This window comes from Rhinoderma darwinii, chromosome 2 (assembly GCF_050947455.1).
Source record: "Rhinoderma darwinii isolate aRhiDar2 chromosome 2, aRhiDar2.hap1, whole genome shotgun sequence".
Classification (NCBI taxonomy): Eukaryota; Metazoa; Chordata; class Amphibia; order Anura; family Rhinodermatidae; genus Rhinoderma; species Rhinoderma darwinii.
This window is the reverse complement of record NC_134688.1, coordinates 270440364-270512452: the sequence shown is the minus strand read 5'-3', so window position 1 is coordinate 270512452 and position 72089 is coordinate 270440364.

Sequence of the window (72089 nt, the reverse complement as noted above, 5' to 3'; positions counted from 1 at the left end):
GATAGCATTCATAAAATATAATGAAAGCCTGAATGACCAAAATGTACAAGTAAACAACTGCCTTGTAGACACTGAAGCGCCTAGGGAGAGTGTCAGGGACTGCAAGGGGTTAAGAAAGGATGGAACGGTTTAAAATAATGCCCAGGACCAGGATTGGTCAACAAGGGGTAAGAGGGGCGTGGTTAAGAAGATATAAGGCAGGGGTTTGGAGCGGGAAGCCCTCTTACCTTCAAGCTGCAGTGGAAGAAACACCTTTGCTGCTGCTGTGGAGATTCAGAGCGTGGTCGTTTGAGAAGATGGCAGAAGAACTGTTGCGGAAGGTGGCACAGCGGGTAGCGTCGGAGGGACCTGCCTGGCTGGAATCCCTGTTGGAGGAAGGAGAGAAGCGAGGATCTGAGCGGGGCACGGAACAGTCGGGAGCGGCTACCCGAGGTAGGCCGCAGCGCGTTACACGCCCTCCGGTTCGACTGAGCCCTAGCCCTGTTGCTATGAGGGGTGCTGTGACTGCTGCACAGTCATGCGGTGGTCCCAGCAGGTCCCCTAGGCCTATGTCGACGGGTGCTTCGTCGGTCGACATAGTGCCCCCCTCCCCCCCGTCCACTCGTCGCGCTGGCGTCCTTCCCCATGGCGGTAAGAGGGCGGCTGTTAAACCGGCACGGGCACGGTACAACCCGCCTCGAGCTGCTGATGCGGGCGCGGAGGCAGCGGCCGACTATCGTGACAGTGGGGTGAATATGGCGGACTCAGGCGACTGGTCCGACATGGTCGCTTACCATGCGGCATGTTCACAGGAGCTGGGACTTGCTTCCGGGGCCTGTGTGCAGCCGGGGTCGGCGCCATCTTTCCCCGTGCTGTTCTCTACGCAGCCAGAATTGGCGGCGGGGGGAACAGGGGCGGGACGTCCTGGCAGGCGCAGTGCGGCCAGGACACAAGATGGCGGCTCACGAAAAAAGAAGATGGCGGCGGGTGCGGGGAGGCGGACGGTGAGCAAGCAGCCCAGCCAGGGGGCGGGGGCTTCTGCGGTGCCTGTCGCTTCTCCACCCCGGTCCCCCCCGGGCCCCTGTCAGCATGGGTCAAGGCCAGGGGGGGAGTGTGCTAGGAAAGATAGGGTTGAGGGTGTTTTGGATTCTATTTGCCCTTCTCCTGCCTTGTCATCTTTCTCTCCTGCAGGTCCAAGAAGGGAGCGTTCCAGGCGAGGGAGGAAACGCCGGGCTGGTGGACATCGCCGGCACGGCCATCATGGACGTCGCAGGTCAGGTGACGGGAAGAGGCGTGGTCGACGGTATTCCTCGTCTTCCAGCGATGGTTTCTCCTCCTCGTCTGCGACGACGTCCGCATCATCCGGATCATGGAGGAGGTCGTCGAGGAGATCCTCACGGCCGCAGAGACGCAGTAGACGCCGGGAGGTGCAGCGCTTGTCGGTGGATCAGGAGCAGCTGTCCCAGGTTGTCCCTCCCGCCGGGCCGGTGGAAGAGGTGCAGGCCGTGGTTCCAGTGCCGCGGCAAGTGGCTGAAGGACCCTCTGGAGTCGGTGGGACCTCTGGGAGCGGTGAGTCGGCCTGCGGTGACGCATGGCTTAATAAATCTAATGCAGCGGGTGCGGATTTGATTTCTGTTTTAAAAGCCGTGGTGGCTGGGTTAAAAGTGAATGAGGGAACGTCGTGTCCCTCGGTGCCACCAGAGGGAGCTATGCCCCCGTCTGAGAAAGAGAATGCTTTAGCTAGTTTGACGTTTAGAGATTCATTGTTTTGTGGAGTCGCTCCTCTCGGGACTCATTTGTCAGCTGAGATCAAGGACAAGATTTGGAGGAATGAATTTGTGGATATTTGGTCCTTGGTCTCGGTGGAGCAGGTGACTGTCGACAAGGAGCGGGGTTTTGAGAGAGGTTCGGATAGGAAAGCGAAAGTAGCGAAAACATTTGGCAACTGGGTACAGTGTTACGCTACACTGGCTCATGTTATTTGCCAACGCTATCCTGGGAAAGGGGCCGAGTTGTTTGTCTATTTTGACACAATTTTCAGCGCCCACAGGCTGCACGGTGGTGCGGCCTGGTGGCGATATGATGAAGAATTTCGGCGTCGTTTGGCTTTGTCGCCTGATATTAGTTGGGCGACGAAGGCAACGGACGTGTGGTTGCAGCTTATCTTAGCGCAAGGGAGCAGGCAACAACGCCCCTTTCCCAGTGCGGCCGCAGCGCCGGGCCCCGCCCCTGGAGTTGCGGCCGCTAGGCCCACGGGTGCCTGTTGGCTCTACAACGAGGGCCACTGTCGTTTCTTTGCCACGTGCAAATTCCGACATGAATGCTCCATCTGTGGGGGCGCTCATGCGGCGCTCCGGTGTTTCCGGAGAGGTAAGCAGCCGGTTAAGGCACCTCCTTCCGGCGCAGCGGAGAACGCCGGTGAACGTGCTCGAGATGGGCCCATGGTTAGAGCGGTACCACAGGAGGCGGGAAGCAGAGGTGCTCACTAGCGGGTTTTCGTTTGGTTTTGAGATTCCTTTTGAATATTCTGCGGCATTGTCATTGGCTGACAATTTGAAGTCGATCAATGAGAATGTGGGCATTGCGCGGCTAAAATTGGCAAAAGAAGTGGAATTAGGGAGAATGGCAGGTCCATTCAGCGAGCCGCCGTATACGAATCTGCGAGTTTCCCCCCTTGGTTTAGTTCCAAAGAAGGAACGAGGAAAGTTTAGGCTGATTCATCACCTTTCCTTTCCTCGCGGTGGTTCTGTTAACGACGGTATTTCTAGGGCGGAGGCGGCGGTTTCGTATACGTCTTTCGATGTTGCAGTAAGGCTGGTACAGGCGGCTGGACAGGGGGCGTTGTTGGCTAAATCTGATATTGAAGCGGCCTTTCGTTTGCTGCCGGTTCATCCGGAATGTTTTCACCTGCTGGGTTGTTGTTTAGACAAAGGGTTTTACGTGGATATGTGCCTTCCCATGGGTTGTTCGATATCATGCAGTTACTTTGAGATGTTTGCGTCATTTTTAGAATGGGTAGTTCGTTTGGAGTCTGGTTGTGACTCGGTTATTCATTATCTGGATGATTTTCTTTTTGTGGGCCCGGGGGGCTCTGGGTTGTGCAGTACGTTGCTGAGAGTGTTTCGACAGGTGATGTCGCGTTTCGGTGTACCTATTTCCGAAGATAAGACGGAAGGTCCTGTTACGGTTTTGTCATTTTTGGGTATCGAAATAGATAGCGAGCGGATGATTTTTCGCTTGCCCGATGATAAATTGGCAAGGCTAGTGACGCAAGTTGACCAGGTCATGGGGTCGAAAAAAGTGACGTTAAAACAGTTACAGTCGTTAATGGGATTGCTTGTCGTATAATTCCAATGGGTCGTGTTTTTTCTAGGCGTTTGTCTTTAGCCACTAGAGGTATCTCGAAGCCAAATCATTTTATCCGGGTAACTTCTTGTATGAAGAAGGATTTGTTTGTCTGGCATTCTTTTTTGAGTTCGTTTAATGGGAGGTCGGTGTGTCAGGAAGCTGAGTTGTCTAATGTTGACTTGGAATTGTTTACGGATGCAGCCGGAAGTGATGGTTTTGGAGCAATTTTGGGCCGAAGTTGGTGTAGATCCCCTTGGCCTTTGCATTGGAGTGATTTGGGAGTTTTACGTAATTTGACGCTATTGGAATTGTTTCCTATTATAGTTGCAATAGAGTTGTGGGGTAACGCAATGGTGAATAAGAGGATTGTATTTTGGACAGACAACATGGCTGTGGTGCATGCGGTGAACGGGTTGTCGTCTAGTTCATTGCCGGTATTAGCTTTATTAAGACGGTTGGTTTTGAAGTGTTTGCGTTTGAATGTGTGGTTTCGTGCGAAACATGTTCCGGGTGTCCGTAATGTGATGGCTGATGCTTTGTCTCGTTCACAGATGTCCCGGTTTCGGGAATTGCACCCGGCAGCTTTGGCAGAAGGGGTGTCCCCCCCCCTTCACTTATGGGCCCTGGTCGAGGACAACTTATGAGGCTGTTGAGGGGTTCGGTGGTACCGGCGACTTGGAAGAGTCATTGCAGAGCGTGGGATCGGTGGTTGGAGATTGCGGGGAATAACTTCCCATCACAGGATGGTTGTCACCTGGACGTCACGTTAGCAAGTTTGGTACAAATACGTCAGGAAGGGGGTAGTGCGGCCACAGCGAGCAAGTTTTTAGCAGGGGTGGCCTTTATGTTAAAATTGTGGGGATGCAGAGATGTTACAAAAGAATTTGTAGTTCGGCAGTCTTTAAAAGGGTGGAAAAAAGAGGCGTGTTCCAGGGACACGAGGCGGCCAGTATCTTTTTCGCTTTTGGGTCGGCTTCTAGCCGTTTTATGTTTTGTGTGTCAGGATGAATATGAAGTGTCCTTGTTCGGCGCGGCGTTTTCTTTGGCTTTCTTTGCCGCATTACGGGTTAGTGAGCTGGTTCCGCACAGCGTAAGTGCAAGCGGTGGTCTTCTCGGATCGGATGTAGTAACGTTGGGAGATTCTCTCAGGGTCTGTGTGCGGCGGTCAAAGACTGATATGGTAGGGAGGGGGGCTTGGTTGTCGTTTGGGAGGATTGGGGGGCAGTATTGCCCGGTAAAATGGGTCCAGGAATTCGTGTTGGTCCGAGTGCCCGGGGCTCAATTCTTGATCCATCAGGATGGATCCGCAATGTCGCGTTTTCAATTTGAGGCGATTTTTAAGGCCGGTTTGAAGTACCTAGGTTTGCCACCGGGCGAGTTTGGTACACATTCGTTTAGGATAGGGGCGGCAACTGAGGCGGATGCCTTGGGCTTGGATTCAGCGGCTATCATGAGTCTGGGTAGATGGCGTTCTAATAGCTATAAGTCATATGTGCGACCTGATTTGGTTTTAAAGAGTGTGTAAGCTGGAAGTTTTCATAGTAAAAAAAAAAAAAAAAAAATGTCGCCCCCTTTCCCCCCTCCCCCTCCCCCCCCCCATCCCTGTTTTCCTTCCTTGTTATATGGAGTGTTATGTTAATCCTGCCTGTATCTTCATTTGACCGGAATGTAGCTTAATTTCTTTGTTAGGGTCGCGGCGCCCCCAAGTGTGGATCTTGGGGCATTCGTATGTGCATTGGGCAGCGGTTCGAGCGGGTCGAAGGCCGTTAGGTCCGAATTTGGGCCTCGCACAGGCCGACGTCCATTGGAGAGGTGTCCGGGGATTACGGTGGGTGCAGTTACTGCCAGAAGTAGTGGCAGTTACAAGGCACACGTACGGACCTGTTGTCCTGATCATACATGCGGGTGGAAATGATATCGGCCAAGTGAAAATGGCTGAGTTATTGTCATTTATACGGACTGATTTGGCGCGTTTTCAGGATCTGTTCGCCCGTTGCGTGATAGTTTGGTCCGAAATAGTGGCGCGTACGGTGTGGCGAGGAGCGAGGAATATGGCAGCGTTGGAGAGAGTGCGCAGGCTAATCAATGTGCGGGTGTCGCGGTTCATTCGCTCTATAGGGGGGATTGGGTTGCGACACCAATCCCTGGAGGGGGATAATGCAGATCTGCTGGCGCCGGATGGAGTGCATCTGAATGATATCGGGCTCGATATCTTTTTATTGGATCTCTTGGATGGTGCCGAGAGAGGGTTGGCTTTGCTTGGTGGGGGTGGTCGGGGGACTGAGTAGGTTTCTCAGTTCCCCCTTCTTGGCGGAAAGTACGGCAGATGAAGACGGAGGTAGCACCCTACATGCCTGATGGAGACAGGGAGCATCGGCATTTCAGGAGGAGAGAGAGAAAAATAAATATATTTATGTCTTCATGCCGATGTTTGTAAATAAGAATAAAGCTGTGGCCACTTCCACATTTCCATAAAGAAGGTGTTGGTGTGTTAATTCAAAGAAGGATGGTTAAGGTCCTGGGCAGGTAAAGTGGATAATGTGTCCTTGCAGTCTTGTAGACACTGAAGCGCCTAGGGAGAGTGTCAGGGACTGCAAGGGGTTAAGAAAGGATGGAACGGTTTAAAATAATGCCCAGGACCAGGATTGGTCAACAAGGGGTAAGAGGGGCGTGGTTAAGAAGATATAAGGCAGGGGTTTGGAGCGGGAAGCCCTCTTACCTTCAAGCTGCAGTGGAAGAAACACCCGCCCTCCCTCCCCTGGTGGTTTTGGTTTTGTTTTTTAAAGATTTTTCTACGGTTATATTCTTGTTCTGGCGTTTTTCTGGTTTTTCGTAGATGTCACAGCTGGCGGAAAGTACGGCAGATGAAGACGGAGGTAGCACCCTACATGCCTGATGGAGACAGGGAGCATCGGCATTTCAGGAGGAGAGAGAGAAAAATAAATATATTTATGTCTTCATGCCGATGTTTGTAAATAAGAATAAAGCTGTGGCCACTTCCACATTTCCATAAAGAAGGTGTTGGTGTGTTAATTCAAAGAAGGATGGTTAAGGTCCTGGGCAGGTAAAGTGGATAATGTGTCCTTGCAGTCCGGGTAATCCATAGGTAAACTAGAAAAGAAAAAAAAATCTTACAAATAAACATGTTGGCTGGAGATACTTTTTAAGGTACATATTGACTCAATAAACAAGTGCAACCAATCGTAGTTGCTTTCTACCAGCGGTCCACATCTACCTACAGCACTGAATGTTCCAATATTTACACACAGGGACACGGCTTGCTATAACACTATGTAAAAACGTTCATCTGTGAAATCTTAAACAGCCTTTATTAAATAGGTATTGCATCCATTAAAGAGTAATTAAACTTTCAACAAACTTCTGACATGTCATAGTGACATGTCAGAAGTTTTGATCGGTGGGGGTCCGAGCCATGAGACCTCCACCGATGACTAAAATGAAGCAGCAGAAGCGCTTGGGTGAGCACTGAGCCGATTGGTTTCTGATCGTCTTTTCTCGGAAAGCCGATGCAACGGTGTACGGACGCAATAGAAAGACTATAGACCCAAACACCAACTGCTCAGCTTTCTGAGAAAAGCCGATCAGAATCTAAGCGGCTCAGCGCTTACCTGAGCGCTTCCGCAGCTTTGTTTTAGCGATCGGTGGGGGATCTCAGTGCTTGGACCCCTACCGATCAAAAGTTCTGACATGTCTCTATGACATGTCAGAAGTTTGTTGAACGTTTAGTTACACTTTAAGGTGAGAAGCAGTTGTATGGAGTGGTGGCCAAACATGCACACTGCTGCACCATATAACGCTGTGGGAGGTATAGAAACAACCATGCAGCAGATATGAGCCTAGATATTGCTTTGAGTTATAACTTATAGGGACAGGTTTTACTTTGACTGTAATTTCATATGCCAGTCTTAGTATGAAGCCTGCTGGAGTAAAATGTGCCTTATTTATTAATAAATAAGATGCATCTCTTGCTGTCTACGCGCCACACCGGGAAATACTGCTATAATTTATTCCAGATTGTGGTGTAAATTATAGTAAATATGTCAGACAACTATGGCCTCACCACCTTATATTAAGCCTAGCCTAATTTTATTTTTATTTTTAAAACGGCAACAATTTTTTTCACCATAATACTTGCATATAGTCCAGAATAAATTTCCCCCATAGTTTAATAAAAACTTTTGAAACATGAAATAACTACATATTTGAAGTAGACATTGCAAAAGCATCATGCCACCTATACGTCAAATAAGTGAGTCCATAGCAAGCACAGAGCTAAAAATACAGTACTACCTCTTTTGGACACTCCCCATATTTCAACATGCTTTATAAGGTATAAAGCATGCTCAATTTCAGATGTTTTATTTATAAATGAAAAATTTTAGGTTTAATCTTATTTAGTTAAATTGGGAAAACTGTGAGATGCGAGAAATCCACAATAAGAAACTCACATCTAATATCCCTAGGTTTAATCCTATATATCATATAGCCAGAATTTTACTGGGTTCTCCCAGTCTGTGTGTACATTTTAAATTGAGATCAAGATGTGTGTGTGGGGGGATGTCACAAGAGGGGTGCTGCGTTATCCAGAGTTGGCATTTCATAGTACAGTGACATTGCACCCAGGATGGACATATCCATTAACTACAAGGGAAAAGAATGCAACAACACATTCTCCGCTTCTTCTCTGAAAAGTTGCATGACAATACATCAAGGGACTACATCACAACAAGGGATTAGTGCGCAGCCGGAGCCTGGCAACCAAGCAAACGGTGGATGCAGATATCGGTGGTCAGGAAAAATCTAGAGGGAGCTTCCACTGACACCAATGCAAGTAATGTCAAACACACAAATTATTTTTTTTAAATTTTAATTGCAAAATGATTTATTTTCTCTCCATTAAAGGGGTTATGCAGGGACCAAAAATTATTAGCAGTGTACTCACTGCCGTATGTGAGTACCAGTGGTGGATTAAGTAGACCATAGGACCTGGGCTGTTACCCAAACTTGGGCCCCCCTTCTCCACCGCCGCCCTGCCGCGCCGTTACTATTGTTAACACTACATTTTTGTGCAAGCATTAACAAATGGGTGTTACGATTCCCCTTGTCACAGGGCTGTGTCCCTACATAATGACAGTCTCCAACTATCGCTGACAGTATCGCACTGTGTAGGGACACATCCTCCTGACAAGGGGAATGGTAAGGATATGTTCACACGGCCTATTTTCAGACGTAATTCGGGCACTTTACGCCTCGAATTACGCCTGAAAAACGGCTCCATTACGCCTACAAACATCTGCCCATTGCTTTCAATGGTTTTTATGATGTTCTGTTCCCACGAGGTGTAATTTTATGTGTCGCTGTCAAAAGACGGCGCGTAAAATTACAACCGCGTCAAAGAACTGCAGGACACTTCTTGGGACGTTTTTGAAGCCGTTTTTCATTGACTCCATTGAAAAACAGCTCCAATAACGTCCTTAAAATACGCCACGTAAAAACGCGAGTAGTTACAAAAACGCCACCCTACAATTTAGTGCCCCAGTGACTAACCACACAATATAATGCTCCCATAGGGCCTCTTTATACAGTATAATGTCCCCAGTGCCTCTACAAAATAGTCAAATGCCGTCATAGTGGCCCCCACACATTAAAATGCCTCCAGTGCTTGCCCGCACAGTATAATGCCCCCCACACACAATATATTGCGCCATTGCCTCCCCACACTGTGTAGTGGCGCCATGGTGCCTCCCCACATAGTATAAAGCCCCAGTGTCTCACCACACAGTATAATGCCCCATAGTGCCCACACACACACACACACACACACACACACACACGCACGCACGCACGCACACACACACACACACACATACACACACACAGTATAATGCCCCCATAGGGCCCCCACACAGTATAATACCCCCATAGGGCCCCACACACACACACACACACAGATTAAAGCTCCCATAGTGCCCTCCACACACAATATATTGTCCCCATAGTGCCTAACACACAGTATAATGCTCCCATAGTGCCTAAAAAAAATAATAGAATGCTCACCTAGCTACATTCCCATGACGACTGAAGTATATATCTCTGCAGGTCTCTTCCGAACTGAGCAGTGTGTGGCTTGGCACAGGCAGGCGTGATGTCTGTGCCAAGCCGCTCATGGCTTGCGTTACATAGTGAATGGTGGAGTAGGGAGCTCTCTGCTTCATTATTGTATTAAACTTTATATGCATCCTGAGGACGCAGATGCAGTTGGAATCGGGACATGCCATCTGCCGCCTGGTACCGTTGGGAGGCATTGTCATCTGCCATTTATACAGCATAAAAATCATGTACTAAGACTGCCTATCTCTGTCTCTTAACACATCAAAAATTAGAAAGATACCTGTAATTATATCATATTTTATTAAGAATTACCACATTTAAATGTCCAGCTAGGATAATCCTCTTTTGTGGGGCAGCTGCCCCAATGGTGAGCTGATAGAACCCCCGAGTGATCAACTGTTATGACTAATAGAAGCTGACGATTTTTTCATAATGTAGTATCACATGGTATCCAATGACATCCTCAAGAGCGCCATGTATGATGTTCATATGCTTTAATAGTGCATATGCTCATGGGTTGTCCTATGTAGACAACCTATAAAATAAATCATTGTGTTAGGATCCTAGAGCGGTAACACCCATACTGAAGATGGTAACCTAGGAGGTAGAACAGGATGTTCTGTCTCCTTCTGTCTAGTGTGCAGCCCACAGCATTGACCGAGTTCTGTAGTTTAACATCAATATACATTAACGCAAGAATTACGAAAATAATTACATTGAAAACTCCTGCTCTATAATCATTTTTCGTTTATAACTGGAGGTAGGCTTTAAATAAAAATTCCAGTCAAATTCTACATTGATGAACCACCTATAAGATGAACCACCTGATACAGAGAAGCTGTATCTTGTGTTGAAACCTGTATCCAGCAGGTCAGCGACACTGACAGGTTTAGTGTCAGCGGGTCCTGCGTGTCAAAGACACACAGGATCGAGCTGTTATCATGACCTGCCTAGGTAGAGTCGTGTGTTAACCTTAGACCATACTATCCCCCCACCCCCATTTAGTAAAGACACATGACACCGAGGTTGGATGTGAAATGGCCACAGCAGCCGTTTATTAATTTCACAGTTTTATAAAAACAATTTAAATCCGAAACATTCGGATAACTAGTTAGGAATCCACCAGAGAATTCCTCCTAATAATTCACATGACCCAACATGGGTCAGAATCATAAATAACAATTAAACGTTAACATTAACCCGAGCAGAGGAAGTCCTTGAAGCCCCTTCAAGAACACACCGAATTAGCCATCTGCAAACCACCAATTACCTCCAGCCGTAAACCAGCTCGGAAGCACCGTTCACCTCTGCAGATGGCTCCAACCACTAGAAGTCCACTTCAAGGGGATAACACCCGATGAAGCCCTCAAGTGATATACCGACCACTAGAAGTCCACTTCAAAGGGATAACACCCGATGAAGCCTTCAAGTGATATACCTTCTACCAGAAGACCACTTCAAAGGGATAACACCCGATGAAGTCTTCAACCATGTACCTTTTTTGGGGGACGCATACCCCCGATGCGACCCCCCCACCATTTTGTACTGACTGGCCTCAAGGACTCCCCCCGCCACCGCGAAACAGGCCGTGACCACCTTAAGCCTGTGAGTTCCTCCACACCACCACCGCCCTTTCTATGCCTTCTGCTATCGCCAAGCTCCAAAGATCAATGCCAACCTCGGTCAGATGAACCCCGTCACTTCTCCAGAAATTCCCCACTCCTGACTCCAAATCCCTATGCCTCACGCAAATGCCCCCGTTCTTTGCCACAAAACGAGACACCGCCCGGTTAACTTTTATGCGAGCCTTATTGACTCTCTCCACCGATCTAGCTAACCGCCAATGCTTTCTTGGGACTATGTCCGACCACACTACCACCAACTTGGGATAAGATACCCACAAACACAACATATCATGTTTGATATCCCGCACCAACTCACGAAAAGGGCGGACTCCTAAATCATTCCCACCCACGTGCAACACTAGAACCTCCGGAACCCTATCAAGCCGCACATATGTCTGGAATTCCGCCAACACCCTGTTCCAAGACATACCTCTAAAACCCAGCCAATGCACAACCGCATCCTGTCGCGGAATGCGCAACTGGCGACCATCCGGGCGGACGTCCGCCCTCAAAGCCCCCCAGTGCACGTACGAATGACCCATCAACCACACCAGACAAGGAGGCGAATCTGAAACGGAAAACACAGTTAGGCACCACCATATAACATTTTCAAACATAAACAACAAAATTACAACATATGGGGGCGGACATAGGACTTAAATCTTTTAGACTCCCAACGACCAATACGCCTCACCCCCTCGTCATCCAACCCCCAGCGCCCCGCTTCCGTTGCTGCGCCAATCCGGAAGGAATGAGATGAATATGAGCCTGCCGCAACCCCCACTGCCGTCAAACATTTTTTAAATACAGCTCCAAACTGAAACCTGGACAAAAACGACCCGTCCTCATGACGTAACAAAGGCAAATCTGGAGACCCCCTGTTTCTCGTAAAACCCCGCATGCACTCCACTGGACACATGACCGACCCCGGGAGAGCGAACAAAACTATCAGTTTACCCTTCCCTACTTGGTCAGTTTTAGATCTACGCAACCATACCTCCAGCCGATCCGCAAAAAGGCTCACCTCCCCAGATCTCAGCCCCCCTGCCTGTTTAGTACTTGGCGACACCAACTCACCTATTCTAAATGCTCCGAAGAACGCTAACGAAAAAGCCAACCGGAACAGATCCATTTCATCTGAAGAACGACATACCGATGCTAATGAACCCCCCAACGAGCCAAGCAAAGCAAACGACACCGGCCTTCTACTATCCGCCTCCACCCTACCTCTGCGCAACCCCTTCAAAGCCTGCGATACCAGAAATTCCTTCGATACATCCCGCAAGCCCCGCAACTTAAGCCCAAACGCCACAGCAGATATGAACCGGTTCACCTTCGCTACTGAAAACCCCGCCTCCCAGGCATCCCCTAACCAATACAAAAGTGCCACCAACCTGTCTCTATCCGTATTGACGTCACCCAACTCTCTTACCCACTCCTCCCACTGCCTCCAACAAGCAGCATAAGCACTCCACGTCGTGCGCGCCAAAGACCTTTGTAACAGCTGCTCTACGGGACCGATACCAGATCCCAAAGATGCTCCGGACAAGCCAAACCGAGACGTTCCGCTCCCGGGGCCAATTGCCGAAACCGGTCCCACTGCGAGCGAGAAAGAGCATCAGCAATACAATTCCGTACACCCGGGACATGCACCGCCACCACCCACGCGTTCAACGACAAACACACCAACACTAAATGTCGCAACAATTGAACTACCGGAGGAGAAGACGCCGTGATGTTGTTAATGGCAAGCACCACCCCCATGTTGTCGCAGTAAAAACGGACCTTCTTATCCCTGAGCCTGTCTCCCCAAATGGTAGCCGCCACCACGATGGGAAACAGCTCGAACAGGGCCAGATTCCGCGTGAGTCCACTGGACACCCAGCTAGCCGGCCATTGACCTGCGCACCACGGACCTCCCCCGTAAGCTCCAAAGCCACCCGCCCCAGCCGCATCCGTGAAAATATTCAAATCACTCGTATCCTGCGCTGGGGCCATCCATAGCGAGCGACCATTGTACTGGCCCAAGAAGTCATCCCAAACCTGAAGATCAGCTCGGTGCTCCTCCTTGAGCCGCACAAAATGATGCGGCGCACGCCAAACACCCTTCCCATCGGCATAATCCGGCAAGCGAAATTCAACTTCCCCAGCAGCGACTGAAGCTCCCTCAGCGACATTTTCTTCCTTCTACAAGCCCGTCGAACCTCCAGCCTCAAAGCACCCAACTTATCCGCCGGGAGACGACACTCCATTGCCACCGAGTCTATTTCGATTCCCAAAAAACAAATCGTCGCTACCGGGCCCTCCGTTTTTTCCGGCGCCAAAGGAATCCCAAAATCCCTCGCCACCTTCTGTAGAGCATGAAGCAGATTACCGCAAACCGGCGAACCCCCCGGGCCAACGCACAAAAAATCATCCAAGTAATGGATCAACGAGTCGACCCCGGATGCCCCCCTCGTTACCCACTCCACGAAGCTACTAAACGCCTCGAAGTATGCACAAGAAAGGGAACACCCCATCGGAAGGCACCGATCCACGTAAAAAGCCCCATTCCAAAAACAACCCAACAGCCGTTGGCTTTCTGGATGAACCGGCAACAACCTGAACGCCGCCTCGATGTCAGTTTTTGCTAGCAGCGCCCCAGGACCCGCAGCCCGCACTAACCCCACCGCCTTATCGAATGAGGTATAAACTACGGAACACAACTCGTGATCAATCCCGTCATTTACCGACGAACCTTTGGGATACGATAAATGTTGAATCAAACGAAACTTTCCGGGCTCGCGTTTAGGGACAATACCCAAAGGGGACACAACTAAATCTTTTACCGGCGACTCAACAAATGGCCCCGACATGCGACCCAACGAAACTTCTTTTAACAACTTTTCCGACACGACTTCCGCATGCAAGTAAGCCGATTTTAAATTCCTCCGCGTAACCGGAACCTCATAAGGAGGTGGAGGAATAACAAACCCAACACGAAACCCTTCATAAAGCAACTTAGCTGCCGCCCTATCCGGATACTCATTTAGATAAGGGGCCATCCTTTCCACCCTCACCGGCGACACCCCCTTGACCAGTCCCGTGCTGGTTCCCTGACCTCTTTTTTCGCAAGCATTTTGCCGCCCCGTGTGATGCACCATTACACTCGGAGCACACGTGCTTGAACTTGCACGTGGCCCCGAACTTGCACTGACCTTCATTAAATTGCCAGCAAAACCCCGCCTTTCCCCCGCCGCTTTGTCCACTCTGACTAGACTGGCCTCCCTGGCCACCGCTCCCGGGAAAGGGCTGCCTAACCGGAGCCGTAACCCGTAACCAGAGAGCAATATCCTTCTGGTCCCACCGAATCGCCGGCCGAACCGCCTTCCGCTGACGGAATTGCTCATCATATCGCAGCCACGCCTGACCCCCATACGCCCTATGAGCCTCCCCAATGGCATCAAAATAACAAAACAGCGCCGAACAATTTTCCGGCGCCTTTTCCCCTATCACACTAGCCAATATGGCGAACGCCTGCGACCAATTAACGAACGTCTGCGGGATCAGCCTATACCGCCGCCGTTCCTCCTCGTCCTTTTTACTCTCATCCCGCTTGCTCTTATCCAAATTAAATTTAGCCAGCGGCAAGAGAGAAAAAATTTCAACATATTCGTCTTTCCAGATCCGATCACGCACCTCCTGCTTTAAATGCGCCCCCAACGGACCCTCAAAACAAACATACACCTCCCCCCGAGCACGATCGTCCATACGCACTCGATCGCCGTCCTTCTGTGCCTCGGTCTGTACCGACACCGCGACCGCCTCTCTAACCGCCACCACAGGACGCGCCTGTAACGATCCCACGTCCCTGGGGCCTTCCCAAACTATCGCAGGAGACACTTCCGTTACTACCGGCGCCGCGGCCCTATCCAGGCGCCCCACCAGCTCCCGTAAGCAACCCACTAAATCTGCCAAACCCGCTCCGTCGCGTCCGCCCGCGCCACTACCAGCCCCCGATGCAATGCTAGCAGCCCCCCCGCCGACACCCGACATAAAAATCGCTGGATAAGACAATGATGGAGTTATACACTCACCGGGCTGCACAGGCGCTGTGTTCCCGTCAGCCGGACCATCCTGACCTCGACGATACACGTCCAGTTCACCTTCCTCCAGTTCTTCTCTCGCCGACGACTGTCCCTCCCAACGACCTCTTCGGAACGGGGATGAGGACGCGCTGACCAATGGGCCGGCAACCTGCCGCCCGACCGCCGGGACCCAGACTTCCGACCGGACCTGTTGCCTCGACGTCGCTGCAGCTCTAGGCGTCCGTCTAGGCGATCCTGACGAAGCCTGCCCCCTGGCCGGAACATCACCATGCGGGGCGGCCGTACCTTGTTCTCCACGTCTTCCATCTGATGGGGGAGGGGTGACAGGGAGCCCGGCCTGCGACTCCCTGCTTACCGCCGGACCCCGTCGCGGCCTGGGATTCCTGCCAGGACGCAGGGCCTGGGAAGGGGCGGTCCTCCCAGCTGCCTGGCCTGCAGCGTCCGGGATCGGGCTCCCTCTGCGACGCCGTGTCCGCGGGACTACCTCCGGACTGAGGCGCTCTGGAGGTCGGGACCGCCGAGAGGGACGGGTCGACCCAGCCTGCATCGCCGTCACCCCTGGCACCGCTCTCTGCCTGCCCAGCGCAGGAGCGGTTGTTGCCGACTCCCCCCCCGCCGCCATAGCCATGCTCGTAAGGGGGCCGGGGGAGGGGAGCCTGTCCCTTTCAACAGACCCCGAACGCCGTGCCCGACGTGGCGAAACGGCATCCGGGATCCTCGTTATTGCAGCCACGGTCTCCTCTAGCCATCCGGGACCGTGGTGCACAGCAGCGGCCCGCAGCCGCTCTAACATAATGGCTTCTGCCATTTCTAAAAACCGGGCAACGGGGAGCTTGCTTACTCTATGTTACTCCTCCCGCTGCTTCCGGCTCAATGCCGAGAAACAGCGGGAAGCGCAGTAACAGCCCCCCCCCGTCCCCCTTAACTCCTCCCCGTCCCTCCTTCAGCTCCTTCCAACCCAACTTTCCCTCACCTCATTAACCCTTTCCCTACCAGGACGGTCATGCCGGCTTCCCTTAACCCTGCGGCTGCGTCCAGCCTCTTCTATCACATCTAAGTTCATAACTTACATGTGATTGATAACAGGTGGATCCTGCGTTTTCAAAGGTGTACATAGCCTTTAAAATATGATAAAGCCATGTTGTGACCTTATTCAGTTGAATTATGTGCCCTGCTTTCATTGGCAGTATTTTGAATATATGACATGATTCTATTTACAGGAAGCTATACCAACCATGGCTGCCTTGTGTTTTCTTTATTAATATATATATATATATATATATATATGTTGTTTATTTGTACACATACTGTATACACATGCCGAGTAAGTGTATTACATGTGCATATGTATTACACTAATCTAATATTACTGTTTGCAACGGGATCTTTGACTAAAGTTGCTTACATAAAACTAGTAAAGTTAGTTTCTAGTACTTGACCACAGCTGACGTCTATAATGCAAGTAAAAAGGAAGTAGATATTGGTACAGACCTCATACATATGTTCTATTTACTCTGCTTCCATGGTAACAATGACAATACAAAACTCAGTGGAAAAAGCAGCGTCATTGCTACATAATACTAGTGCTGAAATATGTTCTCGTGCATTTATAGATCTTTAACCCCTTCCCACTTTGGCCACTTTTGACCTAGCCTGACAGACGCATTTTTCAAATCTGACGTTTCACTTTATTATAAACATATGTCTCACGGGACTAAACAGTATAAGGGCTGAGTCACCAGCAAGTGCGGATTTCAATCTCCCCAGTGTCAGAATAGAAACTCCAACTTACATTTAGATAAGGCACAAAAGCACAAAAGAAAAAGGAGTCAAATACTATTAGAATATAAATTCCCAAAGGCATAGAAAAATACATATTTTATTAGGACAATACAAAATACATGGTTAAAATGCAGACTCCAAATCGGACAACTGTATATCTCCAAATATGTAGGAGGAAAAAATAGGGCCACAATAGTTGTAAGTGTATACACAGGAAAAAGGAGGCTCTCAAAGAGAGGTTATGTTAATTACTCTAAGGTAAATCAAATAAAGATAGAAGGCATAGAGCAAAATGCCTCAAGTGAGGACACAAGGGGTGAAAAAGCCATCTACGCGAAACGCGCGTTGGGGTTTCTCCATACCTGGGAGTCACTGTATCTGAGGAGCTACATGGGTTAGTAACAATACAGGCTTTACTACAATGAAATCACTTGTTATGACATTTATACTCTGAGAAACGCTGTGTCCTCACTTGAGGCTTAGATAGGCTGAGCTCATTGCCTAGTGTTTCCCAAATACAATTAGTGTGGGAGAAAATTATTATTAGTATTTACTGTTTACGTCATCTTCCACTCTATATTACATGATCCACTGTAATTGTGATATGATATATTATGGGATATGAACATGTGTACATTTTGCTCTATGCCTTATATCTTTATTTGATTTACCTTAGAGTAATTAACACAACCTCTCTTTGAGAGCCTCCTTTTTCCAACTATTGCGGCCCTATTTTTTCCTCCTACATATTTGGAGATATACAGTTGTCCGATTTGTAGTGTGCATTTTAACCATGTATTTTGTATTGTCCTAATATAATATGTATTTTTCTATGCCTTTGGCAATTTATATTCTAATAGTATTTGACTCCTTTTTCTTTTGTGCTTTATCTACATGTTTCACTTTATGTGGTAATAACTTCGGAATGCTTTTACCTATCCAAGCGATTCTGAGATTGTTTTCTCATGACACATTGGACTTTATGTTACTGTTAAAATTTGCTCGGCACATTTAGTATTTAATTGTGAAAAACGCCAAATTTTTGTGAAAAATTGCAAAAATTTGCAATTTTCTAAGTTGAAATGTATCTGCTTGTAAGTTAGGCAGTTATACCACACAAAATTGTTGCTAATTAACATCCTCCATATGTCTACTTTAGATTGGCATCGCTTTTTGAACATCCTTTTATTTTTCTAGGATGTTACAAGGCTTAGAACTTTAGCAGCAATTTCTCACATTTTCAAGAAAATATTAAAAGGCTATTTTTCCAGGCACCAGTTCAGTTGTGCAGTGGCTTTTAGGGCCTTATATATTAGAATCCCCCAATAAGTCACCCCATTTTAAAAACGTCACCCCTCAGAGTATTTAAAACAGCATTTAGAACGTTTCTTAACCCTTTAGACTTTTCACCGAAATTAAACCAATGTAGAGGTGAAATTTACAATTTTTCTTTTTCTTTTTTTTCAATCCATTTTTCTTGTAACACAAAGTTTTACCAGAGAAACGGAAATCAATATTTATTGCCCAGGTTCTGCAGTTTTAGGAAATATCCAACATGTGGCCCTAGTGTGCTACTGGACTGCAGCACAGGCCTCAGAAGCAAAGGAGCACCTAGTGGATTTTGGGCCTCCTTTTTATTAGAATATATTTTAGGCACCATGTCAGGTTTGAAGGGCTCTTGAGGTGCTAAAACAGTGGAAATCCCCCAAAAGTGACCACATTTGGGAAACTACACCCCCAAGGAAATTATCTAGGGGTATAGTGAGCATTTTGACGCTACAGGTTTATTGCAGAAATTATTGGAAGTGGGCTGTGAAATTAAAATTTACATTCAAACAAAATGTAGGTTTAGCTAATTTTTTCTAATTTCCACAAGGACTAAAGGAGAAAAAGAACCCTAACATTTGTAAAACAATTTCTCCCGAGTAAAACAATACCACGGTAATAAACGGCTGTTTGGACATATGGCAGGGCTTAGTAGGGAAGGAGCACCATTTGGCTTTTGGAGCTCAAATTTAGCAGGAATACTTTGTGGAGGCCATGTCGCATTTGCAAAGCCCCTCAAAGGACAAAACAGTGGAAACCCCCACAAATGGCCCCAATTTTGAAACTACACCCCTTGAGGAAAATATCTAGGGATATAGTGAGCCTTTTGACCCCACATTTTTTTTTCAGAAATCGTTGGAAGTAGGCTGTGAAAATGAAAATCTACATACTTTCAAAGAAAATGTAGATTTAGCTATTTTTTTCTCAATTCTACAAGGACTAAAGGAGAAAAAGCAGCACAGCATTTGTAAATCAATTTCTGCAGAGTAAAACAATACCCCACATGTGGTCATAAATGGCTGTTGGACAAACGGCAGGGCTTAGAAGGGAAACTGCGCCATTTGGCTTTTGGAGCTCAAATTTAGCAGGAGTGGTCACATTTGCAAAGCCTCTGAGGGACCAAAACAGTGAAAATGCCCAAAAAGTGCACCATTTGAGTAATTCATCTAGGGTTGTAGTAAGCATTTTGACCCCACAGGTGTTTCATAGATTTTATTAGAATTGGGCAGTAAAAATAAAAACAATCCTTTTTCTTCAATAAGACGTAGATTTAGCTAAAAAAAAAAATTTTTCCTCAACAAATAAGGGAAAAAAAGAACCCCAACATTTGTAAAGCAATTTCTCCCGAGTACGGCAATACCCTATATGTGGTCATAAACTGCTGTTTGGGCACACAGCAAGGATCAGAAGAGAAGGAGCACCATTTGGCTTTTGGAGCACAGATTTTACTGGATTGGTTTCTTATTTATTTATTTCAGTTACTTATATAGCGCCAACATATTACGCAGCGCTGTACAGAGGTCCACTTTTTTACTGTCCCCATTGGGGCTCACAATCTAAATTCCCTATGGGTATGTTTTTGGGGTGTGGGAGGAAACCGGAGTACCCGGAGGAAACCCACGCAAACACGGGGAGAACATACAAACTCCATGCAGATGTTGTCCTTGGTTGGATTTGAACCCAGGACCCCAGTGCTGCAAGGCAATAGTGCTAACCACTGAGCCACCGTTTCTTGACACCATGTTGCTTTTGCAAAGCCCCTAAGGTACCAGTACAGTGGAAACTACCAAAAAGGGACTCCATTTCGGATACTACACCCATTGAAGAATTAATCTACGGGTGTAGTGAGCATTTTGACCCCACAGGTGTTTCATAGATTCTATTTGAATTGGGCAGTGAAAATTTAAATTTATTTTTTTTCCAATAAGACGTATCTTTAGTTAGACATTTTTCATTTTCTCATAAAATAAAGGAGAAAAAGCACCCCAACATTTGTAAAGTAATTTCTCCCGACTACGGCACTACCCCATATGTTTTCATAAACTGTTTTTTTGGGCACATGGCAGGGCTCAGAAGTGAAGGAGCACCATTTCACTTTTGGAGTGCAGATTTTGCTGGATTGGTTTCTGGTCACTATGTCGCATTTGCAAAGCCCCTGTGGGACCAAAACAGTGGAAACCCCCCCAGAAGTGATTTCATTTTGGAAAGTACACCCCCTCAATTTATTCACCTAGGCGCATAGTGAGCATGTTAACCCCGCAGGTGTTTTGCAGAAATTAATGTTTCACTCAGTGAAAATTGGATTTTTTCCATAGATATGCCAATATGTGGTGCCCAGCTTGTGCCACCATAACAAGACAGCTCTCTAATTATTATGCTGTGTTTCCCGGTTTTAGAATCACCCTACATGGGGAACTAATCTTTTGCCTGGTCATTTGCAGGACTCAGGAGTGAAAGACTACCATGTGAAATTGAGGCCTAATTTGGCGACTTGCAAAGTATTGGTTCGCAATTGCAGGGCTCTGATGTAAAATAATAAAAGAAACCCCTGAGAAGTGACCCCACTTTGAAAACTACACCCCTCAAGGCATTTATTAAGGGGTATAGTGAGCATTTTCACCCCAAAAGTGTTTTCCATAAATGAATGCACTGCGGATGGTGCAAAGTAAAAATTTCAATTTTTCCCCAGATATGCCAATTCAGTGGCAAATATGTCATGCCCAGCTTATGCCACTGGATACACACACCCCAAAAATTGTTTAAAGGGTTCTCCCGGGTATGGCGGTGTCATATATGTGGAAGTAAACTGCTGTTTGGGCACGCTATAGGGCTCAGAAGGGAGGGAGCGCCATTTGGCTTTTGAAGAGTAGATTTTGCTTGGTAGTAGTTTTGTTTGGAGTTTTACTGGTATTTCAGTTTATAATGTGGGGATACATGTAAGCTGAGCAGAGTACATCAGGGGCATAGTCAGGTCGTATAATAATGGGGTAAAATAATCCATAGATGTGTGTTACGCTGTGACAAAATCCTTTCTGCACAGGCCAGTGTCGCTCTGATAAATGTTCTTCCTTATCTGCTTTGTGGTCCACACTCTGCACCTTTGCAGTTTGGGGAATTTTGCTGGGAAGTGTTGTCCTGGTATAATACGGGCACCCTCGCTTCCAGCAGATATGTTTGGGTCCTTCCCTTCCCGGTTCCCTAATTTTAAGACCCCGATAAATTGCCTCTTGAAACAGAAGAAATGTTCCCCTTGGGCCTGCACAGCCGCATGTTTTTATTTCCTGAGTTATTGGAGCCTTAACTAATTTTATTTTTTCATAGACGTAGTGGTATGAGGGTTATTTTTTTGCGGGATCAGCTGTAGTTATTATTGGTACCATTTTGGGGTACATGCGACTTTTGATCACTTGTTATCCTATTTTTTGGGAGGCAAGGTGACCAAAAAACAGTAATTCTGGCATAGTTTTTTTAGGGTTTTTTTATACAGAGTTCACCATGCCTTATAAACAACATGTAAACTTTATTCTGCGGGCCAGTACGATTCCGGCGATACCTAATTTATAGAACGTTTTTATGTTTTACAACTATTTTGCACAATAAAATTACTTTTGTAAAAAGAATGTATTTTTTCTGTTGCCAAGTTGTGAGAACCATAACTTTTTAATTTTTTTGCCGACGGAGCTGTATGAGGGCTTGTTTTTTGCGAGACGAGCTATAGGTTTTATAGGTACCATTTTAGCATACATGCAACTTTCTATTTCAATTTTTGTAGGGCAAAGTGACCAAAAAACAGAAATACTGGCAAGTTTTTTTTTACGCTGTTCACCGCGTGGAATAAATAACATACTATATTTATCGTTTAGGCCATTACGGCCGCGGCGATACCAAATATGTATGATTTTTTTTTCAATAATAAAGGACTTGATAATGGAAAAAGGGTGATTGTGATTTTTATTACTTGAAACTTTTATTATATTTTTTCAAACTTTTTTTCTTCACTTTTTTCTTCACTTTTTTTTACACTTTTCTTTAGTTCCACTAGGGGACTTGAAGGTCCAACTGTCAGATTTTGTTTCTAATACATTGAACTACCTATGTAGTGCAATATATTAGATCTGTCAGTCATTCACTGACAGCAAGCCGATTAGGCTTCGCCTCCGGGTGGGGCCTAATTGTCTTCCGTAATGGCAGAGCAGGAGGCCATTGTTAGGTCTCCTGTTGCCATAGTATCAGTCGGCAGCCGCTGTCGATCTACTGACAACCACAAAGATGTAGCGATCACTGCATCTAAGGGGTTAATGGCAGGGATCGGAGCTAGCTCCGGTTCTTGCCGTTACAGGTGGATGTCAGCTGGAACATACAGCTGACATCCACCGCTGATGACGCCGGCTCATCTCCTGAGGAGGCGCCATCTTGCCGGCGGCTACAGAAGCCTTTTAGGCTGGAAGTTTTCCATACTAGGCAGACTGGGAGGCCACTATTAGGCCTCCGGTTGCCATTTCAGCCACCGACAACCTGGCGATTTCATTGCTGTGGTGCCGATGAGCTGCAAACACCTTAAATGCAGCGATCGCATTTGACCGCTGCATCTAAGGGGTTAATGGCAGGGATCGGAGCTAGCTCCAGTTCCTGCCATTACAGGTGAATGTCAGCTGTAACATACAGCTGACATCCACCGCTGATGACGCCGGCTCATCTCCTGAGGCCTCCGGGTGCCATTGCAACCACCGACACCCCGGCGATTTTATTGCTGTGGTGCCGATGAGCTGCAAAAACGCTTTTGACCACTGCATTTAAGGGGTTAATGGCGGGGATCGAAGCTAATACCGGAAAGGCCAAAGAAAAATTCAACTAAACCACTTAATGCAAGTGTGAACAGCGCCATACCCTTTGTAGTCCAGTTTATGAATGAAGATCCAAGGAAGCCAGGCTCATAAACACCAATATTTAGCATTTGCTGCATACAGAGCCACATTCAGATCTTGCTTATGCTGACCACATACATGCTTTAAAAACAGGCCAAAAATTATATGAGCCCTGCTGTTGTTATTAACATACTGTCCCCTCAGTAATATATGCCCTAATATGTGGAACACCCCTTTAGGCCCAGTTCACATGGCGGAATTCTTACAGTGGAATTCTTACGGCGGAACCCGCCGCAGATTCCACTGCAAAATTCTGCCTCCCATTAATTTTATTTAATTATTCGAACGCTTTTTTATACCGCTAGCTTATTTTTTCAGCTAGCAGGAAAAAGAAGCATCCTGCTCAATCTTCGGGCGGATTCTACTCGAACCTCCCATTGAAGTCATTGAAGTCATTGGGGGGAAGATTCTTCCTGCTAACTGCAGGAATAGTGTTGCAGCGGATTTTGCGGCGGCACCCGCCATGCAAAATCCGTCATGTGAACTAACCTTCAAAGGGAACCTGTCTGGTCATTTTAGTCCCCTAAACCAGTGATCCACAACCACCGGGCTGCGGACCAATATCGGGCCGCAGATCATTTGGTACAGGGCCGCGGTATCTGGTATCTGCCCTGGTGGCCGCAGGGAATTGTGGTGCAATTTTTCGCCCAGAATGTCCACTGCGAAAACTGCAGCACTTAGATGTTTGATCCCAGGAGATCGCTGCAGCCTATTAATGACTGCAGCGGCGGTCACATGGGATGAAATGTCTTTCCAGGATGCCGGCCTGGAGAAAGAACACAGATTTCTGAGTAAGTATAAGTTGTTTTTTTTCAGAGTTACGTTTTTGCGGCAGAATAAACGCAACAACTGCTCTTTGTTGCAGGTTTTACCTCCCCATTGAATTCAATGGGGAAAACCCGTAAACAAATAAGCAGCATTTACGCAAATACAATTGACATGCTGTGGAATAAAACTGTGCATTATATGTCGATTTCTGAACGGTTCTTCCGTCCACTATTTACGCAGAGTGTGGATGAGATTTGTTTTATCTCTTCCACTACTGCTACTGTATTATGCTGTGGATTTTCTGGAACTAATTCCGTTGCGGTAAATCCGCTGTATTTACGCAATGTGTGAACTGACCCTAACCCCCCAAACCACCACCATGCATGACATGACATCCAAACATGCCCCTGTATGTTTTTCTGATTAAGCAAAATCTAGAAAAGCAACTTTTAAAACTGTGCATGTTGTATGCTAATCACTATTGAGGAGTCCTGAAGAGTCTTGCAGTCCGGTCTCCAACCCGCACTTCCAGGCTTGATTGACATTCCTCTGTTTGATTGACCTTCCCCTTAGCCAGTCCACGTTAATACCAGCCTTCCACAACTTTCACGGATGCGCTGTTGCCTTGTACTCCTGGGCATGCGCGGTACAGCTATGAAGCCGGGCAGAGTACACCTCGCTGAACTGCGTATCCGCGAAAGTTGAAGGAGGCTGGAAGTGATGTGGAACAGCCAAGGAGAAGGTTTACTGTGTCAAGCAGGGTAATATTAATCAAGCCTGGAAAGGCAGGTTAGGAGACCGGACAGAGTGACTCTTCTGAAAAGCGCCCCCATGATTCCTCAATAGTAATTAGCATCCAGTGTGCGCTATTTCAAAGGTTGATCTCTAGATTTTGCTGCATCAGAAAAAACTTATAAGGGATTGTTTGGAAACATTATCAGGTCATGAATTACCGGATGGTACGCGGTTTAAAACCACCTGATTCTGTTTAAGCTTGGCCTACCTGAATGGTGCAGATTGAGCTACACGTGTGCCTAGAAGAATATATTAAGGAATTGCCTAAATAGCAATAATCCAACACAATCTTATCAGAATTGTTCTCTTTAGCTGTAAAAGGGATCTAGTGTAGCACACCCTGAAATCATTTTAATCCCCTGCAGTCTCCTTGCCTATCTGTCAGTATGGTACAGACTAATTAAGCGGCTGATGCAGCGAACGCCGATCAACGAGACGTCATTGATCGGCGCTCGTTTGCTCCTGTCACACGGAGCTATGGATGGGGATGAGCGGTCATTACTCCGATCACTTGTCCCCATACATTATTATCATGTCGGTAGCGCCTCTTCCTGTTTACACAGGGAGAGGCGCTGCCGACAACGATAATGTTTTACTTTTTTTAAAAGATATGATCAGCAGATGAACGATGCTCGTTCATCTGCTGATCGTTCCCCTGATTACACAGGGCAATTATCGTCAACAAGCGTTCTATGAATGCTCGTCTGCGCAATAATCGCCCAGAGTAAAACCCCCTTTACAATGTCCTGTATTCTGTTGATGGATAACCAAAGAATCTGAAGTGGATTTAAACTTCCCCTTATAACATTGCGGTAGTTTTGGAAGGCTCATACCGTTAAGCTGGCCATACTTTAAGGATTTCAGATGGCCATTTATAAATGTCATGAACGATTTCCTAAAGGCCCTTTTACACAGGCCAATTATGGGGCAAACGAGCGTTCACAGAATGCTCGTTCCCGATCATTGCCGTGTGTAAACAGGGCAACAATTAAATGCTCGATATTCGGCTGACTGTATCGTTTATTCAGCCTAAAATATTATCGTTGTCGGCATCACATCTCACTGTGTAAAGGGAGACGCGCTGCCAACATGATAGAAATGTATGGGGACGAGCGATTGTAGTAATGAGCGCTCGTCCCCATACATAGCTCCTTGTGAAAGGAGCAAACGAGCGCCGATCAATGAGCTGTCTCGTTGATCGGCACTCGTTTACACGGCACACGTCAGGCCGTGTAGGAGAACCCCTAGGACTGCACCCCACTAAGTAAAAATCCAACATAGCAGATAAACTTTTCCAAAGATAACTGCCTTTGGTCGGCGTCTGTCATACTCTTTCGGCAACTAAAATGCCAGTCTTAATAAATTCTCCCCCTCGAGTGTGAAGTCCTGTCATTCCTGTTCTGTGTATAACATACACAGCACTGCACAACACTACCTAGTGGATGGGCCCTGAGTTGCTGTTGACCAAGCCACTGGCAATGTGGGACAAAATGCTACATAGTTACATAGTTAGTACGGTTGAAAAAAGACACATGTCCATCTGATGGGAATATGGATGGGAAAAATGTCTACACATTGACATAGGAGCTGATACTTTTTCGTTATAGGAACTTATCTAAGCCTTTTTTAAAACCATCTACTGTCCCTGCTGTGACCAGCGCCTGCGGTAGATTATTCCATAGAGTCACAGTTCTCACAGTAAAGTAGGGTTGTCGCTTCTGCAGATTGACTCTTGTTTTTTTAGGGGGTTTTACATGGAACAGGATTTCACCATATTTTTTGTATGTGCCATTCATATATTTATATAAGTTAAACATGTCCCCCCTTAGTCGTCTTTTTTCAAGGCTAAATAGGTTTAATTCTTTTAATCTTTCCTCATAACTTAGATTCTCCATGCCCCTAATTAGCTTTGTTGCTCTTCTTTGTATTTTTTTTCCAACTCCAGGGCATCCTTTCTATGAACTGGAGCCCAGAACTGAACTGCATATTCTAGATGAGGCCTTACTAATGCTTTGTAAAGTGGTAATATTACATCCCTGTCCCGCGAGTCCATGCCTCTTTTAATACACGACAATATCTTGCTAGCCTTAGAAGCAGCTGATTGAAATTGCATGCTGTTATTTAGTCTATGATCTACAATTCCACCCAGATCTTTCTCAACAAGTGAATCCCCCAGTGTAGCTCTCCTAGGACTTATGATGCATGCAGGTTGTTGGTACCCAGATGCATAACTTTACATTTATCTACATTAAACCTCATTTGCCAAGTGGATGTCCAAACACTCAAAATGTCCAAATCAGCTTGCAATTAAGGAACATCTTCCATAGACTCAACTATATTACATAGCTTGGCGTCATCTGCAAAAATAGAAATAGTGCTATTAATCCCATCCTCTATATCATTAATAAATAAATTGAATTAAGTGGTCCCAGCACTGAACCCTGGGGTACACCACTTATAACCGGGGACCATTCAGAGTAGGAATCATTGACCACAACTCTCTGGATACGGTCCTTGAGCCAATTCTCAATCCAATTACAAACTATACTTTCTAAAACTATAGTCCTTAATTTAACTATTAGACGTCTATGGGGGACAGTGTCAAATGCCTTTGCAAAGTCTAAAAACACTATATCCACAGCGGCCCCTTTGTCTAGGCTTCTGCTCACCTCTTCATAAAAACAAATCAGGTTGGTTTTGACAACTTCTGTCCTTAATAATACCGTGCTGGCTGTCACTTGTAATACAATTTTTTGTCACATAATCCTGTATATAATCCGTCAATAGCCCCTCAAACATTTTCCCCACGATGGATGTTAAGCTTACTGGTCTATAATTACCCGGGGAAGACCTAGAGCCCTTTTTGAAAATAGGCTCCACATTTGCCCTGCCCCAGTCCCTTGGCCCTATACCAGTCACTAGAGAATCTCTGAATATTATGAAGAGGGGGACAGAAATAACTGAACTAAGCTCTTTAAGAACTCTAGGGTGTAACCCATCTGGTCCCGGGGACTTGTGTACATTTATTTTACTTCATTTAGCTTGCACCATATCTACATTCATCCAATTCAGTATATCAACTGATATATTAACAGCACTGGCACCAGCTACATCAGCTGCTCTTTCTTCAGTTGTATATACAGAGCTGAAGAACCCATTTAGTAACTCTGCCTTCTCTTGATCCCCTGTGACCAACTCCCCATTACCAGTATTTAGGGGTCCTACATGTTCAGACCTTGGCTTTTTTTGCATTTACATACTTGAATAATTTTTGGGGATTTGTTTTACTATCATTGGCCACCTGACTTTCATTTAGTATTTTTGATGATTTTATTACTTTTTTACAGATTTTATTAAGCTCTTTATAATTTACAAAGGCTACAGCTGTACCCTCAGATTTGTATTTTTCAAATGCCCTTTTTTCTCATATATTGCCCTTTTTACAGAATGTGTAAGCCATGTGGGGTTTAATTTTAGTCATTCATACTTGTTACCTATAGGAATAAATTTTGCACTATAATTACCCAAAGTAGATTTTAAAATCTCCCATTTATCATTTGTCCCATTATTTGACATTAGTTCTTCCCAGTCTATACCCTGAATTGCAGCCCTCATCCTGAGGAAATTGGCCTTCTTAAAATTAAGTGTTTTTTTCCTCCCAGGCTGTGTTTGTTTTTTAAAGTATAGGTAAAATGTAACTATATTGTGATCACTGTTACCGAGGTTTTCACGAATATTGACATTCCCAACAAGCTCTGCATTATTAGGAATGACCAGATCCAACAGAGCTTCACCTTTAGTCGGGTCTTCCACAAACTGGTCCATAAAAAAAATTTGCAGCAGGTTGAGGAAATTTCTCCCCTTCCCAGTTGAAGCCGAACCATGACACCAATTAATATCCCGGTAATTAAAGTTTCACATTATCACTACATTATCGCTACTCCTTTGGTTGTCCAGAAGGTCTCTCTTTTTTCTAGTAGTCTCCCAGACATTCTGTGTGTACTGTGACTTCACATTGTTATAGCCTGTGGTGGAATATCATTATAGGGATTATCCAGATTCTGTGACTAATGGTGCCCGTACACGTAAAGGTCATGCAATGGTAGTGTTTCACACAATACTGTGGTAATTTGTGGTTAAATGTATAGTATCCAAAGGACCTTGTTGCTCAGGCAAGGTGTCGCAATTCTAATCTAGTTTAAATAATCAGACTTGTTCAACCTCTTTATAAGAATATGGTCCCATGTAGCGCTATACCCTTAGAGAATATTTACATGTCATTTTTGTTACATTGTTTGTTTGTTTTTTGCTGAGATTTTTGTAATTGCAACAAATCCACAATATTTATTAATAACTGCATATGTAAATACACCCTTAGGCCCCATGCACACGACAGCAAAAAACCTCCGTTTTTGCGGACCGCAATTGCGGTCGGCAAAAATGGAGCCGTTCACTTTCATTGAACACTGACACCTTTCCGTAGCACTACGGAAGGGTGTCAGTGCCGTGGAAATGTTCCGGGAATTATGGAACATGTCCGTTCTTTCGCATTTTGCAGGCCGTGCTCCCATACTTTGTATGGGAGCACGGCCCGAAAATGCGGCTGTCAGTCAGCGGGCACGGTCGTGTGCATGGGGCCTTAGTGAAAAAGAATGGTTTACAAATGGAGAGCCTTTAAGACAGTTGCTAATCTTCTCAGGAGTGGGCGTCCCACTGATAGATGTGGGCCACCATGCATCCATGTGGCGAGTTAATGGAGATGTGGCTCTCTCCATTGATTCCTATGGGCGTTACAGAAACAACCGAGCCCGCTGAAACATCATGTATAGATTTAATTGGGTTGAAATAATGCATAGATTTATTTGGGATGAAATATCATGTATAGTTTTTTTCTTTTTACAGATTTATTTATACTTCTGACACTTTTCGGTACATTGCAAAATGTGGTAAGCTTTCACTGAATTGTTCTAACTATTTTATTGAATACCAGAAGCAACAGTGACCTCTGCAGGCTAAAGTGTCACAATACGAGATCATGGAAACATCACAATCAATGCAATGGAGTGATGCCACAAACAGAGACCTCAATGTGAGCCATGCTAAGCAATGGAAACAAACACCCCTCAGAGAATATAGCTATATTAATAATAAGTGTAAAGCTCGGAATTCCCCACTTATCGGTAGCCGCGACCGCAGGACTCCAAAGCCTTGCTGGCGTCTCGTTGCGGGCACATAACTTGCCTGGCCATTCAGCGCTTATGCATGTAATTGTATATGCGTTCTATAGACGCAGGTACAATTAATGCAGGAGGGGTTGGTGGAGGCTTGTATCAGTGGTGCCGCCGCCCCATCAGAGAGGTAGCAGGCCTCCGCCTGAGGCGAGAAGCTCATCTCGCCTCATGGACGGTGCGGCCCTGGACTTCAGTATTAGTTTCCGGTGTACTTATCAAGTCCAGTGTCTGTGAGGACTTCAGTGTCCGAACTTCAGTGTCCTTGGCCTAATAAAGGCCCCCAGGTCTGCCCGTAGCGAATGCCTGCTAGATCATGCCGCAGGCATGACCTAGCAGGTGCCTGTCCGTGTTAAACGGACAGGCAGTAATACACTGCAATACAAAAGTATTGCAGTGTATTATAATAGCGATCGGAGAATCGCATATTAAAGTCCCCTAGTGGGACTAGTAAAAAAAAAGTTTAATAAAGTTAATGAAAAAAAAATGAAAACCCCACTTTTTCCCCTTACAAACTGCTTTAATATTAAAAAAACAAAATAAAGTAAAAAAGTTACACATATTTGGTATCGCCGCATCCGTAACAACCCCGACTATAAAGATATTACATTACTTAACCCGCACGGTGAACGCCGTAAAAAATTAAATCAAAAACGACGGAAAAATTGCTGTTTTCTGTGAGTCCTGACTTTAAAAAAATGTGATTAAAAAGTGATCAAAAAGTCGCATCTACTCCAAAATGGTACCAATAGAAACTACATGTCTTCCCGCAAAACAAATCCCTCATACAACTGCATTGGCGAAAAAATAAAACCGTTACGGCTCTTCAAATATGGAGACACAAAAACAAATAATTTGGAAAGAAAAGGGTTTTTACTGTGTAAAATTAGTAAAACATACAAAATCTATATCAATTTGGTATCGTTGCAATCGTAACAACCCGCTGAATAAAGTTATTGTGTTATTTATACAACACGGTAAACAGCGTAGATTTAGGACGCAAAAAAGAGTGGCAAAACTTCAGATTTTTTTTCTATTCCCCCCCCCCCAAAAAAAGTTAATAAAAGTTAATCAATAAATAATATGTACCTCAAAATGGTGCTATTAAAAAATACAACTTGTCCCGCAAAAAAACAAGACCTTATACAGCTATGTCGACGCAAAAATAAAAAAGTTATAGCTCTTGGAATGCGACGATGGAAAAACTTAAAAAATAGCTTGGTCATTAAGGTCTAAAATAGGCTGGTCATTAAGGGGTTAAGAGGTTTTGATCAAGAAAGAATTTAATCCCTCTAGTGTCGTGAGGTATATTTGAATGCAGGGCTGGCACAATCTCTGTCAGAAAGTGGATGTTGTAGAGGTCATGTTTTTTATTTAGTGACTCAATTGCATGGAGTCTTAAGTATGAAGGCAGAGTAATTACATGATTTTAGAGACGTAGGTCAAGAAAATGCAATAGGTTACTGATGATGGAGCCTACCTAAAAAATTATCAGACGGCCAAGGGGGGGATAATGATAGACTTATGCACCTTCAGAAGGTGTTAAAAAAGGGCAAAGCTGGTACCTGGAGATTAGGGACTTTTTTCTCACTTTGTTGATCAGACCGCCAATAAATGCTGTGTTAATGAATGTGTTGTACTCAGATATATATTCCCGTGGATTAGAGTTGAATTGCTCATTAAAAAAAAATCAGAAAGGAGTCTCAAGGCTTCATTGACACCGTCATCTTAGTTTTGGATAACTTTGCCACCTCCCTTATCGCCTGATTTGATTGCTATTCCATCATTCATGGATTGTGACTTGATGGAGGCTCTTTCTGTGTTGGTCCGATTACTATTAGTGGGTAGTATGAAATCCAAAGACCGAAACTCGCTACTGATAAGCGAAAAAAGGTCTCCAGACCTGGGCTACGATGATGTGTTGGATAAAAAGAGGATTTTGGATTTACATCTACCTTACTAAAATTGGGGACATTGCTATCCCCTGGTTCAGACGGAACCGTTTTGGTGGTCATGTCGATGGGAGGAACAGAAAAATGTCTGGTTAATGTTTTTCTTATAAAATTATTTATATCAAGAAATAACTAAAAACCATCCAAGGGGTGCCGTGAGGCAAAAGGAAAGGCCTCTCGAAAGAAACTGTGTTTTATTTTCTTTAAGAATGTAACCAAATAAATTGAAAAGCTTCATTGTTTTGTACGATTCTTTTTTTTCGCTTGCAGGATTTGCGGTTGGGGTCTCCTATTTCTATTTTGTCCACTCTACAACAATGGATCTATTCTGCTTTTTGTGGACGTTTTCTGAACTGGGGGAAAGAAACGGGTAATCGTTTGCCACTTTAGACTGGTGAGGAGTGGCAGCAGGACCAGGGTGGTCTGCTGTGCTAGTGTAGCTAGGATGATGTCAACTGTGATGGAAGCCCTAAAAAAGATACCACAGAACTAGTGCTGTCTACTGATGTCAAATTGTGATGCGTCGGTATGTCAGTCAGGTCACTTGTGTCCGGTCTCAAAGAAACAAGATGGTGAGGACGGAATGGGCTCATCGTAGATGGACAGCTGTGATTACCAGGGGGATGTGGGGTTGTTAAGGTGGATGGAAACAGAGGGTGAGGACAGAGTCATAGGAGTATGTGTGGAGTCCAAAGTATTCCTAGTAAAGTTGTACACAGTGAGGTGGGTATTGTCAGGGATATCTTCTAAATGTCTAAGGTAAAGATTCAGTTCTGCAGATGTAGATTTAAATGCATGTATCGGTACAAGTCCAAGCGTGGGAGTGGACATTGGACCTCTATTGGTAGTGTCACCCATGAAGTCACTGTCTCTTAATGTTCCTGTTTTTTTTTACTGTGTATTTATGTCTGACTTTTACTTGGAATGTGTTGGTGGACTGATGAAGATGCTGGGGCGGCCATCTTGAATTGCGTAGCCATATAAGGAAACAACAATAAAATATTCCTTATCTAATACAAGCCATATCCTCATTAGTATACAGCAGCGCAGTTTAATCCCAGTTTTACTATTTCCTTTGCCACTATAGTGCTCTGGCTTTCTCTGTCGTGAGGATGCTGTCTCTATAATTTTATGGGGATGCAGTGGCTATTACTTTTCTGGGGGTCCTGACCTTTGCTTCACGTTATGACTTTGTGTTCATATTTATTTGTACCATGGTACTCAAGAGAATTCCCCAATATATGACCCCCCCCCCCCCCCCACTGTCAAGTCTAAAAATTATATTATTGTTACCATGTTTGTTATATTACAGAATATTATGCTTCTGCAAATTAGGGCTTTCTTGATATTGCAATATTATACAACCAAAACAGTGGAATTTTTCTTTGTTTGTTTATCCCTATAGTGTTGTTATTTAAGTGTGCATGCTGATTCATATCTACATCAAAGAAAGGAAGTAGTGCTGAGGCATGTCCTCTAAGGCTGGGTTCACACGACCTATTTTCAGACGTAAACGAGGCGTATTATGCCTCGATTTACGCCTGAAAATAGGGCTACAATTCGTCGGCAAACATCTGCTCATTCATTTGAATGGGTTTGCCGACGTACTGTGCCGACGACCTGTTATTTACAGCTGTCAAACGACGACGCGTAAATTGACTGCCTCGGCAAAGAAGTGCAGGACACATCTTTGCAACGTAATTTTAGCCGTTCTTCATTGCATTCAATGAAGAGCAGGTCAAGATTACGGGCGTCAAAGACGCCTCGCATAATGCTAGGAGGAGCTTTTACGTCTGATACGACGCAGCTGTTTTCTCCTGAAAACAGTCTGTCTTTTCAGACGTAAAAGACAGTTCTCGTGTGCACATACCCTAAATACCCAGGTAACAATAGGGTTGAATTTACCTGTGGAACTTGTATTGCCCTTTAAACTTGCTGAGATGTTGCCAGCCCTCTTGAGACTCCAGGTCCAAACCTACTTGAAATTCATCTTTACCAGGCAGCTGTCCCACTTTATAAACTACTCCAGTGCCAATTTTACCAGAGGGTAAAATAACTTTCACTCTGCTCCCAATGTTCAGATCAAGAGGTGAGCAAGGAACAAACACACGGAAACATTGAGAAGCCTTCTGGCCCTTTGTACTGCAAATAAAATAATTGACAATTGTGAAACTATTCAGTGCTTAGTGATGGTGCAAGAGAGAAAAGTTAATTCATAGTATTGTACTTCAGAAGCATATGCCTACAGCCATAATAAGGGGAGATAAGCAGGATCTAGATGATTTATAATAGTAAACCAATATATAAAATACAAACATTGCAATGATCAAAGAAATATACCCATATTCTAAGGAATAAGCCGTGGGCTACATTACAAGGGTGCGCTTGACGGCGTTATACAATGCCATCTGTACAATGTGCACAGCCAGCTTTTTGTACTACACCCTTGTCTGAAAGATCAACCCCTCCCATGTATCTGGCTTGGGGGGTCACTATACTGGTACCACGTACAGGGACAGGGGTGCTGCCCATCCCATGTATTGTGGTCAATATAAGGACATCCCTCTTGTACTTGACGAACAACACGTTGTCGCTGCATACTGGCTTGCTCTCACCCCTTCTGAGACTTTGGCCAAGCAATATTTTAGGGAGGCCTCTCTGGTTTTTGTGCACGGTGCCGCATGCTGCACTATTTCTGGTGGAGAGGCACTTAAATAATGGGATGCTGGTGTAAAAGTTATCCACGTAAAGTGGTAACCCTGGTCCAGCAGTGGGTTCACCAAATCCCACACTGTTTTCCCACTAACTCCCAGGACAGGGGGGGCATTCTGGAGGTTCAATCCTGGTGTCCTTTCCTTCATAAACCCCAAACCCTGGGCTACTCTCACACAGCTTGTACATTTTTATCCCATACCTTGCCTTCTTACTTGGCAGGTATTGGCAAAATTTTAGGCTCCCCTTAAAATGCACAAGGGACTCGTCCATTGAAATGTTATTTTCGGGGGTGTACACTTGGCTAAATTTCGTACTAAAATGATCAGTGACAGGCCTGATTTTAACCGGTTCCCGACCGCTGGCACTGTATTTACGGCCGGCGGTCGGGGACTTTAACCCCTTCCCGCTCCTTGACGTACTATTACGTCATGGCAGCTGTATCGTTCGCGCTCCATGCCGTAATAGTACGTCTCGGGAGTAACGGCCGTTTTGGCCGTCCTCCCGACACATACAGGAGCTGTGACGCTGCTGTCTTGTTCAGCAGCTGTCACAGCTCCTACAGCGGGGACCGATCGCTGTGTCCCCGCTGATTAACCCCTTAAAAGCCGCGTTCTATAGAGATCGCGGCTTTTTAGGGGTTAAGCTGCCATCGCCGGCCTGCTACGCGATAGCGGCCGGCGATGGTGACTATGGCAACCGGACACCAAACAATGGCGTCCGGCTATGCCATAGACGGAAGCCTAGTGGGTCCTGACAACGTCAGGACCCACTATGCTTGCTGTCAGTGAGTAGCTGACAGTTCTAATACACTGCACTACGCATGTAGTGCAGTGTATTAGAATAGCGATCAGAGCCTCCTGCCCTCATGTCCCCTAGTGGGACAAAGTAATAAAGTAAAAAAAAAGTTAAAATAAGATGTGTAAAAATAAGAAAATAAAAGATTTAAAAGTAATAAAAGTAAAAATCCCCCTTTTTCCCTTATCAGTCCTTTATTATTAATAAAAATATATAAACAAACAAATAAACTATACATAATTGGTATCGCCGCGTCCGTAACGGCCTGAACTACAAAATTATTTCATTATTTATCCCGCACGGTGAACGCCGTAAAATAAAATAATAATAAACCGAACCACAATCACAATTCTTTGGTCACTTCACCTCCCAAAAAATGGAATAAAAAGAGATCAAAAAGTCGCATGTACCTAAAAATGGTACTGATCGAAACTACAGTTCGTTACGCAAAAAATAAGTCCTCGCACGGCTTTATTGATTGAAAAATAAAAACTTTCTGGCTCTTAGAATAAGGTAACACAAAAAGTGAATGATTGTTTACAAAACGTATTTTATTGTGCAAACGCCATAAGACATAAAAAAAAACTATAAACATCTGGTATCGCCGTAATCGTATCGCCCCGCAGAATAAAGTGAATATGTCATTTATGGCGCATGGTGAACGCTGTAAAAAAAAACGAAAAAAAAAACAATCGTACAATTGCTGTTTTTTAGTCACCACGCCACCTAAAAATAGAATAAAAACTGATCAAAAAGCCGCATGCACCCCAAGAAAACTACAATGGATTCCTCAAGGGGTCTAGTTTCCAAATTGGGGTCACTTTTGGGGGGTTCCCAATGTTTTGGCACCACAAGACCTCTTCAAACCGGACATGGTGCCTAATAAAAAGGAGGGCTCAAAATCCACTAGGTGCTCCTTTGCTTCTGAGGCCGGTGCTTCAGTCCATTACCGCACTAGGGCCACATGTGGGATATTTCTCAAAACTGCAGAATCTGGGCAATACGTATTAAGTTGCGTTTCTCTGATAAATCCTTTTGTGTTATAAAAAAAATGGTATAAAGAGGATTTTCTGACAAAAAAAAAATGTAAATTTCACCTCTACTTTGCTCTAAATTTTTGTGACACACCTAAAGGGTTCATAAACTTTCTAAATGCTGTTGTGAATACTTTGAGGGGTTTAGTTTCTAAAATGGGGTATTTGATAGGGGTTTCTAATATATGGGCCCCTCAAAGCAACTTCAGAACTGAACTGGAACCTAAAAAAATAAATAAATGAGGCAATACCTCGCTTCTTACATTATACTGATAATAAGCCGTGCCCACCCCGAGATGACCCCAGTTTTGACCGTTTGTATAAACGGAGACCCCTATTAGACCGTTCCAGTGTCCGGTTTTCCCAAGCATACACCCCAGAGAAGTGTATTTCTATTGATGAGTCCCTGGTACATTTTAAAGGGAGGGTTCAATTCCGCGAGTACCTGCCGGGTAAGAGGGCAAGGTATGGCGTGAAGATGTATAAGCTATGTGAGAGTGCATCAGGGTATACCTACAGGTTTAGGATATATGAAGGAAAGGCCACCCCCAAACCAGACTGCATCCTGGACTACAATAGGTACATGGGAGGTGTGGACTTGTAAGATCAAGCCCTGAAGCCCTACAGCGCCATGCGGTGTGTTATAAGAAGCTGGCCGGGCACATCATACAGATGGCATTGTACAATGCGTACATGCTACATCGATGTGCAGGCCAGACGGGAACTTTCCTGGAATTTCAAGAGGTGATCAAGAACCTAATCTTTAGGGACCAAGAAGGGGGGCACCCAGTACTTCTGGAAGCGAGCCCACACGCATCGTACCAGGGCAACACTTTCCTGGAGAAGTTCCCCAAACTGGCAAGAAGGGAAAAAGTCAAAAGAGGTGCAAAGTCTGCTATAAGAGGGCGATAATGGATGACAAAATATATCAATGTGACACGTGTCCCGAATAACCAGAGCTCTGTATGAAAGTGTTTTAAAATTTATCATACATCCCTTGGTTTATAATTTACCCCAATTTTACTTACCCTGATGCACTCCGCACAGCTTATCCCCCCTCGTCTTTCCCCTCTGAGCCCTGCTGTGTGCCCAGGCAGCTGATAACAGCCACATGTAGGGTATTGCCATACCCGGGAGAACCCACATTACAGTTTATGGGGTGTAGGTCTCCGGTCAAAATGCTCACTACACCTCTAGATGAATGCCTTAAGGGTGTAGTTTTTAAAACGGGGTCACTTCTTGCTGGTTTCAACTGTACTGGTACCTCAGGGGCTTCTGCATACATGACTTCGCACTAGAAAATCCCCAGTAGGCCAAATGGTGGTCCTTTCCTTCTGAGCCCTCCCATGGGCCCAAACGGCAGTTTATCACAACAAATGGGGTATTGCGGCACTCAGAACAAATTGCGCAACAGAATGGGGTATTTTGTTTCTTGTGAAAATAAGAAATGTTCAGCCAAAACTGCATATTATTTGAAAAAAATAATTTTGTTTTCATTCCCAGCCCAATTCAAATAAGTTCTGTGAAAAAACTATGGGGTCAAAATGGTCACAACACCCATAAATGAATTCCTTGAGGGGTGTAGTTTCCAAAATGGTGTCATTTGTGGTGGGTTTCTATTGCTTTGATACCTCTGGGGCTCTGCAAATGCGACATGGCACCCGAAAACCAATCCAGCAAAATCTGTACTCCAAAGAACACACAGCGCTCCTTTCCTTCTGAGCCCTCCCATGGGCCCAAACGGCAGTTTATCACCACAAATGGGGTATTGCTGCACTCGGGACAAATTGGGCAACAAAATTGAGTATTTTATTTCTTGTGAAAATAAGAATTTTTGAGCTAAAATGACATATTATTGGAAAAAATATATATTTTTTTAATTCCCAGCCCAATTCAAATAAGTTCTGTGAAGAAACTATGGAGTCTAAATGGTCACATTACCCATAAATGAATTCCTTGAGGGGTGTAGTTTCCAAAATGGGGTCACTTCTGGTGGGTTTCCATTGCTTTGATACCTCTGGGGCTCTGCAAATGCGACATGGCACCCGAAAACCAAACCAGCAAAATCTGTACTCCAAAGAACACACAGCGCTCCTTCCCTTCTGAGGCCTCCCATGGGCCCAAACGGCAGTTTATTGCCACAAATGGGGTATTGATGCACTCAGGAGAAATTGAGCAACAAAATTGAGTATTTTGTTCCCTGTGAAAATAAGCAATTTTGGTAAAAAATTACATCTTATTGGAAAAAATGTCATTTTTTTAATGTCACAGCCCAATTGAAATAGGTGCTGTGAAAAAACTGTGTGGTCAAAATGATAACAACAACCATAAATGAATTCCTTGAGGGGTGTAGTTTCCAAAATGGGGTCACTTCTGGCGGGTTTCCATTGCTTTGATACCTCTGAGGCTCTGCAAATGCGACATGGCACCCGAAAACCAATCCAACAAAATCTGGACTCCAACAAACATATAGCGCTCCTTTCCTTCTGAGCCCTCCCATGGGCCCAAACGGCAGTTTATCACCACAAATGGGGTATTGCCACACTAAGGACAAATTGGGCAACAAAATGGGGTATTTTGTTTCCTGTGAAAATAAGAAATTTTGATCACAAATGACATTTTATTGGAAAAAATTACATTTTTTTCATTTCAGAGCCCAATTCAAATACGTGCTGTGAAAAAACTGTGCGGTCAAAATGGTAACAACAACCCTAAATGAATTCCTTGAGGGGTGTAGTTTCCAAAATGGGGTCACTATTGGGGGATTCCTACTGTTTTGACACCTCAACGCCTCTTCAAACCTGGCATGCTGCCTAAAATAAAAAAAGAGGACTCAAAATGCACTAGGTGCTTCTTTGCTTCTAGGGCTTGTGTTTTAGTCCACGAGCGCAGTAGGGCCACATGTGGGCCATTTCTAAAAACTGCAGAATCTGGACAATACATATTTAGTAGTGTTTCTCTGGTAAAACCTTCTGTGTTACAGAAAAAAAATGAATAAAATTGAAATTCAGCAAGAAAAATGAAATTTGCAAATTTCACCTCCACTTTGCTTTAATTCCTGTGAAATGCCTGAAGGGTTAAAAAACTTTCTAACTGCTGTTTTGAATACTTTGAGGGGTCTAGTTTTTAAAATGGGGTGTTTTATCAGGGTTTCTAATACATAGGCCCCACAAAGCCACTTCAGAACTCAAGAGGTACCTTAAAAAAAAGGCTTTTGAAATTTTCTTAAAAATATGAGAAATTGCTGTTTATGTTCTAAGCCTTGTAATGTCCAAGAAAAATAAAAGAATGTTCAAAAAACGATGCCAATCTAAAGTAGACATATGGGAAATGTGAACTAGTAACTATTTTGGGTGGTATAACCGTCTGTTTTACAAGCAGATGCATTTAAATTCTGAAAAATGCAATTTTTTCAAAATTTTCTCTACATTTTGCAATTTTTCACCAATAAACACTGAATATATCGACCAAATTTTACCACGAACATGAAGCCCAATGTGTCACGAGAAAACAATCTCAGAATCGCTTGGGTAGGTTTAAGCATTCCGACGTTATTACCACATAAATTGAAATATGTCAGATTTGAAAAATAGGCTCTGAGCCTTAAGGCCAAAACTAGGCTGCGTCCTTAAGGGGTTAAAACCCGCGCCATAGACTATTTACAACGCAGATTTTAGCTTGCTGCCCGAGTGATCAGCAGCTGAATGTCGGGACCCTGAGGAGAAGATAGAAACAATTTTCGCTGCTTATAGCTTCTCTGATCTCTCAATGAGTGCTGTGTACATGAATTGGGGCAGCGGCAGCGCCGCTGTCTCTATTGGTCCCAGTGATCATGTGACTGGTCACATGTTCGCCAGGATGCCGGTAGTGGCAGACTGCTGCTTGGTCTTACTAGACCCAGCACAGCCCTATTAGTAACAATAGTCACTATAAGGCTGGGTTCACACGACCATGTTACGTCCGTAATGGACGGAACGTATTTCGGCCGGAAGTCCCGGACTGAACACAGTGCAGGGAGCCGGGCTCCTAGCATCATAGTTATGTACAATTCTAGGAGTCCCTGCCTCGCTGCAGGACAACTGTCCCGTACTGTAATCATGTTTTCAGGAGAAAGAAAAAAAAATAAAGTCCCCCAAAGGTCTTTTCTGACCTTTGAGGGACAGACCATAATAATAAAAAAATAAAAGTAAAATAAAGTGCAAAAAAAATTAATAATAAATACACATAAAATACCCACCCCAAAAAAAATGTTCCCCCGCCAATCATTGTTGTAACGCTAGCCCTGAGCCAATTACCCTAAAATAGACATGTAATATATTAAAATTTACGGTAGACACTGATGATCACAAACAAAAGGTCTATTTTAGGGTTAAAACTATGTTATTACTAGAACAAAATATCTAAAATGTAAAAAAGCTTATTCTTTTACTTTTATTTTCAAACTTTAAGCCTAAAAATACTAAAATAGCAAAAAGGATGTGTATAAAAGTGATAAAAAAAGAAACCTGCGTTGCATACAGAAAAACATTGCAAAAATCAGTTTTCTAGCATAACAAATAAAAAAATCATAGTGTTTAACTAACGCGTGCTAAAAATGGCTAAACATTCATTTTTCTGGTCCTGAACGTTCAAAATGGCCCGGTCCTGAACCAGTTAAATAGGCGGTCATATGTGGGGTCATCACGGGGCAGGCACAGTGCATTATTATTGTAATGCAAAAACTTTGAAATTGCTTCAAAGCGAGTCTGGTGCATGGAAATGCGGTAAATTGGGGTGTTGTACAAAATATCTGTACTCCAGTATTGCCTAATCTTTGGCTTCTTTACTAGCCCAATATGGAACACAAGGCACCCAAATTTTTGCATTTCAGCTGCACCTACAGGGGTCCACATGAGGGGTCTAGCATTTGATGACGTGGGGTTCTGGGCAATAAATTCCTGGGCATATAAATTGGCCTTCAGTCTCAAAATTAATTCCTGAGTTTCCCATTAAATCAGGGATCTGAGGCTGATAATTTCCAGGGGGTGGGTTCCACTAGGCTCACTAATTTCGGGGTTTCCTCAGCTGATGTCCTGGGTCGCCTTTGTGGGGGTTCCTCATCACCGGATGAGGGAGAGGAGGAGGATAAGATGTATGGGGCGAATTCCTCTTCTCCCTTACTGGAAGAATCAGTGTCAGAGGCCAGGAAGGCATATGCCTCCTCTGCTGAATAGGCCCTTTGGGATGATTGGGACATTTTTATTAGGGGGGTGTGTAGTGCTTCAACATGTGTAATACTCAATTTATTTTTACACAGGGGATTGTGTGTGTTGTGCTTTTACCCGTGTATAAATGTTCTAAATAAAAACATTTTGGAGAACGAAATGTAGTGAATAAACTTCAGTAAAAAAAAATTATGGCAATATAAAACTGCAAAGAAAGTTCTGACTTCCTGACACTAACAAATTATCCCTAACTGTAGTATAAAAAATATACTACAGTAAATTTAGACTAAAACTATAAAGCTACACTATGTAAAATTTAGTGAATGGCAGTAAAAATTAAACTGAATGTCCGTCACTAACTGACGCTAAACTTGTAATGCTATTTATTAGTGGTAAAAAAAACTGTAGTAAAAGAAAATTACTACAGTTAATTTAGACAAACTATAAGGCTACGCTATGTAAAATTTAGTGAACGAACTTCAGTAAAAACCAAACTGAACGTTCGTCACTAACTGATGCTAAACCTGTAGTGCTAAAAAAAACTGTAGTATAAAAAATAAAATTATAAAGCTACACCTATTAAAAATTAAGTGAACGAACTTCAGTAAAAACCAAACTGAACGTCCATCACTAACTAACGCTAATCTTGTAACACTATTTAATAGTACTAAAAAATCTGTAGTAAAAAAATTACTACATTAAATTTAGACTAAAACTATACAGCTACACGATGTAAAATTTAGTGAACGAACTTCAGTAAAAAAAAAAAACTGAACGTCCATCACTAACTGACGCTAAATCTGTAGTGCTAAAAATAATGTAGTATAAAAATTATACTACAATAAATTTAGAGTAAAACTATAAAGCTACACCTATTGAAAATTTAAGGAACCAAATTCAGTAAAAAAAAACAAAAAACTGAACATCCGTCACTAACTGACGCTAACTCTGTATTGCTACGGTATCACTAACTGATACTAACAAAAAAAACTGTAGTATAAAAAATATACTACAGTAAATTCTACACTAACACAGTAAATTCTACAATATTCTGTACTACACTAACTCCCTACCTCAGCAGGTACAAGCTACACCTAGCTATATACACTACCGTTCAAAAGTTTGGGGTCACCCAGACAATTTTGTGTTTTCCATGAAAACTCACACTTATATTTATCAAATGAGTTGCAAAATGACTAGAAAATATAGTCAAGACATTGACAAGGTTAGAAATAATGATTTTTATTTGAAATAATAATTTTCTCCTTCAAACTTTGCTTTCGTCAAAGAATGCTCCATTTGCAGCAATTACAGACCTTTGGCATTCTAGCTGTTAATTTGCTGAGGTAATCAGGAGAAATTTCACCCCATGCTTCCAGAAGCCCCTCCCACAAGTTGGATTGGCTTGATGGGCACTTCTTGCGTACCATACGGTCAAGCTGCTCCCACGAAAGCTCTATGGGGTTGAGATCTGGTGACTGCGCTGGCCACTCCATTACAGATAGAATACCAGCTGCCTGCTTCTTCCCTAAATAGTTCTTGCATAATTTGGAGGTGTGCTTTGGGTCATTGTTCTGTTGTAAGATGAAATTGGCTCCAATCAAGCGCTGTCCACAGGGTATGGCATGGCGTTGCAAAATGGAATGATAGCCTTCCTTATTCAAAATCCCTTTTACCTCGTACAAATCTCCCACTTTACCAGCACCAAAGCAACCCCAGACCATCACATTACCTCCACCATGCTTGACAGATGGCGTCAGGCACTCTTCCAGCATCTTTTCAGTTGTTCTGTGTCTCACAAATGTTCTTCTGTGTGATCCAAACACCTCAAACTTCGATTCGTCTGTCCATAACACTTTTTTCCAATCTTCCTCTGTCCAATGTCGGTTTGCTTTTGCCCATATTAATCTTTTCCTTTTATTAGCCAGTCTCAGATATGGCTTTTTCTTTGCCACTCTGCCCTGAAGGCCAGCATCCCGGAGTCGCCTCTTCACTGTAGACGTTGACACTGGCGTTTTGCGGGTACTATTTAATGAAGCTTCCAGTTAAGGACCTGTGAGGCGTCTTTTTCTCAAACTAGAGGCTCTAATATACTTGTCTTGTTGCTCAGTTGTGCAGCGGGGCCTCGCACTACTCTTTCTACTCTGGTTTAAGCCTGTGTGTGCTGTCCTCTGAAGGGAGTAGTACACACCGTTGTAGGAAATCTTCAGTTTCTTGGCAATTTCTCGCATGGAATAGCCTTCATTTCTAAGAACAAGAATAGACTGTCGAGTTTCACATGAAAGCTCTCTTTTTCTAGCAATTTTGAGAGTTTAATCGAACCCACAAATGTAATGCTCCAGATTCTCAACTAGCTCAAAGGAAGGTCAGTTTTATAGCTCCTCTAAACAGCAAAACTGTTTACAGCGGTGCTAACATAATTGCACAAGGGTTTTCAAGTGTTTTCTAATCATCCATTAGCCTTCTAACACAGTAAGAAAACACAATGTACCATTAGAACACTGGAGTGATGGTTGCTGGAAATGGGCCTCTATACACCTATGTAGATATTGCATTAAAAACCAGACGTTTGCAGCTAGAATAGTCATTAACAATGTATAGAGTGTATTTCTAATTAATTTAATGTTATCTTCATTGAAAAAAACTGTGCTTTTCTTGCAAAAATAAGGAAATTTCTAAGTGACCCTAAACTTTTGAACGGTAGTGTATATATTTTTAGTTTTCACTTTTTATTTTTTTGGAGTTTTATAAAAGGCCAAAAAAAACCTGCATCAACAAATTACCACTGAGGCTGATTATAGACTCAGCACTCAGTGGCCGCTGGGTGCACACAAAAAGATGGTGCTGTAAAATAGGCCCAAAATCAAAAAACCTGTGCCAAAAAATTAGCACAAATAAGAGCTGGAGAGAGGAGAGCGTGTGCATGCGCACGCTCTCACTCACTCTTCAGCTCTCTGCAGACAAAGACAAGACTGTGTGATCTGTCACAAGAGATTACACAGTGAGAGCGTGCGCACGCACAGCTCCGAGCTAAGCGTGCGTGCGCACACGCTCTCCTCTCTCCAGCTCTTGCTATGACACTGTCCATAGCTGATTGGACAGTGCCACAGCGATGTTACACTCCCCATTAACAGTTCAGGGGGTTATTTAAATATCGGGCGCCAAATATAACGGCACCGATATCTAAATAACGGAGGAGGATAGGAAAAAAATGTAAAGTGCCACAGGGTTTGCGCAGCCCTGCCTATTACATGCTGCACTCAGCTGCACATGTATGAGCAGGCCAAAAGTTCTCTTTAACTGCTGCCACAGACTGCCCTTGTCTCCAGGCAGACTTCAAGGGACCAATCAGAGTGGTCCCTTGTCGGCGATCGCTCTGATTGATTAGACTGTGCAGACTAAGCAATTGGAGCTCAGAAGTGCAGAAAAATTTGTTGACACGCTCTGATCTCCTCTGTTGGTCTATGTGAAGTGAAGAGATCAGAGCCTGTATCGTCGTCCTGCTATCAGTGGCGTAGCTATAGATATCGCAACGGTCGTAGTTGCAACCATGCCCCTAAACCTGGGGGGCCCACACGGCTCCCATTGCCACACAGTGCTGACAGCGTTGGTCCCGGTTCCAACTGTATCTGCGTCCTCAGTGTCAGTCAATGTCAAATTAGTTAGTGTCAGTCAGTGTCAATCAGTTAGTGTCAGTCAGTGTCAATCAGTTAGTGTCAGTCAAAAGTCAATTTAGTTAGTATTAGTCAGTGTCAGTGAGCGTCAGACCGTCTGTCAGTCAGCGTCAGACCATCTGTTAAGCTTTGTTCACATCTGCGTTGGAGGCTCCGTTAGGGCCTCCATCGCATATCCACCAGGGTTTACCGGAGACTAGCGGAGACAATAGCACAGTCTACTGTGCTATTGATTCCGTCAATGAAATGGAAACCTTACAGAACACAGACAAACGGAAACCATTAGCAACGGAAGCATTACCATTGAAAACAATGGTAATGCAAACGGAAGGTAATGCGACGGAAAGGTTGACAGAACCCATCAACGGAAACCAAATGCTGATGTGAACACACCCTTAGTCAGACTGTCTGTTAGAGTCATTCAGCGCCAGTGCGAAAGTAAATCAGCGTCAGTTATTGTCCGTCAGTTAGCGTCAGTCAGTGTGTGATTGTCGATCAGTCAGCGTCAGTTAGTCAGCAACCTTTTGTCAGTGTAAGGCCCCATGCACATGACCTTGCCCGTAATCGCTGCCCGCAAATTGAAAGTATGGGAGCTTGGCCCGTAAAAAGGCAAAAGAACGGACATGTTCCATAATTTTCGGAAAACATTTCTATGGCACGGACACCCATACGTAGCGATTCGGAAAGGTATTACGGTCCACAATTACGGAGAATTTTTACGGTCGTGTGCATTGGGCCTAATAGTAAGGGCCTGTTCACGTCAGCGTTGGTTTCCGTCCATAGTTTCCGTCCACTACGTTATTGCAATGGAGACAAACGGAAACCATTTGCAATGGAAGATTGGTTTCCTAAGTTGTCAAAATTAGACGCCTCATTTTTTTTTTGCCACAAAAATGTTCCACCTCATATACCCCTAGACAACAAATTGCCATTGACAAGTCCCTGGTGGATTTCAAGGGGAGGGCGAAAAATTAGGCAGTATGGCATAAAAATTTATAAATTGTGCAAGTCAGAGTCGGGCTACACACACTACAGCAGGGAAGATTGTGTGGGACCTCCTGCACCCACTGTTTGATCAGGGGTACCATCTGTACCTTGATAAGTGGTACATGAGTGTACCCCTGTTCAAGTGCCAGGTGGAGCAAAAAAACTGTGGTGTTTGGGACATTCCGCAAAAATCAAAAGTACCTCCCACAGACCCTTCTGAGCCATTACCCTGCAGCTTGGGGAGAGCAGGACGAGCCATAGTGAAGGGGTACTTTTTTCTAAAAATACAGGGACAAAAAGGATGTCCTGATGCTATTATCCATACATGATGCCAACTGCTCCTTTGTCCCTGTGCATGGTGCAACATTCACGTCATGTCCTGTGTGCATCCAGGCATATAACAAATTCAAAGGGTGAGTGGATTTGTCTGACCAGATGCTCAAACTGTACAATGCCATGAGGAAATCTAAAATCTGGTACAAAAACTGGCGGTGTACTTTATCCAAATGGCATTGTACAACTCCTTTGTCATCTACAGGAGCACTGGTCAGGAGGGAACATACCTGGAGTACCAGGAGAAGGTGATCAAATCCCTTCTCTTTGGTAATGTGGCAGAGGTAGGAGAAAGTTCTACCTCTGCAAGTGATGTCCCCAGGATAGTTTCAGGGCAGAACTTTCCTGGTGTAGTGCCGCCCACAGAGAAAAAACGCTGCCCCCAGAAAAGGTGTTGTGTCTGAGCCAGGAGAGGTATATGAAAAGACACCACATACCAGTGCGACATCTGTCCCACCCACCCTGGACTGTGTATGAAGGAGTGCATCCGCATATAACGCACCTCTCTGGAGTATTAAACGTTATTTTCATTCGATACTTTCATTTATAATTATCGTCCCTTTCATTTACCATTACTGTTTCACCATTTAAAAAAACGAACTCTGAACATCTCACATACCAAAACTAAAAATTCTCATTATACCCCTAGATGAATACCTAGGATTTGCAATATCGTGTATTATCTGCACAATTTTTTTAGGCCTTTGCAAACATGACATGTGCGAAAAAAATCAAATAAGGCCTCAAAATCCTTGTGGTGTTCCAATACTTTCTGGCCCTGCCATATGTCCAACAACAGCAGATTAGGGCCAATTTGGGTGTATTTCTAAACTCAGAAGAAATAGCCTAATAAATGTTGAGGTGCTTTTCCTCACTTGCATGCTCTGTGCCTGAAAAATCTGTACTATATAATGTTATTTTTCACGCCAGATTTCCACAAGATTCTGCAAAAAAAACTATGGGGTTAAAAAAAAGTAATCACACCCCTAGATAAATTATTTCAAGGGTGTCGTTTTCGAATAGGGTCATCACTGGGGTATTTCCATCATTCCAGCAACTCCAGTGCTCTTCCAAAGTGGCTAGGTGCATAAAAATAAGTTCCTACTAAGTTATAGAAAAATGACATAATTTTCTAAAGCATTGCGATATACCCAAAAATGTGACAGAAAGGGTTAAAAATTGTTGTAAAAATGTAGTAGACAAAGGGTAAAACTAATTTAATAACATAATTGTACATTATACTATATGTATATATATATGTTCCATGTTGGAGTCAAAAGTAGAAAAATAAAAGATTTTTCCAAAATTTTTTGCCATTCTTGGTGGTTTTCAATACATAAATGTAAGCCAAATTGACCTAAATGTTACATTAAAAAATTTTACAATATGTGACGAAATTACGTAGATATGTAAAACCATTGGCGAGTTATTCTCAGATAAAGTGACATATACCAGATTTAAAAAAATCTGACTTCGTCCTGAAGCTCTAAAATGGATTAGTCCTGAAGGGGTTACACTGTACATGCATTTGTTTTGCCGTTTTTGTAATGTTTTTTCTTCATTTGCATTATGGTTATGTAACTGTGTGCGGATCCTTGGCATCTGTATATTATGTATTTTATATATATATATATATATATATATATATATATATATATATATATATATATATATATAGATACAGTGAAGGAAATAAGTATTTGATCCCTTGCTGATTTTGTAAGTTTGCCCACTGTCAACGTCAACGTCAACGTCAACGTCATGAACAGTCTAGAATTTTTAGGCTAGGTTTAAGTTTACCAGTGAGAGATATATTATATATAAAAAAAATAAAATAAAAATCACATTGTCAAAGTTATATATATTTATTTGCATTGTGCACAGAGAAATAAGTATTTGATCCCCTACCAACCATTAAGAGTTCAGCCTCCTCCAGACCAGTTACACGCTCCAAATCAACTTGGTGCCTGCATTAAAGACAGCTGTCTTAAATGATCACCTGTATAAAAGACTCCTGTCCACAGACTCAATTAATCAGTCTGACTCTAACCTCTACAACATGGGCAAGACCAAAGAGCTTTCTAAGTATGTCAGGGACAAGATCATAGACCTGCACAAGGTTGGAATGGGCTACAAAACCATAAGTAAGACGCTGGGTGAGAAGGAGACAACTGTTGGTGCAATAGTAAGAAAATGGAAGACATACAAAATGACTGTCAATCGACATCGTTCTGGGGCTCCCTGCAAAATCTCACCTCGTGGGGTATCCTTGATCCTGAGGAAGGTGAGAGCTCAGCCGAAAACTACATGGGGGGAACTTGTTAATGCTCTCAAGGCAGCTGGGACCACAGTCACCAAGAAAGCCATTGGTAACACATTACGCCGTAATGGATTAAAATCCTGCAGTGCCCGCAAGGTCCCCTTGCTCAAGGAGGCACATGTACGGGCCCGTCTGAAGTTTGCAAATGAACATCTGGATGATTCTGAGAGTGATTGGGAGAAGGTGCTGTGGTCAGATGAGACTAAAATTTAGCTCTTTGGCATTAACTCAACTCGCCGTGTTTGGAGGAAGAGAAATGCTGCCTATGACCCAAAGAACACCGTCCCCACTGTCAAGCATAGAGGTGGAAACATTATGTTTTGGGGGTGTTTCTCTGCAAAGGGCACAGGACTACTTCACCGCATCAATGGGAGAATGGATGGAGCCATGTACCGTCAAATCCTGAGTGACAACCTCCTTCCCTCCACCGGGACATTAAAAATGGCTCGTGGCTGGGTCTTCCAGCACGACAATGACCCGAAACATACAGCCAAGGCAACAAAAGAGTGGCTCAAAAAGAAGCACATTAAGGTCATGGAGTGGCCTAGCCAGTCTCCAGACCTTAATCCCATCAAAAACTTATGGAGGGAGCTGAAGATCCGAGTTGCCAAGCGACAGCCTCAAAATCTTAATGATTTACAGATGCTCTGCAAAGAGGAGTGGGCCAAAATTCCATCTAACGTGTGCAAACCTCATCATCAACTACAAAAAACGTCTGACTGCTGTGCTTGCCAACAAGGGTTTTGCCACCAAGTATTTATTCTTGTTTGCCAAAGGGATCAAATACTTATTTCTCTGTGCACAATGCCAATAAATATATATAATTTTGACAATGTGATTTTCTGTTTTTTTTTTTAAATATAATCTATCTCTCACTGGTAAAATTAACCTAGCCTAAAAATTCTAGACTGTTCATGTCTTTGACAGTGGGCAAACCCACAAAATCAGCAAGGGATCAAATACTTATTTCCTTCACTATATATATATATATATATATATATATATATATATATATATATATATATATATATATATATATATATATATATATATCTGAGTCTACACATAGATATGCTCTGAATGTACCAACTAGAGCAGAATATCAAACTAGCTTATAGCTTTGATGGTACTACCCAGAAGCGGATTATAATAATAGCAATCTGGGCAAGTGCCCAGGGCCCGAGGCTGAAAGGGGACCCAGTTTGCCCCAATTCTCCCGTTCCGGCTGTTAATATTACAGCCGGTTCAGAGAACCTGAGTGAAGCGGGACTTCTTACCCAATTGTATCCGCATCCTTAGGAAGCAGATACAATTGCTTACATTAGCGCTGGCGAGAAAGGGAACTATCCGTTCTCTTTCTCCCATTCGTCATCACGCTGACTGCGCCGTTACGATGGATGCCGCCATCTGGTCTCTGACCACTCGTGCGGCGCTGGAGGAAGACGCGGGAACGGGGACAGGTGAGAATGTTTTGTTTTTTTCTCGGCAGTACTGGGGCAATAGCTATAGGGGGCATTATCTACAGTGGGCATTGTAACTGGCGCTATCTACAGGGGGCATTGTGACTGGCCCCATCTACAAGGGGCATTATCTACAGAGTGCATTGTAACTGGCACTATCTACAGGGGCATTCTGACTGGCGCTATTTACAAGGGGGCATTATCTACAGTGGGCATTGTGACTGGCGCTATCTACAGGAGGCATTGTGACTGGCACTATCTCCCTTGGCATTGTTAGTGTGTGGTTTTTTTTTGTTTTTTTTTTACAGTGTTTGACAATTTAATTTCTGGGCACAGTGTATGGTACTATTATATACAGGGGCGCAGTGTATAATACTATTATATTCAGGGGCGCAGTGTATAGTACTAGTATATTCAGGAGTACCGTGTATAGTACTATTATATTAAGGAGCACAGTGTAAAGTACTATTATATTCAGGGGTGTAGTGTATAGTACTATTATATTCAGATGTACATTGTATAGTACTATTATATTCAGGGGCGCTGTACTATTATATTCAGGGGCGCAGTGTATAGTATTAATATACTCAGGTGCGCAGTGTATAGTACTATTATATTCAGGAGTACCGTGCATAGTACTATTATATTCAGGGGGGCAGTGTATAGTACTATTATATTCAAGGGCGCAGTGTATAGTACTATTATATTCAGGATTACAGTGTATAGTACTATTATATTCGTGAGTACAGTGTATAGTACTATAATATTCAGGAGTGCAGTGTATAGTGCTATTATATTCAGGAATACAGTGTATAGTACTAATATATTTAGGAGTACAGTGTATAGTGTTATTATATTCAGGAGCAGAGTGTACAGTACTATTATATTCAGGAGTACAGTGTATAGTGCTATTATATTCAGGAGTACAGTGTATAGTACTATTATATTCAGAAGCGCAGTGTCAGGTACTATTATATTCAGGGGCGCAGTGTATAATATTATTATATTCAGGGGCACAGTGTATAGTACTATTATATTCAGGGGCACAGTGTATAGTACTATTATATTCAGGGGCGCAGTGTATGATACTATTATATTCAGGGGCGCAGTGTATAGTACTATTATATTCAGGGGTGCAGTGTATAGTACTATTATATTCAGGGGCGCAGTGTATAGTACTATTATATTCAGGAGTACAGTGTATGATACTATAAACCAGAAAAAGAGGCAGCACTCCAGTGTTATAAAAATCCAACATTTTTATTCACCCAACATATAGGCAACATTTCACCTTCCCATTGAAGGTATTTTCAAGTGCTGCCTCTTTTTCTGGATTGTGGCTGTGCGTATTTGGGGTATTACGTCAAGTTTCCCCTGAGGATAGCACCCATATTGCATGCTACGGTGCAGCTCCTATACTCTGTTTGTTCGTGTATGACACCATTATATTCAGCAGCACAGTGTATAGTACTATTATATTCAGGGGTGAAGTGTATAGAACTATTATATTCAGGGGCGCAGTGTATAGTACTATTATATTCAGGGGCGCAGTGTATAGAACTATTATATTCAGGGGCGCAGTGTATAATACTATTATATTCAGGAGTACAGTGTATAGTACTATTATATTATATTCAGGAACACAGTGTATAGTATTATTATATTCAGGAGCACAGTGTATAGTACTATTATATTCAGGGGTGCAGAGTATAGTACTATTATATTCAGGAGTACAGTGTATAGTACTATTATATTCAGGGGCGCAGTGCATAGTACTATTATATTTAGGGGTGCAGTGTAAAGTACTATTACATTCAGGGGCACAGTATATGGTACTTTTATATTCAGGGGCACAGTGTATGATACTATTATATTCAGGGCACAGTGTATAGTACTATTATATTCATTGTATGATACTGATACTATTATATTTAGAAGCATAGAGTGTGGCATCATGAGAATTTTATCTTCATTTACAGGTAGCGGAAATGTTGGAAAAGTGAGAAGCCGAAGAAATCTAAACTGTGAACTGCAGAAATGGGCCGTGCCTGGGAGGTCATCATAGAGGTCTGGACCGGATGGAGAAGAAAAGAGAAAAAGCACGAAAAAGAATCTGAGATGTCACCTGTGAGTCACTCAATGTAAATGTTTATTCTCCCTGTGACTGATCATTACTGTAGTCATTGTATGATCTGCAGCGAGATGACGGATGGTAGCATTCTTTTTTGTTAAACAGCAACTCCCAGCATATCCTAACCATTGTTAAGGCTATACTGGGAGCTGTCGTTTTATGTCATACAAATTTATACAGCAGGGATTAAACTGAATTTGCAAATGATCTCTGTACTGAACTGTATTTGTTCTGGTGCTGTATATATGTACTGAGCTTTGTTCTGGTGCTGTATATATATACACTGAGCTTGGTTCTGGAATTATATATATATGTACTGAGCTTGGTTCTAGTGCTGTATATATGTACTGAGCTTGGTTGTGGGGCTGTATATATGTACTGAGCTTGGTTCTGGGTCTGTATATTTATACTGAACTTGATTCTGGGTCTGTATATATTTACCTTCTCTTAAGGTAAAAGTATATGTTAAATATACAGTAAAAACTAAACACAAAAAAAACATGGAGGAATCTCAGTTTTTTCCAATTCAACTCCTCCGCAAAAAAATAATCCTTCACACACCACTCCATTGACGTAAAAATAAAAAAGTTATAAAGCTCCTGACCACTTTAGTGTCTCAAAGTATTCTGCTTTTTCTCTTCTATATGGCTCATTCTGCTTTTACAGCTAATTTAAAACTGTGCCAGATTTGTGTCCGCCTAAACAGAAATCTGCAAATATATACGGTACAGCGTCTTCAAAGTTCTGTCTTCAGATCTCAGGGGGGGGCAGGCTTGAAAAAGGGCCCTGGGCCCATGGTGCCTTTAATCCACCCCTGGTACTACCAACTTGACAATAGAAACTTACAATAATCATATTTAATAGAAAATTAGTTGTTAATTTACCCATCAAGAGAGGAGACAGATGAGCCTGCCGTAGATAAAGAAGAGATTTTGAGAGAAGAAGGTCCTTCTAGGCTGTTATAATCGTTTAGGAAGGTCCAGTTATGGCCATATGCAGATTTCCTCTGCTCACCTGGATAAAAAAGAATATATATATATATATATATATATATATATATATATATATATATATATATATATATATATATATATATAAATTTGTGTTTGTGGACTACTAAAAAAAAAAAAAAGAGAGCCACCTCCAAACTATTTTAATCCATTGCCATCCTCCACTGCTACAATTATTAGTTATTGCACTCCTTGTTACAGCCATTTATTCTTCTTTATAAGGGGGTGATTCACAAGCAGCAGATTTTATTGCAGACATTTCTGCGATTGAAAATAAGTTTCATTCATCTAAATGGTATTGTTTTTGCAGCCGGTGTATGGATTTCTTCAAGCTCCATTCAGATGAATGGAATGGATAATCAGTCGCAGAAATTTCTGCAACAAAATCTACCATGTGCCACTGCACCCAATTAACCTATCACCGACACAACATCTTGACAGCCATGTGCAACAATCCTACATAGATAGAGGAGACTGAGTTCGGCCATTCTGGCGGAAGAGCAATTGAAGTTCCAGTAATACACTCTACTGTAAGTTATTTCATTTTTTACTATTAATATTTGTATATTACAGTGGGAAGTATATGTTTATTTAAAACTAACATTACTACATAAATGTCCCCAGAGACATTGGATTTATGGCGGATATTATCACTCTTATATTAGAAACAATTGATAATGCAACTACATCAATTAGCACCAAAAATGACAACAAATTTATTTTGCAGCTGTATTTTAGGCAGATAAAAATACTAATATTAAAAGGTCATAAATGTAACATGGCTGCACTTACCCAAGGCTAGGGCCACATGTTAATTTTTGTTGTGAAATTGTATGCACCTTACTGCCATAACCCCAATTGACAAAAACATTGTGATCCACCCATGACAATAACAGGTGGAACATAATTATGACCTCAAAGAAATGACTATGGGCAACACCTCTTGCCAGATCTTCCCACAGTTTCGCAGTTAGGACATATGAACTGCAGCAAACTGATAAAGAAAAACAATCATTATAGCTATGAACAGTATTCTCTGAATATGACTGCTTGTCTCCTTACCAGGCCTTCAAGGCCGTTTTAATATAAGATTGCCAAGATTACAGGAGAAAGACATCATATTCTAGGCAACATAAAGCTTGTAAATAGAATGATGTGTTATTAGTACGCATTTCTTATGTGGCCAATAACTGAATTTGCCAGAAAAGACCTTTAACTCCTTAACGACATACCACGTACATGTACATGCCAGCCGTTAAGGGGAAGTATGGAGTGGGCTCACAGGCTGAAAGCGCTCCATACTCAGCGGGTGATGGGCGGAATCAAAGATCACTTTGATTCCGCCGGTTTAACACCTTAAATGCCGTGGTCAATCTCGACCGCAACATTTAAATTGATAGAATAAGGGGGGTGCCCCCCCCTGCGAAAGGATCGGCTGGTGTTGATGGTTGACATGACAGCCTGGGAGCCTAGTGAAGGCCCCCAGATTTGCCATCTTTGTACTCCTTTGAAGCCCTGCCTTCAAAGGACTTCAAAGGAGACTGTCAGTATCACGATATACTGCAATACATTTGTATTTCTGTATATCATGCAAGTTGGATCGCTGGTTCAAGTCCCCTAGGGGGACTAATAAAAAAAGGTTAAAAACAAATAAAAAAATGTATAATGTTCCCAAAAAAAATTTGAAACTTAAAAAAAAACCTTTTCCCATTTCTCCCTAAGGCAATGTTACAAAAATTGAATTTAACATAACTGGTATCGCCACATCTGTAAAAGTCTGAACTATCACAATATAGCATTTTTTAACCCACTCAGTGAACGCTGTAAAAAAATCTATATAGACCATGCAAATTGCTGTTTTTTGGTCACCTTAGCTCTCCAAAATTTTTTTTATAAAAAGTGATCAAAAAGTCGCAAGTTGGTAACGGTGACAACCACAGCTCTCCCCACAAAATTTAAGCCCTCATACCGCTACACTAAATTGATGGAAAAATAAAAAGTTATGGCTCTCAGAATATGGCGATACAAAACATTTTTTTTTTTATTAGCAAATTGTTTGTTTTTGCTAAAACATAAAACTAAACATAAAAAATTTGGTATACTGTAATATTATCAACCTGTAGAATAAGGTGAATATGTAATTTTTACCACCTGATGGACACCGTAAAAACAAAACCTCCCAAAAAATTAAAAACTACAACGATGAAGAAATAAAAATGTTATGACTTTTGGAAGGCTGGGAGGAAAAAACAAAAATGAAAAAACTCAAATTGGCCTGGTCTTTAAGGGGTTAAAGGTTAATCTAAAAGCCAATCTTTAGATCTTCTGTCTAACTCTTGAGAGGATATCTGTGGCCATGTCTTTCTTACTTCTCTCTTTCTCTTCAACCTTTCAGGACCAGACTCATTTTCATTTTTATGCTTTTGTTTTTTCCTCCCTGCCTTCAAAAAAATCATAATCTCTTTTATTTTTTCGTTGACACAGCCATATGAGGGGTTAATTTTTATGGGACAAGTTGTACTTTCTAAAATTGCTATTTAATATTATGTGCGATGTACCAGGAAGCTGTAAAAAAATTCAGAATGGGTGGAATTGGAAAAAAACAGCAGTTCCGCCAATTTGTTATGGGCTTCTTTTTTACAGTGTTCATTGTATGGTGAAAATGACACATTACCTTTATTCTGCGGGTCAGTATGATTAAAGTGATGCCAGATTGATATCGTTTTTGTTATGTTTTAGTACCTCTAAAAAATATTAAAAGTTTGAAACCAAAAATATTTTGCGTCGCCATATTGTGACCCCCATACATTTTTTATATTTCTGTGTACAGAGCTGTGTAAGGCGTCTTTTTGTATGTGGAAAGATCTCGTTTTTATTAATACCATTTCGGGGAATGTCTGGCATTTCGATCACTTTTTATTCAATTCTTTGTGGGGCTTGAAGTGGCAAAAAAAATTGTGATTCTGTCATTTTGACCTTTTTTCCCGCTACGACATTCACCGTATTGGATAAATATTTTTATATTTTTATAGGTCGGTCATTTGTGGACACAGGGATACCTAATGTGCTTATGTTTATTTTTGTTTATTTATTTTTATATGTGATCTATGAAAAGGGGGGGTGATTTGACATTTTATATATATTTTTATTTTATTTTTTAAACTTTTTTTACATATTTTTTTAACTTTTACTCAGACCCCTAGAGGGCTTGAACCTGCGATCATTAGATCGCTTATGCCATAGTCTACAATATCACAATATTGCAGTCTATGGCAAAATTAGTGCATTGCTATGGAGACCAGCCACAAGGCTCCCAGCTGCTATAGGAATACACCGCAATCTCGCCGCGCAGGAGCCGGTGACCGACCTTGAAGTGAAAGGGGCAGTAAAAACCCCTCAGATGCCGGTGGTCACATCTGACACTGGCATCTGTGGGGCTAAATGCATGCAATCAGAAATTTTTCTGATAGCAAGCATTGCCGCTGGGTCCCTGCTGTGCCACACAGCAGAAAGCTGGCGGCTATGTCGCCCGCCCTGCTTCTGAGCTGGCACCATTTTTAATTACTCTTTCCTGACGTTAATAGGCATATTAGCGACGGGAAAGGATTAATAAACCTTTCATCATATTTTACTGTGAGACAAGAGAGTTTGTTCAAGATTTCCTTATCAACTGGTAGAAAATGCAGCCTTGTTTTCCCTTGCAAGTGACCCGGACAGGAGGATTATCAGGACAGACTAAGCGGCCGCGTGTGAGATTTCTTACCAGTCGCTACTCTCCTCCTCCTTTGTGGGTCTGGCTTCGGGGACTGGCTACAAGCGACATTGACAATCTCTCTCTCACTGGTGATCTTTTATGCTTTCCTTTTTAATTGTTTGTCTTTGTTTTTCACTAACTTGGTTACAAAGTTTGGGGTTGGGCCATCCCTCACACACTGTGGCTGTCAAGGACAGGCAGTAACATGTCTCCAGGCTGTGTTTTGGCAAGCGGTCTCGGGCTTTCCTGAGATATCAGTGAGCACTACAGCCCCTTAGTGTACTAGCCTTGCCTCCAGACATTAAATAAAGAACTCTCATTGTGATTAGTATTCCCGTGCAGCTGTATGTTTTAGTCTCTAAATGGTAGTTGGCATAGAACTCTGGAAGATCATTACTCCACAAGCAGGTGGAGCTCCCTGTCCAAATAGCGCACCAAAGGAGGCATGGGAGATATGTCTGGGACATATATGAGGTGGTGAAAGTCTGGGACTATGGTCAACAATGCCAACAAGGATGTGACTGCCGGTGGGTGGAACTGAAGTGCAGTGGCTGTAACACACCAGAAGAAGGAGGTGTTTGTAGACAGTTCAATGAGACTCTATGAGTGTCCAAGCTGCTCTGTGATTGGTGTAGGCTAAGGATTGGTGTACCAGTGTGTATGGACAGCAAGGTTGCAAAGCGTCGGTAAATTTACGGACAGTCTGCAAAAATGGGTGTTTTTTTTCTGCCATTCTCCCGGAACTTTGCACAGCGCATGCACCAAAATATACATGCGCAGTGCAAAGGAATAATAGGCCGTGGCCGGGAATATTTTCACATTCCACTTAACTTCTGCGGAACATGAAAATATGCAGGCCAACTTCTGACTGGGGTCGGTGCTGGAAGTGGACCAATCCAGTCACCTGACCTCAAGTCAGCGACATGAGGTCAGGTGACTCAGGTCATGTGACTGGACTGGTCCACTCCCAGGTCATCACTGACCCCAGTCAGAAGTGGACTTGTCACCCCCGCGGCTTCACCGAAGACCACCTTGGTCCTCCTAATGGTGTCACATCAGGCAGAGCGGAGAGTGGTAGTGGTAGGCTACTACTACCGCTCTCCACTCTGTTTGCACTTTGCAGTGTGGCACTAAGTACAAGGGGGGGCTGTGCGGTGCTATTTACAAGGGGGCTGTGCGGCACTGTTTACAAGGGGGGCTGTGCGGCACTATTTACAAGGGGGAGCTGTGCTGCGTTATTTACAAGGGGGCTGTGTGGCGCTATTTACAAGGGGGGCTATGTGGCGCTAATTACAAGAGGGGGGCTGTAGGGCGCTATCTACAAGGGGGGACAGTGGGGCGCTATCTACAAAGGGGAGCTGTGTGGCGCTATCTACAAGGGCGGCTGTGTGGCGTTATCTACAAGGGGGGCTGTGTGGTGCTACCTACAAGGGGATGCTGCGTGTGGCACAAAGGGGGCATGGTTACTGATTGGGCACTTTTATTGTGTCGAGCACTGAGGGATCATTATTGCCATCTGGGGCACTGTCGATTACGAGTTTGTTCAGAGGATGCCGTATAGGAAGGGAATGTGCTGGAAAAGCAAAGCGAGAAACCAACATGTCTGTGTGTCAAATTCTGCAGAGACGAGTCGTGACTGGAATAAGTCGTCACAGTGGTCTGGGCTGGATAGTGAAAAAAAGGGAAAGTGAACGACTAATCAGAGAAAAACATCAACTAAGTTAGCGGGGGAAAGCAACAAGCGGAGCTGTGATTGGTGAGTCACTCCTAGCACAGTGCACAGGCATTGTGATTTTTAGCTCAGTTGTCCAGAAATTTCTGAAGTGGACGTTGGCAACCCTGATGGACAGTCACAGATAGCTTCAGTGCGGTTAGTTAACCCCTTCACAGCACTAGCCTGGAGTACCAAAGATGTCTTCATTAACCCTGTCACTGCCCTTGAGAAATGTGGTTAGAATCTGTATTATGTCCTTTTCAAAGCTACAGCCTACGCAGGCACAGACTGATTTGTGAAAGCAATAGTGACGTGTGTTGCTGCTGCCAAGCAGTCACCATGCCTGCGTGTGCTCTTACTAGCTCTGACTTGAAAAGAAAAAGGAAACAGGACAGATTCTGGCCACACAGTGCTACCTTGCCTCCACTGCACCTGCCCTATTATAACTGCAGACTTACTACTACGTAAACCTCCCCAATATAATAAAAGAAGCAGCCATCATATACTTTTCAGTATTATCGAGGTGTGCAGGGCTGGCGTCAGCACCTGCCAATGTCGAAACCACTGTAAACAATGGAGCCCACTGCTGCCTGCAGTGGTTTTTAGTTTTTTTTTTGTAGCTGTGCAGCTTTCTTGCTGGTAGTGCAAAAAAGGAACAAACACAAAGAGAGGGTCTGTTCTGTTTAAGATGACATCAAACTGTGTGGACTGAGAGAGTAACAGCTGATTCTTCCTGCAGACACAACCTGAAGCGTGGGGTGCTGTGTGCCTGTTAAGGGTAAGTTCACATGCATAAATACGTGCGGATTTTCCGCAATGGATTTTGTTGCGGAAAATCTGCAGCATAATACAGTAGCAGCAAAGTGGATGAGATTTGAACAAATCTTATCCACACGCTGCATAAATGCTCAGTGGAAATAATGCTCAGAAAATGACCTGGTGTGCAGTTTTTTAATCCACACAATGTCAATTGTATTTGCGCAATTGCTGCTTATTTGTTGCGGGTTTTCCCCATTTAATTCAACGGGGAGGTAAAACCCACAACAAATAGATGTTGCTTTTTTTTTTGCGACGGAAAAGCAGCAATTCCACAGCTAAAAACGCAACTCAGAAAAAAATCTTATACTTATTCAGAATTCTGCGTTTCTTCGTCCACGGCGGCCTCCTGGGATGACGTTTAATCTCATGTGACTGCCGCAGCCAATCACAGACTGCAGCGGTCACATGGGATGAGACGTCATCCCAGGAGGCTTGCCTGCCGGACGGGAGAGGGATGCGTCACCATGGCTAAGTAAGTATCAATCTAAATCTAATATTTTTTTCGATGTGCAGTATTCCAAAGCGGATATTCCATCTGAAAAACTGCACCACAATTTGGTGCGGTTTTTCGGCTGGAATTCCCTGCGGAGCCCAGGGAATAAAGGTGTTGCATCATTTGGCCGACCGTGGCCGTGTGCCATCCATTTTACCCTTCCCATCGGACATAAAATAAAATGTATACTCACCTCACCGTTCCTCTTTGCTTCTCTTCCGGATCCCCTCAGGCACTCTCGGCATGCCACAGCTTATACAAGGTCCTGATGCTGAGCAGTGTCAGGGAATTATATGCGACGAAGCACTCAACGTCCTAAGTGCTGCATCACATACAACATCCTGACACTGCTCGGTGTCAGTACTTTTTATAAGTTGCAGCATGCTGAGGGAGCCTGAAGGGACCCAGGAGGAGAAGAAAAAGGAACGGTGAGGTGAGTATACTTTTTTTCTTTAATTGTCCAATAGAAAGATGGGTTATCTGATCTGGGTGCAAGGTACGGTGTTTGGCAGGGCCCTACAGAGCAAAATATAGATATAGATTTCCGCTATAGTTTCTGCAATAATTTACAAGTAATCATGCACATTTTCCCCAAAAGTGGCGAGGGTGGCGAAAAATGCCCTAAAGTCACAATTTTTAAACTGAAAGGAAAGGAAACTGGGGTAGAAAGTTTGATAAATTCCTCCCCCAGTATGTAGACATTTTCATATTTTACTACAGACTTTAAATCTGGCGACAGCATTTTAGCATTCCAAAAATTTCAACTAAACACTGTGTGCAGTGGCATTAGCTATAGGGGTCACAACAGACGCAATTGCGAATGGGCTCCTAAGCCTGGGGGCCCCACAGGGCCCGCGTTGCCACACAGCGCTGACCACGCTGGTCCCGCTTCCAACTGTATCTGCGTCCTCAGGATGCAGATGTAGTTAAATTCCATGCTGGAGACCTGCTCCAGCATTTACTGTGACGTGAGCGGCTCAGCACAGGCAAGCACGATGTAGTGTAGTGTAGTCATCACGCCTGTCTGCACCAAGTCACTCACAGCACAATGCAGAGGAGGAGACGGATCTCCTCCACCCGTCATGGGAATGGGGACAGGTAAGTAATTAAGTTATTATTTTTCTATTAGGCACTATGGGGCATTATACTGGGTATGGGAGGGGGGGCTGATATGGTGGCTACAGAGGAAGCATTATACTGTATGGGGGCATTATACTGTATGGGGCAGCTATGGGGGGGCATTATACTGCATGGGGGCATTATATTGTACGGGGCAGCTATGGGGGCATTATACTGCATGGGGGGCATTATACTGTATGGGCAGCTATGGGGGCCATTATACTGCATGGGGGCATTATACTGTATGGGGTGCATTATACTGTATGGGGCATCTATGGGTGGCATTATACTGTGTGGGGCAGCTATGGATGGCATTATACTATGGGGGCAGCTATGGGGGGCATTATATTGTGGGGGAAGCTATGGGGGCATTATACTGTGGGGGCAGCTATGAGGGGCATTATACTGTATGGGCCATCTATTAGGGGCATTATACTGTATGGGGCAGCTATGAGGTGGCATTACACTGCATGGGGGCATTATATTGTATGGGGTGCATTATACTGTATGGGGGCATTATACTGTATGGGGCAGCTATGGGTGGCAATATACTGTGGGGGCAGCTATGGGGGGCAATATACTGTGGGAGCATTATATTTTCTGAGCAGCTATGGGGCATTATATTATAGGGGCAGCTATGGGGGGCATTATACTGTGGGGGCAGATATGGGGGGCATTATACTGTATGGGGGCATTATACTGTGGGGGCAGCTATGGGGGTCTTTATACTGAGGGGGCAGCTATGGGTGTCAATATACTGTGGGACAGCTATGGGGGCATTATACTGTGTGGGGGGCAGCTATCGTGGGCATTATACTGTGTGGGGGCAGCTATATGGAGCATTATATTGTGAAGGCTGTCGTGCAAGGCGGCTGCGCAGGGGTCTGGTGATTTAGGGGAGGGGTAGGGGGCCCAAGCTGAATTCTTGCACCAGGGCCCATAAGCCTTTAGCTATGCCCCTGGCTGTGTGTGACTCTGGCCTAAAGGAAAATCTTTTTTGACCCAATCCTGGTTTTGGCTGAAAAAAACCTCAGTAAAAACTGTGTGAACAAGGCATTAGTCATGCTAGGAACACTATTGCACTTACCAAGCCGTCTGTGTCTCACATCTATGTTTGATTCAACTAAGCCATCAGTAGCATCCATATATTGAGGCACCAAGTTATCCGGTCTTCTACACTCTTCAAGGACATATGTATGTTGCTGTGGGACACAAAGAAATAAACAGTACCGAACTAAAAAAAATAGAAATAGTTGCATATCAAAGCAAAGAAATGATGGTAATGCAGTTAATAAGGAACAAGCCATGAATGCATTCACTAACACCACTCTGGAGGTTAGAACATTAGCACAGAGACTTTTTTTAATTACTAATTTTCCAATTTTTTTTCTATATATATTTTTAATAGTTCTGTAAGATTGGACAAAAAGACCTGTCAGCTCTTTTTAGAAATCTGCATTGTGACACTCCTTCCATTATTCCTCCTGGAAATATATAAATGAATTGACGTTTACTGTTCCCTTGTCAATAGGGGGGTGTCATTACAGAGCCTGAAACTGTCAGTAAGTTTGTCCTGGTGTTTTTTACGTAATTTTAGCAGCAGAAAAATGGTGCGGACAGATGTTAAGTCAAGGGGAAAATATTAAATTCCCTAGAAACATGGAGTATTTTTAGGTGGGTTTTTTTATTTTTTATCTTTTGTTTTATCAGTGGCATTTTTTTTTTTAAATCGCAGCAATCCTCGCTTTGGCCTATTTTGCAACATTAAGTGGTGTTTTTGTCCCATAGACCGCCAAAGTTAGGTTTTTTTCAACTTTAAAAAAACCAAAAGTGTTAATGTCCGTTTTTTTATGGCCTTTTTTATTTTTTCAGAAAAAAAGTTTGCATAGAGGAACTGGATGCAATAGGACATAAAACCGCTGCGTTTTTACCGCGATTTCCATGCCAACTGCAAAACAATTCCAAATTGCGGTAAAGACAAATGCATTTTTTGCAGTGCCCTTTTTGTAATCTTGAAAAAAAAACAGTACATTTTAACAGGATGCAAAGACGTGGTGTGAGCTGGGCCTTATTGCATCAAGAATACATGTGCTTACTAAAACATACATGTCAGGAAAGATAAGATGTCCTCTTTAAATACCCACTAACTTTTGGAACAAAAACTCTGAAATCGTAGTATATTTGATCCTGAACAAATCTGCAAATCACTGATTAAAATTTTTTACGTTTTCCACTCGAAACACCTATTTAAAATCCCTGCCACTAGGGGTCTCCCTTCTTTGTAATTTGCTCTCCACTCACTGTTGCTAATGCAAACCCGTCTTTAGTTGTTAGAGTATGTTCACACGCTTACTAAAAAAAGGTCTGAAAATACGGATCTGTTTTCAAGGGAAAACAGCTCCTGATTTTCAGACGTTTTTTGAGCCACTCGCGATTTTCGCTGCGTTTTTTACGGCCGTTTTTGGAGCTGTTTTCTATAGAGTCAATGAAAAACAGCTCCAAAAACGTCCCAAGAAGTGATATGCACTTCTTTTTCGCGGCCGTTTTATTACGCGGATGTTTTGAAAAACGGCCACGCCAAAAAACGGTCCGTCGGAACAGAACACCGTTTTTGCAATTGAAATCAATGGGCAGATGTTTTAAGGCGTTCTGCTTCCGATTTTTCGGCCGTTTTTCGAGCATTTACGGCCTGAAAAACGTCCGAAAATAGGCCGTGTGAACATACTCTAAGGATGCCAAGACTAATGCAGGCTCACTGTGAGAGACTCAGGCTGGGGGGAAGGGGGATCACTTCAAATAGCCATATTTCAGGTTGTGAACTACCTAGAACAGTGGTTCTGGTCGCATATAAAAGATTAGATTATTATATTTGATATGCTACCAGGACACAGCTGTGACACAACTGGAGATATCACCAGTTAAAGACACAGTTGGGAATGTGGACTGTATATTGTATAGTATACAGCTTCCATTCCCGATAGTGTTTTCAACTGATGATATCCAGCAGTTCTAGGTGGTACACAGCCTGAGATATGGCTATTTGAAGTGACTTTCCCATCCACCCGCAATTCGTGAGGCATCTGTCTGTAGCAATGTTTTTGGTGGTGTTTTCTATTTTTTTAATATTTTGTGCGTGTATTTTTCCTGGAGTTTTTGAAATTTTATAGAGAAGCAAATGGAATAAAGATTAGAAGTAGAATATGCTGCGTTTTGAAAAAAATGACACTAACCCCAAAAATGTTAGTAGATGTGTGAGTGGCTGTTCATCTGTATTTTGAACCTGTGCGATTTCCCTCTGTGTAGCATTGTGGTTTGTCTGCATCCTGCTGGGAACTGGTGTTCCCAGCTATCCGGGATATGATAAATACCCGGCCTATATGGATAGTGAAGTCAAGGGCTTCACCAGGAGCAGAATCCCCGGCCAGAGCATCGACAGGGACATTAGGAGCTCCTTCTAGGAACGGAATACCCGGCCAGAGTGTCGGCAATGCTCTGGCAAGGGACTCTGCCCCAGGCGGAGCTCCTGGAGGAGCCCCTGACGTCACTGTCCATTTATGGATAGGGACGCCAGGGGCTCCCTCTAGGAGCGGAATACCACTGTCCATATATAGACACGGGCTCCCTCTAGGAGCGGAATACCTGGTCAGAGTGTCGGAAACTCTCTGGCCAGAGATTCCGCACCTGGAGGAGCCCCTGACATCACTGTCCATATATGGATAGTGACGCCAGGGGCTCCCTCTAGGAGCAGAATATCCGGATGGAGCGTTGCCAACGCTCTGGACGGGGATTCCACTCCAGGAGGAGCCCCTGACGTTACTGTCAATATATGGACATGGGCTCCCTCTAGGAGCGGAATACCCGGTCAGAGTATCAGAAACTCTCTGGCCAGAGATTCCACTCCTGGAGGAGCCCCTGACGTCACTGTCCATAATATGGATTGTGACGCCAGGGGCTCCTCCAGAAGAGGAAACCCTGGCAAGAGGGTTGGCAATACTCTGGCCGCCCTGACATCACTGTCCATATGTTAAAAGGGGCATCAGGGTCTCCCTTTTTAAGGGAAATCCCCATCCAGAGTGTCATAGTATTAAATTGTATCTGCTTCCTGAGGACGCAGATACAATTAAATATGGCAATTGCCGGAACACGAATTCGGGACTGTTGACAACTATGCTCTGTTTGCGTGATATGTGTGGCCGCTTCTGATGTATTTAGCTCACAGAGAATTGCCTAGACAGGACACTTCTCAGCTGAGAGTAGGACTAGCTAGGAATGTAGAGGTGTGCAGCATCTGAAAGTAAACAGCAGTGTTCTCATTCACTAACAGCAAACTAATATCTTGCAAATGGTGATGAACTGAATCACAAAGTATATTAGAATGTGGATTCACACGTGGCATAATTGTGTAGTGGAAAAAATGTCCACGTAAATTTACACCATGTATTCCTATTGGTGGAAACAAAATACGCCAACACATACTTGGTTTAATTTTCCGTGTGCCATTTTTTAGCTTCGGTAAATTCCACACAAAAATTTGCAACACAATTCTGCAGCAAATCTGCCCCAAATTCTGCATCAGTAATTCTACTGCTGAATTTGCTGCGGAAATGGTCTTGTAGATTTTGTGGCATATTTTTCTCCAGCTAACAGTTAACCACTCAAGTATTTTTATTAAACAGTAAAAGTGTTTGCGATAAATTGTTCCACAATCAGTCAAGAACCAACTTTTCAGTTTTAGGTTGCAGATTGACTTTAATGAAGAAAACATAAGGGCATGGCCCCACGTGGCGTATTTCTTCCGCAACTGTCCGCATCAATGCCGCACAGAATCTGCGTTGCAGATTCTGTGGCGGATCTGCCCAAAATGTGCAGTAAATTGATGCGGACTAGCCGCTGCGTATTGAGGTGAAAGTACTTCCCTTCTCTCTATCAGTGCAGGATAGAGAGAAGGGACAGCACTTTCCCTAGTGAAAGTAAGCAAATTTCATACTTACCGGCCGTTGTCTTGGTGACGGGTCCCTCTTTCGGTATCCAGCCCGACCTCCCTGGATGACGCGGCAGTCCATGTGACCGCTGCAGCCATCACTTAGACTGAAACGTCATCCTGGGAAGCCGGACTGGAGAAAGAAGCAGGGAGTTCTCGGTAAGTATGAACTTCTGTTTTTTTTACCCGTTGATCTATATTGTGATCGGTAGTCACTGTCCAGGGTGCAGAAACAGTTACTGCCGATCGCTTAACTCTTTCAGCTCCATGGACAGTGACTATTTACTGACGTCGCCTAGCAACGCTCCCGTAATTATGGGTGCACACACGTAGTCACCCGTAATTACAGGAGCCCCATTGACTTCCTCAGTCTTGCTGTAGACCTAGAAATACATAGGTCCAGCCAGAATGAAGAAATGTCATGTTAAAAAACCAATACACTCCGCAGCACACATAACATGTACATGACATCTGCGGACTTCATTGCGGAATTTAGAATCTCCATTGTAGTCAATGGAGAACTTCCGCAATGAGTCCGCAACCAGTCCGCCACACGTCCGCAACATCCATTGTATGCCGCGGACACCAAATTCCGCACCGCAGCCTATGCTCCGCAGCTGAATTTTCCGCATCATCTAAACGAACCCTACTAAAAAGCAATGGAAGGCAATGGAGGCACGGGTCCGCTGCGGATTAACGCTGCGGAGTGTCCGCAGCGGAATTCCAGAGCAATTCCGCCACGTGGGGCTTTGCCCTAAGGGTATGTTCCCACAGACAGGAGACGTTGTAGATTTTCTCCAACAGAAATCTGCAGCAGAATCTAAAAAAAAACAAAAATCTGTTAAATCTTTCACAGACATTTTCAGCAAATAGTGCGTTTTGCTGCGCATATTGCTGTGGAAATGCTGCCGTTTTTTTTTGCATCAGTTTTACCTGCGGATTTAGTGTCAAGGATTGATTAGAGCAAACATTATGTTCACTTGCGGTTTTTCAGCGTTTTTTATTGCATTTCTGCTGCGTAAACGCTGCAGAAACTCTAGTTGTGTATTTATGTACAGAATTTCTGCTCCCCATTGAAGTCTATAGCCCAAACACGCAGCGTCTCCACACAGAATACGCAGCATAAATGGACATGCTACAGATTTAAAAGTCACACCGCAGGATACTTTCCACACAACTGTTCTGCGTTTCTTTTTCTGCATTGTGTGACTGAATTTTTCATAATCGAATTCACTTTGATGCTACTGTAAATACTGCAGAATGTCCGCACAGAATTCCGTTGCGAAAATTCCGCAATGTTTACACTGCATGGGTACCCAGCCTAAAGGGAGAGGTTGGAGACAGAGACAGATGAGGTAATTACATATAGAGTTTTTTTTAGCTTGTGAATGGGTCATATTAGACTTCTTTTATAAGATTTATGTTACCTGCTCCTTTATAGTTTGCTGGTTTAGGAAGAGCTCTTGAAATCTTGTTTGCCACAATTTTTTCTCCCCCGAAAGTTCGGTCTCCAGGTTTTCAACTTTCTCTTCAAATCTATAAAGCCTACTAATGGAAGATGTGTTCATATCTTGCATCCTTCTCAGCTTGTCTCTCAGTTCCTCATCATCTATGGACAACAATTGGAAAACAAATTAAATACAAAAAAGGTTTACAAGGGGGACTATCCGATTTAATTATACAGAATACTTGTAATATTGTAACGTTACTTGCTACTTTAGAGTTGTACATACTGTAAAAGGGCAGCGACGGTGGACAGTAGCATTTTATTGATACTTAAATAGACATTAACTTTTCAAACAAATTATGCTCATCTTATAATATACCTGATATTTATCAACATTTACTTACTGTTAAAATCTAGTTGTTTTATCCATCACCTACTGTCAAGCAAAGTCCATTCTTAGTTACAGAGAAGAGATAGATTGCAGGAAGTGGGGGGGGGGGGTCCCATTACTGTCTGCCAATAGAACGCAGGGGGGCAAGAGGAGAGAGTAGAGAGAGAAAGAGATGCAGACACGCTGCCCTTAAAAGACTATGGAGTGGGGAGGGGGAGCAGGAGCAGAGTGAGAAAGACACAGCAAGATGTGCAGCAGCTTCTGGTAAGATTTATATCTCACCCCAGTGCTGGATTCACAGCAACACTGCTCTAGGCTGCTGCAGTATATATGTATGTTATAAATCGAGATGGGAAAGCAGGATTATCCTCTTCTATGTGTGATTTGTATGGCAGAAATGATAGCTGCTCGGCTCTGCCCACTAGCTCAGAGAATAGGGAAAGAAAGATAGAGCATGCAGAGAGGAAAAATGGCTAAACATTTCAGAAAACAAGTCATATAATAGCCAGAAATAGTGCTATTTCTCATGTACACACATTTGAAAGCTTATTCTGAAAAGTCACCTAAAGCATTAGATACACTTTAATTATTTTTAAGGGCTGAAATATGTGCCAAGAATACATTTCCCATTAGCCTAAACTGTTGAGATAATCCAAATTCGACCCTGCCATCTGCATGGTCAAGCAGAAATCAAGAATTATCTGACCAGTCAATATGCTTTCAATCTACAGCTATTAAGTTTTGGTGGACTTGTATCCACTGGAGTTTTACTTTCCTGTACTGTGTTTTCTACTAATGTAACCCAAACACTTCAAGCTTGCTGTGTATTCAAAGATGTTCTCCAGTGTACCACTCTTGTAATACATCGCTATTTAGCTATTTAAAGGGGTTGTTGAGAATTATAATTTTTTTTTACAGAAAGAGTGTCCTATACATTGCACAGGCTAGGTGGGAGGATAGGAGGTGATGTATGGACTAAACACTGCGGCAATGTTTACATGCAGCAGCACTCAGCTAGGGATGATGTACAGAGTAAAAGAAGGAAAAATCTCTTTGAGTCATACAAAGTTCTCTCAAAGAGAGAAACACTTGAGATAATGTGATAATCTATACCTGAATGCAGCATATCCTGCTTTACAGATAGCATATGTTTATTTTCCTCTGTAGATGACTTTGGTCCAAAAGTCAGAGATGACAAGATCTAAGAGCAGCATAAATATCAGTTAGTAAACAGAAATTAAAAGAAAGTGTATAAACTTTAATTCGAAAATTACAACTGAATTTTAATAAAATAAATGTATGACCATCACTTCATATAGGCTATAGATATATTTATGGTTACACCTATCCAACTGATAAACTGATAACAAGTGGTTGGAGTAATAACAAGTGCATGTAAAATGAGAAAGTAATTGGTTCTGACCCATGTAAATCAATTTGATCAAAAAAACATTTATTATACCCGGTTAAGGGTGATTCTTGGTAGGTAACATGGTGATTCAGTGGTTGGACTATGCAATGTTTATGCTATAGTTGAAGGATTTGTCTGCTTTGAAAAATCCCTACTTGTTACAAGGGTTCCTTGACAATAAACAGATCACAAAGAGTTCGTGTGCTGGGACCCCCAACAATCAGCTTTAATATGTAAGGAGACCTGGCAGTAAATTTCCCTGCAGCGCCACCACAGGGAAAATTAAGCATTACACATGTCCTATTAAAATCAATTGATTTTCTGTGTAATGGATGACAGGACAGCTCTCCAGAGCAAGAGACACTCTTTGTAACGACTCTCCACTCTGACATAAGGATACTTAACTCAGAATTCTCTAATAGGATATATGAAAATATTTTCTCTAAACTGGACAATCCATTTAAAATGTGTGGCAAAAACCATGTGTTTGGCTTAAATAATTGAGAGAGAGAGAGAAAGAGAGAGAGAGAGAAAGAGAGGGAAGAAATAGGAGAGATAAGAGAGAGGGAAGAGAGACAGTAAGGAGGGAACAGAGAGAAGAAAGAGAGAACAGAGAAAAAGAAGAGAGAAGAAAGAGAGAACAGAGAGAGGACAGAGAGAAGAGGGTGAGAAGACAGAGAGAGAAAGAGAGAGAGAGAGATAGTGGTAGGCAGGGAGAGAAGAAAACCACAACAAAGACAGAAAGAGGCTTATGTTGTTACCTCTTCAGAAAATAGCAGTAATAAACGCCAAGTGAATTTGTACCAAAAGAATGGATTCTAGGAAAGGAATAGAAGAAAAAGAACACAGGTGGGATATAGCGAACTGATAAGTCATCGAAGAAAGGAACTGCAGCACTCAAGATAATCCAAAGAAGGGTATTTGATTTATTCACCAAGCATAAAAACACTTGCAACGTTTCAACCCATGAATGGGTCTTTATCAAGCATCAAACTGATAAGTCAACCATTATCACACAAAAATGGGACCAATATTATTGGTACTAGAGATGAGTGGATCTCTCTTTGCACATGTTTCACTGATCAGGGGATTTCTTATAACGGAGCCATATTTCCCTCATGCAAGAAAATAGGGGATGAAATATTTATCTGTACTAAAGGGAATCTATGATCAGAAAAGGACAGGATTGAAATAATATTATTTAATTCAGGTTTTTATTATAAACTATTTATTTTTTGGTGAAGTTTTTATTATTTGTGACTATCCATAAAAAAAAAACAACTTTAAATACGCCACACTGCCCAATAGAGTGCACACAATAGGTGGATACTTCGTGTTTTCTGCAGCTCACTTTTCCACTTTGTGGGGGATGGAACTGTACTTCATCACATTTTGGGGACTGTAATAGTCTTTGACATTTCTCTGATAATTGACTCCCAGTCTTTGCAGCTGCCATAAATCACACCCCCTGCTGTGCTGTCTATACAGACGTAAGTATGGCTACCAACATGAATTAAAAATAAACATATAACAACAAACATGAAATATGCTAAATACTTAAATCTAATCAATGTAACTAACATTAAATAAATGAGATATTAAATTAGCATCCTTCACCTAATATGAGGTAGTAGTTTATTCTATTTATAAAGAGTAAATAGTAAAACATAGCAATAAAAATTACCCATGCTAAGCTACAGAGGCTGAGGATACTGTAGAAAGTCTTCTTCAATCTGGATAAGAGGTTAATAATGCCCATCTTTAAAGGTCTAATGTCTATTACAGCATCATCCAGCCTTCATGAACTAAAGAAACGCTTCATTTTTGTACTGTAAAATGGAGAAAAAAAAACAAAGCAATAGTTGTGTATAGCAGTCACAGTAGCTAGCAAAGCAACACAGATTATTCTGGATCCACTATTTTCATATAACATTGTGATAATTTACACCTACATACACACATAGAGCACAAGTACATGTACAGAATACACACCTTCATGCTATTACAGAAATCTTTCTCACTCAAGTTGTTTCTACTATTTCAATGCACAACACTTAATGCTTCCCAATCCGTCACAAGCAAATACTTTGTAGTAGTTAATTATGAGGAAATGTATTTTTCCCAGGATTTGATGTAAGCTGCTTAAAGGGGCAGTACAAAGTATCGTGCTAGAGCTTTAGTTTGAGTCTTTTGTCGGGGAGAAATTACTAGCTGGTGCCTGAGTATGACTAACCTACCAAAACATGGGAGGCAGTTCATGAATCCTTAGTAAGGACTGTTTTTCCTTAAGGGTATGTGCACATGGTTAACAAAATACGGCTGAAAATACCTCCCCCTCTTTCCGAAGCG